At 42.9% G+C, this 72,089-nt stretch overlaps 1 protein-coding gene across 1 annotated transcript; it reads left to right on the top strand.

Annotated features, from left to right (window-relative positions):
• Window positions 1–28,902: 28,902 nt before the first annotated feature.
• Window positions 28,903–56,449, top strand: LOC127053743 (deleted in malignant brain tumors 1 protein-like; the record flags this gene model as incomplete). Its single annotated transcript, XM_050958974.1, has 22 exons — window positions 28,903–28,963; window positions 29,175–29,486; window positions 29,654–29,686; window positions 30,124–30,168; window positions 32,215–32,244; window positions 32,467–32,778; window positions 32,944–32,976; window positions 39,538–39,582; window positions 41,536–41,565; window positions 41,788–42,099; window positions 42,266–42,295; window positions 42,743–42,787; window positions 44,901–44,930; window positions 45,153–45,464; window positions 46,080–46,124; window positions 46,795–46,839; window positions 48,044–48,194; window positions 48,539–48,750; window positions 50,132–50,304; window positions 51,073–51,473; window positions 54,047–54,318; window positions 54,991–56,449. Coding segments are annotated over 22 exons (3,111 nt in total), but the record flags the coding sequence as incomplete, so codon positions are not given.
• Window positions 56,450–72,089: the final 15,640 nt, after the last annotated feature.

Raw genomic sequence — 72,089 nt, 5'->3', positions numbered from 1 at the left:
GAGGTGACTGGCCCTTTGGGATTGGGAGTAAGCTATTTTGACATGATATTTGGTATAGTGACCAATATCATAAAGTCCAGTTTGTCTGGGTAGCAAGTTTGTCTGGAGAGCCTAAGAAGATTGTGACTCCAAGGTAAGACTAATATAATAATCCAGTAATGCACATTTGTTATTGGCTTGGTGAAATCTAATTATAGAATATACTACCAGTTTGGAGTGACTACTCTGTTTTCTGACTGTCTGACCTGAGACTGGCACTCTCAGTTGTGAGCCACTTCAGATAGTGTGATAGCAGGTACCGGACCGGACTCCAAATTCTGACTGCTGAATGACTTCCTTTATCACAAGGGTTGTGATGATGTTCCAGAGGGACAACCTAGGTATTGAAACTATGCACAATTCACTGCTTTTGGGACATTTTGGCCAATTCAAGACCTGGAATTTGGTCTTGAGGAGCTTCTGGTGGCCAGGCATAAGAGTTTACATCAAGGATTATGTAATATCCTGTGGCCTCTGTACTCATACCAAGGATTTTGATCGTGGGTTCTAGGCCTTCTCTCACATCTGCCCACATCTTGGGATGTCAGTATTTTTCTACAGACTGATCTGGGAACCAAGCTTTGGGAACAAAGGGAGTGACATCATCTGGTGTTCTTCACTCCCCACACAAGGAGGCTCCTGGAAACACCTGAAGAACAAGGACTGAACTGAGGGAAGTACTGGACCCAGGCTAACAGGATTTATAGCCTGTGAACGCGGATTCCAAGCTGTAAAGCAAGGGCAGCTTGACCCTTAAGAGTCTGCAACCTGCTTCTATTATCTCTTTGGACATGAATAGCATATTCTCACCCTATCTATTTAGTAGTATTAAGGTTACTTTGCATTTTTTGTTTATTTGGTATATATTTGTTTTGTTTGTTTGGTTTGTTTATAGGTAATCTGCTTTGATCTGTTTGCTATCACTTATAATCACTTAAAGTCTATCTTGTAGTTAATAAACTTGTTTTTGCTTTATCTAAACCAGTGAGTTGGAGTGAAGTGTGTAGGAATCATAGCTCAGGGACAAAGGCTGTTACATATTCCTTTCCACATTGAGAGAGGGGGCAAACATTACGAGCTTACACTGTACAATTCCCTGTGCAGTGCAAGGTGGTATAATTTGGGGTTTATACTCCAGAGGGAGTGCGTGAATAGGGAGCTCAGTGTTGCCTTGGCTGTTGCCTTCCTATGCAGGGGCTGGTCAGAGAACTTGCTTGTAACTGCAGCTGGATGTTTACTGTAAACGTGATTGATTCATTTATGTGAAGAATCTGCGCAAAATAATTTTGATACATAAGGTAAATATGGGCTCAAACCTTAACTCTAGACTCAAACTTTGAGGTAGTTGAACTTTGCATCTGGACCCTCTCTCTAGGAATTGACCTACTGGATCAGATCTATAGTGTATCTGTGGGCCACTATCCTGTGTCCAGCAATGAGCAGTAACAGGTGCTTCAGAGGAAGGTACAAGAAACCCTGCAGTTGGGGGTTAGAGAAGTATGGGGGTTTGGAAACTTTCGGCCCCTATGAAGTTTACTCCTTGCCCATAATTGTTGGAAGTTGGCTTATGTTCCTCTAGATCAAGAAAGTTGAATTTTGCATTGTTTGCATTTTGGAATAATAATTCAGTGTAATAAATGGACCCTTTAAATGAGCTCTTTCATCATTTTGTGTATTAAATGACTGATTGCCTGCATCATTGTTATAGAGCAAGGGAATAGTAGAAATGAAGATTTATTTTATGGCCCATCAATCCACTAAAGTACTTGATTAGATTGTTACGTATTCCAGATAATGTCTAACCTGATTTTGAAAGTAGTAAATTGTTAACCCAATTTCAAACAGAGATGTATTGTATAATGACAGCTGCTAGCGTGAGAATAACAAGCTCATAGTTCTTACATTCAGTTTATGTCAAGTCAGCTATGAAAGATTAAAGAATCTTGTGTTTATTGAGTAATGTGAACCTCATTGGCATATGGAAGGTCCATTGTACATGCTGTATGTATATAGATCCTGCAGTTGCCATTGAATTGAGATTTTAAATGCTTTGCCCAAGGGTGAAGGTGACAGAGAGTGAAGAGATGTATTTATTTTAGACGGTTTAAATTGGGGGAAAATAATCTTTCTGAACAGTAAGTTTAGGAGGTGTCATTAGAACCCTTTGGGCCAAATTAATTGCTTCTATAGTTCCATTGAGTTACATCAGGAATGAAGTTTGGCCCATGAGCATATATTAAAATGATCTCTGTATCAAATTTCTTTTACCATTTGCACATGATTGCTCTATAGCAACCAACAGTTACCCTTTGCCACTGAGTTTTTAGTAGGTGATTTCCTTCAGATGTCCCTTATACCCAAGACTGACTGACTCCCTCCCGTGAAGTGTTCCTGTCACTGGGCATTTTGCAGGCCCTTCACTATGATGTGGGTGCTTTGCTTTTCTCCTTGGCCCACTCTTCCTTCAGATGTCTCTTAAAGGTGAGGAGACCCTTGTCCTTTCTTCTCCCTCATTTGCCAGGATCCCAAGGGCAAGAATACTGAGTAGGACATAGAGATTGTGATTTCCTTTTTAAAAGAAACGGAGCCTTTTTCTCAGGCTTGAGAACTGATGATTTTCCCACTGGACGTAACTCAAGTGCACACAGCCTAACACAAAAATGCATGTGACTGAGAATAACTAAATATTACTGGTAGCTCTGCAGCAGACACAGATTACAGACAGCATGAAGACAGTTTGTCAAAAAGGTAAGATGCAACACAAATACAACAGCAAAAACTTCTGGAGAAAGAGGATTTTCACCAACACAGAGTACTTCCGGACCTCTGTCTCTAGGAGTAGAAACTGGGCTGTCCCTTTGAGTACTTCAAGCTCATTATCAGCCCAGGATAGCATGGAACTACACCTCATCAGTTCAGATGATGACTGCAGCTTCATTAAATGTTTTGTAAACTCCTGTGCAATAGACCTGAAATTATTTTTTAAATTGTTCAGTCTCAAGCATTACAAAGCTGACCTAATATTTTGTACCACTGCATATATCTATGAGGCTATAGTAGCCTCTCAAAAGCATATCTCAGACTATAGCTCCAGTTTCCTTTAGTGGATGTTGCGTAAAACTCCACGCTAGAATCTCTGTAAGCTTTACTTACTCCTGGTGAGGGCATATAGACTCCATGTAATTATTTGCTTACGTCCCACATACAGTGTCAGGGTGGGTTCTTTTATTTATAGGAATAGTGAACAAAGATACAGTTTTCCTTGACTGAAAAAGTTGGTGGTGGAGTGGAGCTTGTACTGGTGGCATCAGTGCCTGAGAAACTGAGATCACAAATTAGGAGAGGGAGGGAAGAGAAGATTTTTAGAATAAGGCAACATTAGGGAAAAACATGTATATATGTGAACATGAAAGCTAACTTCTCCAAACTGCATATAGAATCAGGTTGTTTAATGACGCAAGAGATGGCTGCCAAAAATACTGAAAGGAAAGAAGACTGAGGGCTTGTCTACATCAGAAAGTTGCAGCGCTGGTGAGGGAGTTACAGTGCTGCAACTTAGGAGGTGTACACATCTGCAGGGCACCACCAGCGCTGCAACTCCCTGTTTGCAGCGCTGGCCGTACTCCCGTTTTGTCTCGGGTGTAGAGGATCCAGCGCTGGTGATCCAGCGCTGGTAATCAAGTATAGACACTTACCAGCGCTTTTCTTGACCTCCGTGGAATAAGCAGGTATCCCAGCATACCTGAGGAAGCCTCTGGTAATCAAGCTGGTCTCCTTCCCCGGCTTGCTCTCGCGTTCCCCGAACCCCGAACAAGCAGGTCTCCTTCCCTGCGGTTTGCAGGGTGGTTCCGGGAAACGCGAGAGCAAACCGCGGCGAAGCTGGTCTCCTTTCCCGGTTTGCTCTCGCGTTCCCGAACCACCCTGCAAACCGCAGGGAAGGAGACCTGCTTGTTCGGGGTTCGGGGAACGCGAGAGCAAACCGGGGAAGGAGACCAGCTTCGCCGCGGTTTGCTCTCGCGTTCCCCGAACCTCCCTTGAAGCCGCCCAACAGCGCTGCAGTGTGGCCACATCTAACACCACTTGCAGCGCTGGTTGCTGTAAGTGTGGCCACTCTGCAGCGCTGGCCCTATACAGCTGTACTAATACAGCTGTAACAACCAGCGCTGCAAAATTTTAGATGTAGACATGGCCTGAGTGGGATTTTCAGAAGCGCCTATGTAACGTGGCAGTGCAAGTCCCATTAGCTTTCTAGACAACAGGACGTCTGTTCCTAAATGATATAGTGCTTTTGAAATTTCATCCTGTATACACAGAATCTTCCCCAACACAGCAACTTGCTTGAAACATACAGATTTTTGGAGTTGAGATAGGTGCTCAGTATTGCAGCTATGAGTCACAAAAAGGAATTCTTACCCTATTCACTTTCTGATTTTCTTAAATGCTGTATTTAAACTAGACTTTAGACCTGTTTCCTGCAGTGATGTTACAAGTGAGTACAGTTGTTTTGTTTTTTTTACTCAACTTATTTCATGCTTTTCTCTCACTTCTGTACTTCTGCAATAAAATCTGCTTTTAAGAGAATTGCAACTATATCTTCTAGCTGGTTAATTTCAGCTGACCACTGAAGGGCTCTTTGGATAGAGAGGAACTGATCTCTGACAAATGCTGGTAACAGCCAGAGTGAGGACAAAGAGCCAAAAGAGCTGACGGGTGCTAGATACCCCAGGGACAGCGTCTTGAAGGAATCTGCCAAAATAAGGATCAAAGTTTTAGGAAGCTTGACTTTGCAACCTTAACACTCCTTTAAGGTAACTTTTAATGTGATGTTGTCGATAGTAGTGCTTTTATTATTAGTGACGTTGCACAATAGTTTATATTACATTTTATTTCAAAATATGATGTTTTTAGGAGAGAGTCTTACAGTAGGATGGTCAGTATCATTCCTGAGAGGTTCAGAAAGGTCATAGAGTTTAAAGCCAGAAGGGACCACCAGATCATCTAGTCTGACTTCCTGTGTTATCACAGGCCACCAATGCCTCCCAGCATGCGCACACTAAACTTAACAAATTAGGCCGTAGCTTCTTGGATTTCACAGTTCATATCACTGTGATTGCAAAGGTGTTTTTAGTTGGTCCAGGCAATACCAGTGAATGTCTGATATATTATACTAATGCATCCACAATGCCAGACCGACCCCCTCCTACCCTCCTCAGCTCCTGTGATCAGCATGTACTAATTTTTATTCTATATTGACCCTCAAATAATGATAATACTTAGTTTTTGTACAGCAAAATTTATCCCTGGATTTCCAACATTCTCCTCATTTTACAGACGGAGAATCTGAGCCATGGAGCAATGACTGTCCCAAGTTCTCTCACAGCAGGCTAGCAGCAGAGCCAGGAACAGGACCCCAGGTTGCTACTGGCAAAGCTGGCTAAGAATTTCAGCCATGTTGAAATGTAGGGGAGTTGTGCTGTTCAATCTGCTAGTTAGCCTTGATAATCTCAGCCCACACCTCTTGACTCTCAGGCAGTTCCAAATCCTACTCATTTGACAATGTGGCTCAAGTATTCCCTCCAATCCTCCCATTTACAAAATATAGCTAATGTGACTTTCAGATCCATATACAGAAAGAGAGAAAACGGAGGCCCTGAGCAAACTCCAGAGCACTGAGCCCAGTGCCATGCCCAAAGTCACAGTATCTTCATCAGGAATGGAACTGGACCCAGTGTCCTGATTTTAAAAAGCATTCTTTAGTCATTTTCAAATCTCTGTCAAAATCTCTACCCCCTCAGGCCTGTGGCAGCTGTGAATAAGACACAACATGATGTGTTTCGCTTTTGTGGATCCACAGCATTCTTAATAGCATCAACTGCTTATCCAGAATACTATTCAACAGCAAGAAATGTCCTTCGGCATTTAGAAGTGTACTGTGCAGATTAGAACTCACTTTGTCATCTCACAAAAAGAACAGGAGGACTTGTGGCACCTTAGAGACTAATTTCAGCGTAAGCTTTCATGGGCTACAGCTCACTTCTTCGGATGCATAGAATGGAACACACAGAAAAGATATTTATACATATAGAGAACATGAATAGGTGGAAGTAGCCATGCCAACTGTAAGAGGCCAATCAATTGAGATGAGCTATCATCAGCAGGAGAAAAAAAAAACCTTTGAAGTGATCATCGAGATGACCCAGAGAAGGTGTGAGGAGAACTTTACATGGAGAAATAGATTCAATTAGTGAATGGTTGGGTCATTACACTAAACCTCTGCAAATGGGGCAAGAAGTGCTCAATGTGGTGCACCTTCCTTTGGAGATGCACTGGCCTGCCACCTTTGGGACAGTGCTGCCACCACCGGAAGCTCCCAAGGAGTGGGGGAGCCACCAGTGCCTAGACTGTGCCCTGCCCAAGTTCCGCCCCAGGCCCTGCTGCCACTCGGTCTCTTCTCTCTATGGCGCCGCCCTTGATCCGCCTCTTCCTGACCCCACGCTGCCTCTTCTCCCGCATGGCCCTGCCCTTGCTCTGCCTCTTCCTACCCCCGCTCCACCAGCAAAAACAAAAGTCAGTGTTTGTGCCACAGTGGGCATAACAGTGCTAGGGATGGCCCTTATTCCCTTCCTCACCTGAGCCTAGGAAAGCAGATCCCAAGAGTTACTCCTAGTTAAGTCCAGCTTTGCAAAGGGTCAGCCCTGTTCTGATTTCCCCAGCTCTTCAAGGGGTTGCTTCCCACAGCACCCTAGTGGGAAGGATGCCCCGGGCTGAAGTTGAGGCACCTTGAGGAATGTGGATTCACCACTTTTCTCACTCACAAAAGACAAATGGGAAGCACAGAACCCAATCCTAGGCATAAGCTCAAAGGTTTTGGGGTGACAAGAGACCTGTGGGGACATATGCAAACTCCCCTTATGTGACCTGCTAGTTTGATCCAGAGGGAAAGATCTATATCTGTGGCTACGTATGACTGATTTGGTAATGCTCATCTCTGCTTTATGGCAAGTGTATGGTGTGTGATTATGGGGAAGTCTTACAGTGTGAAGGTATGACGGAAATCTGAGGAGGCGATAATAGATATTCCCTCTAATGAGGATGGACTTCCTTAGACAGGATGAATATTCTTGTTCTGCCCTTTTCTCAAGGGAAGAGATGTAGAGAAGTGGGAACACAGGCCTGCCACTTGAAAGGGGAGAAAAGGATCTCTGAAGAGGGAACCTACCCAGGGACTGCGACAGAGAAATCTGGAAAAAGTTTGTCACTAGCACCTGAAAATTTCCAGGGTCAAACCCTCAAACTGTAGCTCCATTCATCTGTGCAGATTTCCATTAGACCTGGCTCCCAAGGTTACATCTGTAGCAGAACACATTACACACAATGACATCCTAACAGTTAAAACTGGACATGAGATGCCATGAAAAGAATACGATAAAGACCAAAATTGACTAATCTGTGGTAGAAGAGATCTTAGGTTACTCCCATCTGAGAGAGAGATGTATCCATGTTAGAATCTTGTTTGAGAGGAGTAGCTTGGTGACACAGTAGTGGAAACATGTCTTCAGGTGGTGGTGTTCATCAAATGAATTTGGTGGTGTGGTTTCAATTCTTATTAAATACTACAACTCTGTGAGCAGGGGATGACATTGACTAGCAGTATTTGTGTGTGTTTTCTAGTTTTTCAGCACTAGGTTCAGTTTCGATTCTGGGTATATGACTGTGTGAATGCCTGTGTGTTTGGTATCTTGAAACCCTTGGGTGACTGCCATGTGGTATCTTGGAAGCTGTCATGTAATAAAGAAGTAGGAAAAAGAACAGTAGACCGCAGTTTGTACAACTCACAAATTCATTGTAATAGTGAAGCTCTCTTTGCCTTTAGTCTTATTTCTGTGAAAAACAAAAACAAATCCACTTCCTCTAGTTACCTTTGTGCAGGTGTTTATTATAGTCACTAAACCTATCTGTCAGATGTAAAGCAACTGAGGGGTTTAAAAATGGGAGTGGCCAATACAACTCAGATGAACTGACCAGAACCACTCCCCAAACTCAGAACTACCTTAACGGAACTGTTTGGAAGTTTAAAAAAAAATTAATTAAAATGTATACACTTCCCCACCCCCCACACCCAAATGTCACATCTCATCTTGATTCTGGCCAGGAGTGGAAATGGGATTCTATGAGAATTGGATGACCAGGTATTTTATTTTGCTGGGATTGAGTTGGGTTTGCGAGACAGTCTCAGCATCTCAGTCTATTGAAAGTGGGGTTTTCTCTCAATTTCAACAGAACTCCAAGACATCTGGATCCCCAACACATTGTACTGTTGTGAGCACAGCACTTCAGTGCCTCATATAGCCCCACTGCCAATGACATCTTCCAATTGACCACTTCTCAGCTGGTGAGATGAGAACAGAAGTCACATCCATCCAACAGCAGAGGGCATGAGGCTTGAAGACATGGACAAGGGCATGAGCATGGAGAAAACATGGAGAACTGCTTCCACTCCTCCTCTTTGGGCCAGGCAGACTATGATCCTCCTGACAGAGTGACACTAGTGGCCAATTAGCAGATGTTTGAGGGTTGTGTGTGAGAGAGAGATTTTAAAACTGTCTGGGAGCAGAGGTAGAAGGAAAGAATGTGGATGCAGTGGGGGAAAAATGTGTGTGGGGAAGGTTTGGTGGATGAAGGGATAGGCGTGGAGCTGCAGAGAGCTGCTCTTAGTTAGTTTGCTTTAAAAGTTCAAGCACAGAAAGGCTTCACAGGCTCTCTTGGCTTTCCAAAGGTTAATGTAGGTTATATGGATTGAAAATATGTGCATTAATAATATGTAGGTCTGTTATTTCCTTCCTTGGTATAAATAATATGAAATATTATCAGTATTTGTACAGACACCACTTAAAATTGTGAAAGGAAACTTCTAGAAGTGAAGCACATCAGGAGTGAAGGTTTTGTTTTTTTGTTTAAACATTGTAAGCAATATCTGTCTTTCAGAGACTGGTTGCCAAGAAACATAGGAATGTTTTGAAATAGTGAGTGGCTAGGGAAGTTTCCAACTAACAAATCTATAAAATTCTATTGCTGGTTTATCCTAGATTTATGGTAAAAATTCTACTGCTGGATTAGATGATGTATTTGAAACTTTACAATAATTTGGACTGATGAAGTGAAAGGATGTAAATCAAGTGAATGACCTTCATGGGCAGTAACACCCCGTATTAGATGTGAGCATGCATCTCAGGCACACTATCTCTGAAGACTTCCCAAAAGAGATTGTCCAAGGTGTTTGGTCTGCCAGTCTGGCCCTGCTAATGGAAGCTGGAAATAAGTGGAAAGCTTGCAAGAAAAATCTGTTTTGACATTTCTGACTAATTATGCTGATTAAAGAGATTGAAACACAGTTCATATAAATAGTCACATGTTTGGTTGTGTATCTGAATCAGAACACTGGACCATTTGAGATTTGCCCGTTGTTCAGTCTGTTCTAAACTCTTCTGTCTGCTCTGACATTTGAAACAATGTTTCACATATGCCTCTTTCTGACACTAGATTATTTTTTTACTTCCTTGTACATTCTTGCTGATCTTTTATCTCTCATTGTGTTGAAACTCAGGGTTTCATTTTATTGCTACACAGTATGTGCATGCTTGTAAGGAATAAATGAGGAGCATGGATCAGCATTCACGTTGCACTCTCCGTTAGTACCCGTCCCAAGCCGGGGAAGCTAATGATCCAGCCAGTAGACCAAATTCGGTGATGAATCCTGGTCATGTGCCATCTGAGGCACATTGAGCATATGCTAAGAAGGAATAACTTGTGTTGGGGGAAGCAGGAAAATGTCTCAGGACCAGGCCAAACCCATTCTAGTTCGGAAGCTATTCCTTTGCTTCAATGAACTTCATATGTGTCTGATTTTGTTATCTTTCTATATTGTATAAACCACATAATATCCAGATGAGCTTGGATTTCCACACCTAGCAAGAGCCACGTAGTTCACATGTGACTATGGCCTTCAGACCAGCTGATTTCTCATGCAGGCATATAGGCTGCAGGCACATAGCAATTATTTCTTTACAGTGATTCCTCTTAGCCACCAGGGGCTGGTGTGGCATCTGATCCCCTCTTCCTGCTCTCGCTACTGGATCTAAGCCAGGAAGGCTAGGTAGCTGATAGGGACATGAAATAAAGAATCCAATGCTTGGGTCTGGGTTCCCCCCTCAATTCCTTCTTCCACAGCTTCAGCTCCTTCACCTCACAACTCAGCCAGATGTCCTAAGCTTTCCCTCCCCTTCCCCGGTTTCCAACCACTTCCCTGTTACAGGAATTCTCTATATATGTATAGATGTCAGTAGTTAGATAAGGTGCTAATAGATATGCAGCACTCAAAGGTATGTGGAATAGTCCCTGGGTTTTATGGAACCAATAAAACTTCTTGTCTTGCACTTGTTCCTCTGTGCAGCTCTTTTCATTGCTCTTAACACCCACCTGTCAGTAGTATAAGGGGCCTGCCCCCTGGGGATATTACTTGCAGGATCAAGACAGACATATGACCAGAGGCAAAGGGTGTCATGTGACCCTCTGAGAACTCCTCTCAATGCCCTCTACCAATCAGAACGGGTTTCATCCTGCATAGGACCATCCCAAGAGGAGATTTGTTCCAAGGCAAGGTGGCCCTCCCAGAAGAGGGTCGTGTGACCCCTCTAAGAACTCCGCCCAGCACCCTCTACCAATCAGGATGGATTTTGCCCCCTGTAGGACTGCCCTGAGGGGAGATTTGACCAATGGGGGTTGGAGTTCTGGGGTGGGGTGACCCACCCAGAAGAGGATTGTGTGACTCCTTTAAGAGCTCCCTCTACTGCCATATACCGATCAGAGTGCAGCACCACCCCGAGAGTCCCAGCAGCGTGTGGAAAAGGCTATTTTGTTTCAAGAATATGTGTGTTAGAAATCATGGAAATGCTGAGAGTAAACATGGACTCCTTCACCACCCCTGTGAGAACTTCGTACTTTGTTTTAGCTCCAAGGGCCTTCAACCACCCACAGAGGAAGCACTGCATCAGCGACACTTCCGAGGAGGAGGGAGTGGCCGATGGGAGCCCTTTGGCCCAGCTGTTAATGAATAGGGTGGAACCCCACCCTGAAACCCAACTGCTTGTGAGGCATCCCGACGAGCATGATGCCCTCTTATTGTCCACCCCCCTAGAGGAGGAAGGGCCACACAGACCTTTCTAACACACATAGTCACAAAGCCCTTGTCAATAGATATTTTTATTTACAGCTACCAAGTTTTATATCACATTTGTCCCCTCACTATTCTCTAACAATCTTTTTAGATTTCTTAAAATAGTCTTGTCTTAAGCAGGGTTGTGTAACTTTTTATGCAGACCAGGCAGTCAATATAACGCTGTAAGCAGGCATCTTCTGGTTTGGTCATTTTCTTTAAAACACTGTAAGGGTCTCGACCAAATTGCACAGCATTTACGAAGGTCACCCCTCGTGCTAAATTTTCTGAGGTTAGGCACAGGCATTGCAAAGCATAACCTATGGCAATAACAGCGTTTAATAAGCTTTCTAAGCACAGGTCAGCACACAGGTCCCAGAGTCTTCAAAGTCCAACTCACACAGTCATTATGCTGCTGGGCTGGCATGTCTATGACATAGCCCTCACAATCTTCGAAAAGCTTTTCCCTAAGGCAGTGACTAAGAATAGCATCAACAGCAAAACGTACAATAGAATGCATGACCTATTTACGCTCATGACATGGCACAGGCTCAGCTAGTTCCATGTCAAGTCTCCTCCTTAAATCCATATTGCCGTCGTCCTCAGTGTCCTCATCAAAGATTTGTACTGCTGTTGAGCAAAACCAAGATAGATCCAGTTCTTCTTCATTATCTGATGCAACACTGTCCAGGGCCTCCAGTTCCTCTAGAAAGGCATCATTGAGCTGTTGAGAGATTTTCAGAAAAGAAATAACTGCAAGCCCCCACTGCTTGTTTTTAGATATACGCAACCTTGGGTTGGTTCCTAACACCATTACACCCCATCTTTGACCATCACTTCTTAATCATTCATTTACCTGAGTGACATCTTTTCTGTTCACCGGTGACTCCATTTTCCCTTCTTAATGTTGAAGGATAAACAGAGCCCTGAGAAAAGGGCTACAAACTGAACTGGGCATGGCTGATTGTTTGTCCCAGGCTGGAGGTTGAGTCCACCAGCTTACACAGTGAATTTAGCTCTTTTTTTTTTTTTTTTTTTTCATGAGTTGTCCGCAAACACATCGTGACTTTTACAAATTTTACAGATTACTTTGATAATTGTTGGATATGTTTATGGGTTTATGTGAGGAAGTTGTCTATGTTGAATAAATACGTTGAGTACAAAAGTCAGATCAATGCCCTGGGGCACTTTTGACCTTAGATCTTTCCTTACATGACTGTTGTAATAGTACAATATAATCCATAAATAAGTGGTGCTATAAATCAGACATTTATTTGCACAAACAATAGATTAATCACTATCTTATTTAATAAATCAATGGTTCTACATTAATCAAGTGAAATCCAGCACTGGACAGATTGAATTAACTGACACTAGTTTTCTTAGCACAACTGTTTGTAATTCCAAATGCTGGTAAATATTTGCATTATGATAGCAAATATTGTACAATGCGCGTTAGATATTCTGTTGGTGGGTGCAGCTCTGATCTCTTCTGAGCTGTTACTGTTTTCTTGCAATCAGTGTGTCTGAAAACAAAGTGCTGATATGTTGTTAGCAATGGTCTGGTATGTTTGCAATGAAATCTGTTTACATAGACTGAGTTTCTATTCTTCCGATGACCTTGTCTTGAAGGAAACTTCTTGATGTGCTAATCAAGGTTTCATAACGTATACAGTAATTAAAAAAAAAAGGCACTAAAAAGAGAGAACTCCAATGGTGTACATCGTTTTAACCACCATATGTCAGAAATTCCGAGTCAGCCTCCTCTTAAAAGTACATGAAATTCTGGCCTTGATCCTTCCCCACTGAAATCACTGGAAGTTTTTCCCTCAGTGATCTGCTCATGGTCACTTAGCAAAATCAGGGGCAGAGCCAGGAAGTAGAACCCAAGAATGCTGACTTCCAAGGCCATGTTATACCAGGTGAATCTCACTGCCTCATTACTATTTCATAAAGCTGTGCCCTGATAAGCAGTTAAGGTGCCATTCCCTCATTACAAAGGTTGAGAATTTTCTCTTCAAACAGAGGTTTTCTTAAAGTTGTAGCTGTTAAATCTGGTTAACGTTATGTGCCCTTTAAATAATTCCCATATGAACTCCACTGAAAACACAGTGACTAGAAAAAAGTTAGTAATAATAATAAATTGAATTTAACATCAGGGAATGTTGACAGAACAGAGATTTCAGCAGAGGTTTTTTTTTTTTTCAAAACTTTGTGGAATTTCTTTTTCAGTACTATGAAAGAAAAGACCTCGTGGTTATTAGAAAAAGCCAAAGAAAAGAAAGTGCACATGAAAATCTGTTCAGATATTACAGGAGACACCATGGCTTGGAAGGTACAAAGCATGTCTAGTACAGTGAGTGCCCACATTAATCTTTCATTATATTTTTTTATTTATTCGCACTGACAATGGAGGGCTTGTCTGACAATGGAATTCTCCTAAAACTAATCCATGAGAAAGAAATTGCAAACACTTTGAGGTGTGAGCTGAAGAAAAGAGTTGGTAGAATTATGGACTGTGAATAAATTACCTGACCAATTTAGCCCTTTTTTCTGCTTGAACCATTTGTGAATGGATTTTTATTAATTTAATTGCTATTCATAATAGTTTTAAGAGTTTGAGAGAAGAAATGTCCTCTGGGTTGTTTTTGCTTTGCTAATCTGAGTGTGATTGGTCAGTAGAGCCATCCAACTCACTACACCCAACACTCTCTTGTCATGGTATTTATCCCAAAGGTATTGTGTAGGTTATCAGATAAAAACTAATAACATGCTGAGTATTAATATCATTGTAAAATACATGTGTTAAATGTTATATGTGAAGTTATGAATTCCCTCTATATGATGTTACTAACCCATGCTTAAGACCAGACAGCCTAATCTAGGTAAAGGGGCTAAACAGGTCTGTCCTAAACAAAAGAATGTGGGTTTTCCTCAATTTACATATTAGCAGTAAATAATGCCATGGCGTTAAGCCTGCAGTGGTTATCCTGATCCTGAACTCAAGAGACAGAGAATTAACATGGTTCCTGCACCCCAGACTGAAACCCCTGGAAGACTTCCAGTGGGCCCCTCCTTCCCCCCCATAGAGAGTCCTGATCAGTTCGTCCCTGTCCCTGCCAGTGCCGCCTGCCCACTGCTGTCAGCTGTTTGGCAGTGTGCTGGAGGCACTGGGGGAAGGGGGCGGAGCAGGGGGTGGGAAGAGATGGAGCTGGCCTGGGCGATGCACAGACCAGATGCCAAGAATGGAAGGGGCGGGACCAGCCCCTTCCATCCACTGAGACACTGCTCTGCAGCCCTGTTTGGCTGTTTGCCTGAGACAGCCTGGCTGGGGTGGTGACTTCTGCTCCTGGCTCGGGTGCTGGGGTCCCCACCTACCAAGCTGGGCAGGCAGCAGAAGCCGCCTCCTCCCAGCGAGACTCTCTCAGGCAGCTGCCAAGCAGGGCTGCAGAGCAGCAACCTGTAGGGACCAACATTAAAAATGGCTCCCTCTTGCTCCCCATCTGAGCTCCTGCCTGCCAGGGAGAGTGGCAAAATGTGCTGGGGGGTGATGCAGTGGGAGGACAAAGAGCCCTCCCCCACAGGTAACATGGAGTGTGGAGAGTGCAGTGGCCCTGGGATGGGCACGGGGGTGGTGTGGTGTGGGGGGGACATGTAACCTGCCCTTTAGATCATGCCCCCTCCCACTAGGGGGAGGCACCAGTTGTATATGGGGTGCCCTCAAGGGAGTGGGGGTGGAACGGGTTGGAAGAGGAGGGATGGGGCAGGGCTGGGGCATTGGGGAAAGGGGCCTAGGATGAGTGGAGGTTCGAGCACCCACTGGGAAATCTGGAAGTCGGCGGCTGTGTTCCCAGGTGTGCGTGGAGTGGTACTGGTGGCAGCAAAGGCAGCTGGGCGGGCATGTGGAAGCCCCGTCTGTGCCGGAGGAGCACACTCAGCAATGCAGCCATTGACTGTTCTGCCCTGAGGCCCAGAATTCCTGTTGGCAGGCCTGGCCCCATGGGAGGGGTAAGGAGTGAGGTTGTGCTATGGTTAGGGACAGGCGTTTCTTTGTTCTTTTAGTGTTTTGTACCTTCCCCTCAACTCCCTTTGCTCCTCTCACCTGTTTGCTTGACTTTGCCTTGAGAGAAGAGCTAGGCAGCCTTCCACTGTATGCTCATGCATTACACTCTCACCACACCCTGCAACATTTTAACTGTTCTGATCTGTTCCCATTATACTAACAAACCCGTCTGGCTAGGCAGAAGCAACAGACTCAGTCTCTTTGTGCACACATATTAGTGTAAGAGTATCAAAAGGTCAAACCCAAAATTCTATCTCAGGCTGACAAACAAGCCTATATACTAACAGAATGTTTTACTGTCTCTGTAGAGGCAGCGAACTTAATACTTTCTCTGTGAGGGTCCAGAGAGAGGGACTGATCCTTGCTGTAGGATGATTTCGGGGTGAATTTGGGGCTGGAAGATTCTAAGTTCAGCCTGCAAAGATTAACCAAGTTGGGCAAAGCCAGTGCGAGGCTAATGGGCTGCTAGCAGGTTGCTGGGTCAGAGCTCTGGATCAAAGCTGCACAGCCACAAGGTACCCATGATTACAGGGCAAACAGTGATCGAAACTGTTACTGGCCTGGGAGAACCCCCAAATGTCACAAGTCAATAAGACACTAATAAAATATTAAATAAACTACTGCCAAATATTTATATGTGATGCTGTGACTCAATCACATTCCTGAATTATGTACTGCAGACAACTGATTGACCCTTCAAACACCATGAAAAATTCCTTCCTGGGGAATGGCCACCCCACCACTTCCTACAGTCTCAAAGATTCTCTCCCTTTCTTGCCACCAGCAGTAGCTGGGAAGAATAAAGCACCTGGATCCATTCTAGAGACACCAAAGGTAACTTTTGATTCATACACGAGTCAAACTTATGTGGGATAATTTGTGCCAAAAGTTCTCCTTCAAGAAGTGTGAAATGCTATTGTTTAAATATTATCTTCTGGCAGAGATCACCGGGTTATAAAAATGAAATGAAACGTGGAACAAATTAAACACACCTTCCTTTGTGACTGAAATGAAAACACCTTTAGAATTCACTTTGTATTGATTTACTGTTGGTGCAGAGCAGACTGTTGAAAGCCACGCCTCACCATAGTCAGAGCCTATAAATTCTAATGCTCCGTTCCTCAGGAGCCCTCACAAGATGGGTGCCACAATGATCTTCATTTGGATGTTCCTGACAATTTCTGAAGCTCTGCAGACTACCACAGGTACAGTGCCTACCATTCTTACAAAGTCATTCTTACAAAAATGTAAAGACAAGTTCTGCTCACTTTCACTGGGTCCACATCTAGAACTCCCAGTCATGCCAATGGGAGCTTTGTGCAAAGATTAAAGGTAGTGTCAGCGTAGGGCCACATGGGCTAGCGCAGCTCTGTTGTGTTGAAAAGTGTGAGCCAAACAAACTAATTAATTGTGACTATTATTTGAACCATTTAAATGAACTGCTTAGTATGGTGAAATTAACCTTGCTCCCACCACCTAGTGTTTTGTGTTAGTGGCTTGTGCCACCATTAAAATCAAGTCAATCAATAGCCTATAAGTTAACAATTTAGCGTCTCCAAATCTTGGTGTTCAGGCTGTGAATTAAGGAGTAATGTGGGTTCTCTTGCTCAAAGGCATATTTATTGTCAAGTGCTGCTAAAGTAATATGTTTAGGTGCCCATTGAACTACCGAGCTAATATTTCATTAAATACATTTTAACAAAATGTGATAAGCTAGAACTGTGAAATTATCAGAGTGTACTTGGGGTGAATGAACCAGTATGCTAGCATCTTCCCCTTTGTGAGTGATCTTCTTTCTTGTTATCTTGTCATTAGTTTGGGTAACCTGTTCAAAATGTTAAACCAACCTATTCTAAACAAGCCTGTAAAGCTCATGTTATATAATTTGGATTTTTGTACCTCGAAACCGTGGGTGATTTTCTTAACTAGTATTAAAGCAGCATTATTTCTGTTCACATCAGGCCCTCGGTTAAATGAGGTTTGTGAAGGGTGAGTGTGCAATAGGTTGTGTTTATCCGTTCAGTTTATTTATGAATGATTATAACAGGGGAGTAAGGATATATGTATGAACCCTAATTGTAACCTTAAAGCAGGGCAACTTCTTCAGAACAACTTTGGAGTCTAGCTCCTTCACTAACTTAAAATATCCTTCCTAATATACCAGTCACGGGATCTGATCAACCTCTGTGCTCCTTGTTAAACAGGTGGCTGGCCTCCCAAGTATTCGAAGGTCTTGACTTAGCCACTTTTCTCCACTCTGTTTGTGTTTCTCTCTCCCCGTTCTCTATTTCCTCCTCTGCTTCTCTAAAACTTTCCTCCCCCAGACTGTTCCTGCTTCTTCTAGCTTCTTCCAGTTTCTTCTTCTCTCAGCTCCCTGCAGCCTAGGGTGTCCAGATAGCAAATATGAAAAATCAGAACAGGGAGTGGGGGTGGGGTAATAGGTGCCTATATAAGAAAATGCCCCGAATATCAGGACTGTCCCTATAAAATCACGGTCACCCTAATGCAGACCCAGGAGCAACTCTGAGGAAGCTGAGAACACTTTGGTGAGCCATGGTTGTCCTTTCCTACTGCAGCTGTCCTGCTGGCCACCTGTTGCACTGCAAATGAGAAAGGAGAGTAGCTTGTTTCCTTGTGGGGTTGTGCAACCCTCAGTGCAGAGCAGGAGCTCAACTGATTTTGCCTAAACCTAGTAGAGCGCTTAGCAAGAGATTGCTCCTTTACCCTGCACCCTCACCAGCCACCCAACAAAGCAGAAAAGAAGAAATGATGAGCACCAACAACCAGTTATGGCTCCCTGATTCTCTATCCCAAGCCCAGTGCAGCTGGTTTAACGTGTGTCAGCTGACTATGGTCCTCAAGACTGAAGGCCACATCTCGCAGTCAGCAGACCTTCAGTTACTGCCTTGTTCAAATATTCCACCACTGTCAAAGATGAGAATTGTCTAATCTGGGCTGATTGGTTTTCCCACTACTGTTAAAATGATCACCCACTAACATGCATTTTTGGGGAGATTGAATATTTTGATTCCTGCAAAATCATTACTTGCTAATAAAGCAGTATACTTGTTGATGAAGCAGTGTGTCTAGGACCCCCACCATGGAACCACTTTTTATGTCTAAGGGTACATCCACACTACCCTCCAGATTGGTGGGTAGTGATCAATCTATCAGGGATTGATTTATCGCGTCTCGTCTAGACACGATAAATCGATCCCTGAACGAGCTCTTGTCGACTCCGGAACTCCACCAGGGCGAGAGGTGGAAGCGGAGTTGATAGGGGAGCCGTGGCCTTTGATCTCACACCGTGAGGATGGGAGGTAAGTCGAAATAAGATACATCGACTTCAGCTATGCTATTTCTGTAGCTGACATTGCGCATCTTACATCAGCCTCCTCCCACACTCCCAGTGTAGACCTGACCTAATTCATAGTACTAGCAACATTCTATTGTTATTGTATTATAATGTTCACCATAGAATGATTCAATATTCATCACTTAAACTGAATGTAGCTTCTTTTTCAAATGACCTAGCTACCACCAGTAGTTTAGCTGGATCCAGCTGAAGTATGCCAGGGTGATAGGCCCACTATAAACAAAATAGGCCTGATTCTGATCTCACATACTGACTTTGAAATCAATTTGTTTTATTGATCTAAAGGAGCCTTGTTTCTCACTTTTGTGAGATTAGACTCAGGCCCTGCGCAGAGACAGATTATGTAGTTTAAAGCTAGGATCAAGAAGAGGCCAAGGAACAAGAATATGTTTGGCCAATGTGTTCAAAGTCTTTAGAAATTATTTTTTTCTAGTCATTGACATCAAGAAAAACTATACTAGACTTAACATTATAGCTGTTTGAGTTATTTCTAAATATGTTTGAGAGAGAAATGGCCGAACTGATAGTGGTATTGTCCCGTGGTCAGTTTATTTTTCCAAGAAAAACTCATACTCAGTGAAAAGAAAATCACCTTGTGTTCAATGGTTTATTTTGAATGAATGTCTTTCATGGATCTAAAAGATTTAGCACCACCTTGTGGACACACATATTTTAAAAATTATTATTTATCTGTATAGTGGCGTCAAACACATTGTAAGAGCTTACAATATTAGCTAAGACAAGTTGCAACATGTTGATTTAACAAGCAATGAGGGAGGAAGGGCAAAACTAAGCAGCTTCATAGGCTAGCTTTGTGCACAATTAGGTTACAAATCCAGACTTTTGATTGTAAGCTATAGATCATCAAGAAATATGAACAATATTGATGATCCCTCCTTATGACCAGCATAGCTCTTTTCATCTATCCAGCCATCTCTCTCCCTAGTCTTCTTCCTTTCTGCCAAGATGTTCTTTGCTTTTTTACAGAGTGCTAGAAACGCCAAACCTTTTTATAGCTGTTGCCACCACTGTTACTATTGTGATGTCAGGAGAAAGGAAATCTTGTTCTACAAGATCGACTGAATGGGACTGGAAGGCAATTGGAGGAGTTGATTATTTAGGTTTGTTGATTCCTTAGGTCAGATGAGTCATGGGCTTAATTAATCCATGTCCTTTATTTTACTTCAGTAGGAATGGTAACCACAGTAGCACACACAGAATCTAGTAAAAAGAACAGGAGTACTTGTGGCACCTAAGAGACTAACAAATTTATTTCAGCATAAGCTTTTGTGGGCTACAGCTCATGCTGAAATAAATTTGTTGGTCTCTAAAGTGACTCAAGTACTCAGGTTGTTTTTGCGGATACAGACTAACACGGCTGCTACTCTGAAACAGAATCTAGTAAGTCCCATCTCACCCTTATTTCAGTAATATTCTTCTTTACTTATTGGAGTCTATATTCTGGAGGCCAAATCCTGTATAGATCACACAGAGTGCCATAGTTTATGATCCTTTTTACTGGCTTCACTGGGACTATAGTTCCATTTTCTAAAGGGCATCTCTTTGGCTTGAACAAACTCTTGAATCCCACCATTTAACTAAAAGCAGCAAAGAATCCTGTGGCACTTTATAGACTAACAGACGTTTTGGAGCATGAGCATGAGCTTTTGTGGGTGAATACCCACTTCGTCGGATGTACCATTTCCCTAATGGCGGCAAGAGGACCCCGGGCATGGGAGGCAGCAAGTGGGACCTGATTTCTAGGCAGAAAGCTCGAGCCTCATGGAGCACTGAGCAAGCCCTGGTCAGCAGGGGAACAGACAGCCTGAGCCCCAGCAGTCAGCATGGGGCTGGCAGCCTGAGCCCCATGGAGCATGGGGCTGGGCAGTTGGAGCCGGCAGCCCAAGCCCTGACGGTCAGTGGGGATGTGCAACCCAAGCTCAGTGGAACACTGAGCAGGCAGCCTGAGCCCCGGTTAATGGGGTCCAGCAGCATGAGCCCCATGGAGTGCAGATCTGGCAGCCCAGACTCCAGCATGGGGCCAGCAGCCTGAGCCCCTTGGTGGGCAGGGCACAGGGCAGTTCCAGGCACCAGCACGCCAAGCGCGTGCCTGGGGCAGCAAGCTGTGGGAGGCTTTCTTCCGGTCGCAGTGAGGGTGACAGGCAGGTTGCCTTCGGTGGCATGCCTGCAGAGGGTCCGCTGGTCCCGCGGCTTCAGTGGACCTCCCACAGGCATGCGGCCGAATCCGCGGGACTGGGGACCTCCCGCAGGCAAGTCGCCAAAGGCAGCCTGCCTGCTGTGCTTGGGGAGGCAAAATACCTAGAGCCGCCCCTGGCAGGGCAGCAGCTGGGACCCTGGTGCGCAGGTGGCAGTTCAGACCCCTGTCCTTAGCAGACTGGTGAAGCTGGGTGGCATAAGGGGCAGAGTAAGCAGGGGCCATGCTGTACGTGGGGTTGGTCCAGGCTAATTTGTCCCTCGCGGGGCACCTCCCTAGGGATGGCCCTCATGGCAGAAATAAAGATGTTTGCGTGCCAAACCAGCTGGAACCACGTTGTAGCCAGTGTAGCAGCGTTAAGGTGCCTCAATAATTGTCATTCTCTCTGGAGTGCTGTTTTGCTTCAGTGAGATGTGAGCAAATCTTCATTTTCTAGTTTGTTGGTTGTTAGCATTCTCTCTGTGTTATTTTTACGCTTTTGTACACAAGTTCAATGGGTAAGTGGCTGAAAAAGGGAAGTGTAAAGACACAAGAATGAGCTAGTGTTTCCTCAAGTCCACACTGTGGAAAATCTTAAGTTTAATGACCATGATAGTCCTGGAAAGTCACTTACAAAGAAAAGAGAAGAAAAAATGATGATTATATAAAATATGGCTTTACATGCATTGGTGATCAAGAACATCCAAAACCACTGTGTCTGATTTGTGGTGATGGTCTAGCACAGTGTTTCCCAAACTTGGGATGCCACTTGGTAGGGAAAGCCCCTGGTGGGCCGGGCCAGTGTGTTTACCTGCCATGTCCGCAAGTCTGGCCTATCCTGGCTTCCACTGGCAGTGGCAGGGGCTGAGAGATGTACTGGCTGCTGCTTCCAGCAGCTCCCATTGGCCTGGAGCAGTGAACCGTGGCCACTGGGAGCCACAATTGACCAGACCTGCGGCCGCGCCACTAAACAAACTGGCCCGGCCCGCCACGGGCTTTCCCTACACAAGTGGCATCCCAAGTTTGGGAAACACTGGTCTAGCAAACAGCAGCCTCAAACCTTCTCTACTTTGATGCCATTTAGAAACTAGGCATCCTGCACAACTCGACAAGCCTGTTGATTTTTTTCAAGTGAAAATTAGCTGAGAAGAAAAGTGACATTACCACTTGAAGCATCATACTGTGTGAGCTACCGAGTAGCAAAAGCATCAGAAACCCATACCATAGCAGAGAGTTTGATTAGTCCATGTATAAAAAAGGTAGTTCATTGCATGCTCAGAGAAAAGGTTGCAAAAAGGATTGATATGGTACCTTTGTCCAATAATATGTTGTCACGAAGAATTAGTGACATGTCAAATAATGTAGAGACTACAATTATACAGAGAGTGAAAAATAGTCCATATTATGCTGTACAGTTGGATGAATCAACTGATGTAGCTAATCTAGCTATTTTGCTACTGTTTGTATGTTATGTAAATGAAGGTATGGTTGAAGAAGACTTGTTGTTTTGCTGACTATTGGAAGAATGTACAACTGAAGAAGATATCTTCAATCTGGCTAATGCTTATTCTCAAGAAAAGGAAATAGATTGGTCTCATTGCCTAGACATTTGCACTGATAGGGCCACATCAATGATGGGGAAGTATAGTGGATTTGTAACTCAAACAAAAAAGGTTGCATCAAAAGTCTGCAGTATCCATAGACAAGACCTCACAACAAAACGCAGGACTGAGGGAAGTGCTGGACAATGCAGTGAAAATGGTGAATTTCATAAAATCACGACGAGCAAATTCCAGAATATTTCATGTACTTTGTGAAGAAATGGGTAGTATACACAATTGTCTGTTGACCCATACAGAAGTTAGATGGATCTCATGGGGCAAAATCCTCGAGTGCTTGTTTGAGCTTAGAACGGAAATCCTAGTTTTTTCAACAGCCACCCTTTCCACCTTGCTCCAGAGCCTAGCTTATTCAGCAGATATTTTCTCAAGAATTAATGTCCTAAAATTATCTCTTCGAGGCCTCAGTATAACCATTTTAAATGTGTAAGAGCGAGCTGAATCCATGATAAAGAAATTGCAGTTCTGGGAAAGTTGTTTGGAAAACAATCAAACTGAGTGTTTCAGTAATCTTGACTTCTTGGCAAAACATAAACTTCAGTTGGATTGGTGCACTAAAACCAATATAACTGCACACCTAAAAGGACTTGGCACAACTTTCAGGGAATACTTTCCAGCTATGGCAGGCAATAATGACTGGATTCGCAACCCTTTTGATGATACCACTTTCTCAATGCAGATTTTGATCACTGAGGAAAAAGAGAAATTGGTTGAGATCTCCTGTGATTTCTGAAACTCCTTTTCAGTTCGTAATCTGTCATTGATTAACTTTTGACTGAGCTTAAGAAACAAGTACCCCTTTCTGGCAGAAAAAACTACTCCAGTTTTGTTACCATACTTATGCGAGAAAGCGTTTTCCTCTTATGCACATCTGAAAACCAAACACAGAAACAGACTTGATGCCAAACCACACCTGAGACTTTATCTTTCTCCAGTGGTTCTGGACTTCCAAGAACTATGCAGAGCAAAGCAAGCGCATCCATCATACTGAGGAAATTTAAACTTAAATCCCTGGAACTATTCATTTTTAGGAGGGGTTTCATGAGGTTTCACAATTTAGTAAAAGAGGTTTGCGGATTGTTAAATTTGGGAACCACTGATGTAGATTATACTGAAGAGTAATATCATGAACCATCTAGGGCATGTGTAGGTCAGGAGTTTAATCCTCTGGGTTAATATGGCCCAATCCGACCTCCCTTAAGATCAATGGATATTACTCCATTAACTTTAGTGGGATTTAGTTTGAGTCACAGGAAGCAGAATTTTATTACCTGATGGCTATTCTAAGGATTAATGTAATTACTTTTTATAAACAGTGTTTCATGCTTCTGCTCTGTTGATTTGAAACATGATATCCTCAATGAAAGACCCATCTGTGGCAAGGCACCTTCTCAGTCTCCCCAGCCTCTGCTGCTTTTAGCCCTGGTGAGACAGGCTTGGGCAATGCGGTCCCCCTTGGGACACAGGGGAAGTCTGCTCCCGTATCTCCACCAGTCCTGTTGAGTGTATTCTTACTCCCTTGTGGGAGAGGGTACTGCCTCCCCTCCTGGTGAGTCTCGCTGTTTTGCTGCTCTGGGAGCGGGGCTCCTTCTCTCTCCGCTCTCCCCCACACTCCTTCTTCCCAGGGGAGGGTTTAAAAAGGTCTCAGGCAGCCCCAAGTTGGAATCAGCTGCTCCTAATTAACCTCAGGTAGCTCCCCCTCAGCTGATTCTAATTTGCCACCTTGGTAACCCTTTCACAGCTGAACCTGATTGACCTGTGGTTGCCTCTCAGTTGATAAGGAGGAGGGCCTTTTAACCCTCTGGGACTGATTCCTACCCCTCTCTTGCAGCTGTCTGTCTTGAGTTTATCACACATCCAATAGGAATGTCTCATGTCTAAAATATCTGATATTTCTGCATCGACAGGTTCTGGACTAACAGCGCCTCCAGAAACAAGAAACTCAAGATTTATACTTTTCCTTGTAAATTCCAGACTTGATCCTGCTAGAGGCTGAGCAATCTGGTTCTAATTCAGCAAAGCACTTAAGCACAGGCTTAAATGTATGCCCTTAATTAGTCCAATTGCAGTCGATGAGACCACTCATGTGCTTAAATATTTTGCTAGACCTTGCAGAATAGGTTTTATATGTTGAACTGTACATCTCCGGAATCTGTACTTCAGTGTCTAAATGCACTTACAATGTAAGTATAATAGACAGGAATTCTAACAAGTATATACTACTGCTATACAAGAAGTTGTGCTGCTACTATTAAGAATTTAAACAAAGGAGCAGTTAGATGCAATCTCTTAAATTTTTTTCTTGCTGAAAAAGAAACAATGTAATGTTTTGAAAATATTGGTCTTCATGGTAAACATTGGAAAGTTTTATCTCCTTTGGTGTGGGTATTAAAACTGTAATAAGTACTGTAAGAAGAACTCCCCAGGTAATACAGGAAAAAGCTGATGTACCCAAAACTATAGCTGTGGACATGGAATTCACAAGAACTGCACATCTAGATAAGCTCCTGTTTAGTTGATACTAAAAAATTAAAAAGGAAAGATTCCTTCCGGTAGACTCTGTGGCACCACTTTGAATATATTTATCTCTGTAATAATGTTTAGTCCAGATCTTCATCCCATCTGAATTGGTGTCGCTGTTCCAAGTCAATGTACACAAGCAGGGGATCTGGCTCTGCTAGGTTCCTTGACCATTTGGGACATTCATCAAATTATCCAGTATTAAATAGATGAACAATTTAGAAGACACCTTTTTAAACTATAATAATTATTCAAAGTAAAAGAAACAAACAAATACAAATTCCTTCACTATATGCTAGGGCTGTCGATTAATTGCAGTTAACTCACGTAATTAACTCCAAAAATATTAATCGCAATTTAAAAAATGAATGGTGATCAATCACAGTTGTCATCTCACTGTTACATTTCAATTGTTGTTCTATTGTTAAATATTTTTGGATGTTTTTCATATTTTCAAATATATTGACTTCAGTTACAACACAGAATACAAAGTGTACAATGCTCACTTTATATTCTGACTTTTGATTACAAATATTTGCACTATAAAAATGACAAACAAAAGAAATAGTATTTTTCAATCCACCTCATCCAAGTACTGTAGTGCAATCTCTTTATCGTAAAAGTGCAATTTACAAATGTAGATCATTTTTGTTAAAATAACTGCACTCAAAGACAGAACAGTGTAAACCATAGAGCCTACAAGTCCACTCAGTCCTATTTCTTGTTCAGCCAAGTTTGTTTACATTACGGGAGATAATGTTGCCTGCTTCTTATTTACAATGTCACCTGAAAGTGACAATAGGCATTCACATGGCACCTTTGTAACTAGCATTGCAAGGTATTTATGTGCTAGATATGCTAAGCATTTGTATGCCCCTTCATGCTTTGTCCACCATTCCAGAGGAGATGCTTCCATGCTGATGACACTAGTCAAAAAAAATAATGCATTAATTAAATTTGTGACTGAACTCCTTGGGGGAGAATTGTATGCCTCCTGCTCTGTTTTACCCCCATTCTGCCATATATTTCATGTTATAGCAGTACCGGATGATGATCCAGCATGCTGTTCATTTTAAGAATACTTTCACTGCAGATTTCACAAAACGCAAAGAAGGTACCAAAGTGAGATTTCTAAGGATAGATAGAGTACTCAACCCAAGGTTTAAGAATCTGAAGTGCCTTCCAAAACCTGAGAGGGACAAGGTGTGGAGCATGCTTTTAGAAGTCTTAAAAGAGCAATACTTTGCTGCGAAATCTTCAGAACCTGAACCACCAAAAAAGAAAATCAATTTTCTCTGCTGGTGGTATCTGACTCAGATGATGAAAATGAACATGCATTGGTGCACACTGTTTTGAATAGTTATCAAGCAGAACCCGTCATCAGCATGGACGCATATCCTCTGGAATGGTGGTTGAAGAATGAAGGGACATATGAATCTCTTTATCTGGCATGTAAATATCTTGCGGTGCTGGCTACAACAGTGCCGTGCGAACTCCTGTTCTTACTTTCAGGTGACATTGCAAATAAGAAGCGGGCAGCTTTAACTCCTGCAAATGTAAACAAACTTGTTTGTCTGAGCAATTGACTGAACAAGAAGTAGGACTGAGTGGACTTGTAGGCTCTAAAGTTGTACATTGTTTTATTTCTGAATGCAGGTTTTTTGTACATAATTCTACATTTGTAAATTCAACTTTCATGGTAAAGAGATTGCACAACAGTACTTCTGAACTATAAAGGAAATGAAACCTTTGTGTGGCAGTGCCTTTATTGGTAAGCTATGTTCACAAGTGCAATCACAATGAAGATGCTAGTGTTAAGATGATCAGATACTTCCTTTGCATGTTGTCCCAATGTTGTCATTTGTGTGATCATTTTGCAGCTTAAAGATGAGTGTGCTTGAGTGTCATGATTATAAGATGATGAAATGAAAAAATACTGAGCAAAACTACTTTATGTAGATTTTAAAAAAATCTCAAAATTGAACCACACGGTGTTGACTCCATGTTCGCTCTGACTGAAGGGATGTCTCTGGCACAGTGGATACTGGGGTCTCTTTTTGGATGTATTAAAATATCAATTTAAAATAATTTTTAGGCGACATCCTCAGTTGATATAAATTGGTGTCACTCCACTCAAGCCAATGGATCTACACTAATTTACAGCAGCAAAGCACTGGCACTGTGTGTTTCCTTGGCTCTTTGGGGCATTCAGAAATTACCCAATTGCAAATAAACAACTTAGAAGTCATTTTACAACCTTGAATAAATACTGAATAAAAACAAAAACACACAAAAATTCCCAAACTATATTCCCATGTCATTTTGTGCTAGAGAAAAGAAGAAAATATTTTTGCATCAATAATCATAAAAACAAAAGGTTTCTGAGAAAGTAATTTAAAATATCACAATAGCAATACAAAAAATTGTATATATTAAGCAATAAAATAATCCATTCTTGTGTCCTTATTAAAAAAATCTCTATTTTTGTTTCTCTTTTCTCAAAAGAGAGCCCTGCACCCACTTATGAAACTACTACAACCACTCCTGAGTCCGCTACAACTACGACGCCAGAGTCAACCACCATTTGTAAGCCCTATTTTATCTTTGTTTTACTAATATCGTATCTATTTTATATTGTACCCACCTACTGAAAATATAGAATAGAATTTTACAGTTTAACAATCATATTCACTGAAATGAAATCACTAACATGATGGCTGATGAAGACAAAGCATATGAATAATAACTGTGTGCAAGACGAGCTTTGGAAGAAATCATCAAAGGCAAAAAATTGATCATTGTTTTTGATGAACACAGTGAATGAAGAAGGCAGTGGATGTAATATTTTTGGACCCTGATGTAAGACATCTGGTTGCTACATCAGAAACATTCCTTGGTGGCTTTAGTTAGTATTGGCTTGGACCTAAGTATTATCACATGGATTCAAAATAGAAAGATGAATGCTTAAGGAAGTACCGTGATATGCAAGCAATGCACCAACTCTGATTGTAATGACCAGAGAGTTTTCAGAGGGGCCTGGGAATATCTACAGGGTTCTGAAGTCAGAGCTGCTCTGGTATGTTACCGCAACACTGGAGGCAGCAGCTCCTCATGGGAGAGAATGTAGTCATAGATCAACCAACATCTCTCACAGCCTGGCATAAACCTCCCCTTCTGCAGGAGTATGGGGAGCACCACGGGTGGAGTTTTGTTGCGCACACAGGGTGGACCCCATATGAAGTTCTTTCTAGTGCCAACTTTGGATGTTAAAAAAAAATTATGCTTTCTGAACAAGTTAGGGCATTCATACAGGAAAAAAGTGTTCTAGAAAACTAAGTATTTTCTGCTAATATAGTTTGTGTTATGTGCTTTTTTTTCAGTTGATACTGTGGGTGATGGTGAGTCTGTCTATATACAGTACTGTTTATATTTATACTGATTTTAATTTACAGTGTTATGCATTTAGCTAACAAATTTCTGTGTTCTGGCTTGGGAAATGACAATGCCCTGTGAATTTAAGAATGATTGTAATTAAACTGAAGCCCTGGAAATATGAAGTGAGTTTTCTTCAATCCATCCAACTCTCTCTTGCCTCTGTTCCGTCACTCCTTAATCATCTGAGTTAACTACAATTAATCAATGGTCCTATATAAAAGTTCTAAATATTATTGTTGTACGTTGACATATAATATTTGTCTTTAAATTGTTCAGGAGGTTTTCTTAAATTTCCAATGTGCATCCAGAGGCAGGAATTTAGAGACTGTTTAGCTGTTCCTCTACTCTTGCATATCATTGGCTATTTCTATTGCAAATTAATGTTCATCCTCTCGATAGCAAAATGGCAGGATCCATTGTCATTATCATAAATGTCTTCTCTAATTGTTCCTTTGTCTCATTGCAGCAAGCACTGTTTTTCCTCCAGTGGGAACCACACCAAGTGGTAAGCGCTGTCTCGCCATTGATTTACTAAGATTTATTATTTTATTGTGGCACTCAACATCACACTGATCCAGATGTGTGACCTGATCTGGACATGTAATCCACAAAAGTGGTGCTATATGTGGGTCAGATTGACCCCAGTTGTCACAATGTTACCAAGAGGGAAAGAACTAACTAATGTGCTGATAATAATTTCCTTGAATCTATTTTAGGGTTGGCATTGAGACTGGTCAATTCATTTAGCAGATGTGAAGGTCGTGTTGAAGTCTATTACGCAGGATCCTGGGGGACAGTGTGTGATGATTCTTGGGATCTCAATGACGCAAATGTTGTGTGCCGGCAGCTTGGATGTGGATATGGTGTTGCAGCAAAGACCAATTCCTATTATGGTCAAGGCTCAGGAAAAATTGTTCTGGATGACGTGAATTGCAGAGGCTGGGAATACAGTCTATGGGACTGTCCTCATTCAGGATGGCTCTCTCATAACTGTGGTCATTCTGAAGATGCTGGTGTCATCTGTTCAGGTAAATACCAAAAGTTTACAGGTGTCTTGCAGGTAAATGACCATGCTTTCCACGTACATCCAAGCTAATACCAGAGTCTTCTTTTTTTTTTTCATTTTGAATCATTAGAAATTTCAAGCTCCAAGACACTAATAACTGAAATTATAACTTCTCATATTTCACCCTAGCAGCTGCTGGATATAGAACATCTCCAACAACAGGTAACTCATCACTTACATGTTATCCTTACTACATAAAAGGTAATATGCTGAAATGCACATATACAGAATCACCACTGAAATTTATTATAGGCAGAGCTGGTAGTCCCTCTTATTGTTGAGGTTGCTTAATGGTCTCCATGATAAGATCCAAATTTTAGTTGCTTATTACTTTGCCAAACTTCAACCATTAAGGCTCAAATCCATTTGTCCCAGAGATGGGGAAGTTTCAGCTAAAACACTTCAGCTGCTTGAAAAATAAGACTAGGAAGAGCTGTTTTGCACAGGTTAAAAAAAATTCTTCCAGTTGTTTCACTGAAGAGCTCTGGTGGCTCCATGACTTGGTGGGGGGATTTGGAATATAGCGGAAGGGATGTGCCTTTTGTCATTCCTGTGAAAATTCACCATAGGTCTCTTATGCTTCTTTTCTCTTCCTGCAGGAACACCAAGATCTACTCCACCCCGGCCCTGGTACACAACAACTCGTAAGTGCTAGCTCATTCTGCTTTCATTAAAATGTTTCTCTCTGATAGGGTTCTGTGCTAGAAATGTTTTGAAATCTAGCCTATAGTTTTATAGAAAAATTGCCACCTTACCTGAAAGGAGAGGAAGGACAAGTTGAATAGTAATACAAAGGGCAAATTTCAAAGGTGGTACAGGCAATAAATGTTTCTCAGTACATTGTTGAACTGTAGAGGTCCATCACACACCCCTACTCTTGCATTTTATGCCCCCGGAACACCGAGGTGTGGAGAGTAGATACAGTTTTCTTCAATCCATCCAACTCTCTCTTGCCTCTGTTCCATCACTCCTTTCCTAGTAGAGAACAAGATCATCACGTTTAGATTGCCTGCTAGCCTTTCTGCCAAGCATCTAAATAGGTCGTTCCCCAGGAGACAGTCTATGGGACTGTCCCTATTCAGGATGGCTCTCTCATAACTGTGATTGTTCTGGGGATGCTGGTGTCATCTGTTCAGGTAAATACCAAGAGTTTGCAGGTGTCTTGCAAAAAAATTCTTCCAACTGTTTCACTGAAGAGCTGCATTGCCTTGATGATTTGATGTGGGGATTTGCGAAGGCAATGTACATTTTGCCATTCCTGTGAAAATTCGCCACAGGGCTCTAGTTGTGCCTCTCTTATCTTCCTGCAGGAACACCAGGATACATTGCATCGTGGCCCTGGTACACAACAACTCGTAAGTGCTAGCTCATTCTTGCTTCACTAAGATCTTTCTCTCTTATGGGATTCCTTTGGGTCATTGAGATCCCAAGAATCATCACACCCTGTCCCCCAAGAACTACACCTCTAGTTAAGCCTGTTTAGTTGATGATATTAAATAATAAGAAAGCAAAGATTCCTTCCAGCAGATTCTGAGGCACCGCTTTGCATATCTTTAGCTCTGTAATAATGTTTAGTCCAGATCATCACCCAATTTGAATTGGTGTCACTGATGCAAGTCAGTGTATCTACACTGTTTTACACGAGCAGAGGATCTGGCTCTGTGAGGTTCCCTGACCGTTTGGGACTGTGACATTGCACTCTACATGATTTTATGAAAATATTCTAATGAGTGTGAATATAATGTAACTGGAATAAGCATTATACAAAAGGTCTCCTGTAAGGTATCATTACAAAGCTTATAATCCACTGAGTGTAGGTTGCTATTTCTATGAATGTATCATTTTTATATCTGAAAATAGAACTATGAAATACAACTCTGAAGTCCTCTTGTAATTATGCAAATCGTGGGCCATTAATGGTGGTTTAGAATCTTGATGGCTCCCATCAACCAGGACAATGGACAGTAGATGGCTCTGTTTGCTTGCAAGCCTTCCTGTGAGTCAGGAAATGTTTTGAAACTCTGTCCTATGATTTTATAGTAGAATTGCCACATGAACTGAAATGAAAAGGACAGGTTGAATAGTAATATGTAGGGCAAATTTCAAAAGTGATACAGGCCATGAATGTTTCTCCGTACATTTGTTGAACTGTAGAGGTCCATTACACACCCCCTACTTTGGCATATTGTTCCCTCAAAACACTGAGCTGTGGAGAGTAAAGATAGTTTTCTTCAATCCATCCAACTCTCTCTTGCTTCTGTTCCATCACTCCCTCCCTAGAAGAGAACAAGATCTTCACATTTAGATTTCCCTACTTGCCTCTCTGGCCAGAACCTAAGTAGGCCATTCCCCTGGAGATATTAAGGAACGTTTTCTGACGGTTCATATATGGTCCTTCAACTTACTTTGAAAGGAAATCTCTAGCAAGATAAGGAAAGCAAAAGAGAAAACATAGGGGTAATAACTGTGAGCAACATGAACTTAAGAAGAACACATCGTGGGAGAAAAAAGAGAGAGCTTTTTTTAATTTATAGAGTGAATGAAAGAAGGCAGTAGAGATAATATATCTGTACTCCGGTAAGACACATGGTGCACTGTTTTAAAAATATTCTTTAGAAGTATTAGTCTGATTTGACTTGAGCAAGCTCAGGATTTGTGAGTTCTCTAATTGTCTCCTTGTCTTACTGCAGCAAGCACTCCAGTGAGAACCACGCCCAGGGGTAAGTGCTGTCTCGCCTTTGTTTTATTAAAATTTATGTTTGGTACTGTGGGATTCGACATCACACTGATCCAGATGTGTGACCTGATCTGTACATGTAATCCACAAAAGTGGTCCAATGCGGTGCTATATGTGGGTCAGATTGACCCCGGTTGTCACAGAGTTACCGAGAAGGAAAGAATGAACTAATGTGCTGATAATAATGTCCTTGAATCTCTTTTAGGGTTGGCGTTGAGACTGGTCAATTCATTTAGCAGATGTGAAGGTCGTGTTGAAGTCTATTACGCAGGATCCTGGGGGACAGTGTGTGATGATTCTTGGGATCTCAATGACGCAAATGTTGTGTGCCGGCAGCTTGGATGTGGATATGGTGTTGCAGCAAAGACCAATGCCTATTATGGTCAAGGCTCAGGAAAAATTGTTCTGGATGACGTGAATTGCAGAGGATGGGAATACAGTCTGTGGGACTGTCCTCATTCAGGATGGCTCTCTCATAACTGTGGTCATTCTGAAGATGCTGGTGTCATCTGTTCAGGTAAACACCAAAAGTTTGCAGGAGTCTTGCAGGTAAATGACCATGCCTTCCACGTATATCCAAGCTCATACCAGAGTCTTTTTTTTTTTTCATTTTCAATCATTAGCAATTTCAAGCTCCAAGACACTAATAACTGAAATTATAACTTCTCATATTTCACCCTAGCAGCTGCTGGATATAGAACATCTCCAACAACAGGTAACTCATCACTTACATGTTATCCTTACTACATAAAAGGTAATATGCTGAAATGCACATATACAGGATCACCACTGATACTTATTATAGGCAGAGCTGGTAGTCCCTCTTATTGTTGAGGTTGCTTAACGGTCTCCATGATAAGATCCAAATTTTAGTTGCTTATTACTTTGCCAAACTTTAACCATTAAGGCTCAAATCCATTTGTCCCAGAGACTGATGTATTTTGGGAAGTTTCAGATAAAACAGTTCAGCTGCTTGAAAAATAAGACTAGGAAGAGCTGTTTCTTCTTCAAGTGATTGCTCATATCCATTCCAGTTAGGTGTGTGCGCGCTGCGCGTGCACGTTCGTCGGAAAACTTTTACCGTAGCAACTCTAGTGGGCCGGCAGGTCGCCCCCTAGAGTGGCGCCGCCATGGTGCTCAATATATATCCCTGCCGGTCCACCCGCTACTCAGTTCCTTCTTACCGCCGTGTCGGTCGTTGGAACTGTGGAGCGCGGCATAGCTGTCCTCCACGTCCCTAGCTCTCCTTTGTTCACTGTTCTCATAGTTGTAGATGTAAATGGTAGTTAGTTATTGTTAATCGTAGTATAGTTGTATATACTTATTAGCGGGTTTGGGCTGTAGCCCTTCCCTGCGCCCGGCACCGGGCCCATGCTAGATTTGCCGGGGTTCAAACAATGCTCGGCCTGTAAAAAGCCGATGCCGACCAGTGATCCCCAGGACACCTGTCTGAAGTGCCTGGGGGAATCGCACATTTCAGACAAGTGCCGCATCTGTAAGGCTTTTAAGCCTTGGACAAAAAGGGAGAGGGACCAGAGGTTAAGGCCTCTCCTAATGGAAGCAGCACTTAACCCTGTGGCCTTGACGCGGAGTGCCGGCTCCGCGCCGGCACCGGACCGCGCCGGCACCGGAAAGACACCCCAGCACCGACCTTCCCCGGCACCGGGACCCGACGCAAGACCCTCGAAGTCTGCGACTCTATTCTCACAGGCTCGAGCGGAGCGCCCGGCACCTACCTCTGCCGCGGCACCACCAGCAGGGATTCTCACAGGCTCGAGCGGAGCGCCCGGCACCTACCTCTGCCGCGGCACCACCAGCAGGGATTCCGTCGACTCCGGGCCCCGGAGGTCCGTCGAGTCCAGTCCCTCCTAGCTCCCCTATAAGATCTAGGGTTGAGCTGTTGGTCCCTTCGACGCTAGAGACATTCACTTGGGCGCGGGATCTAATTGCTCTCACGGAGCCTACCCAGCCTCAAACCCCGGTACCCTCAGTGCGGGTCATATCTAGAGGCAAGCCTGCGACAATGCGAGCGCCGTCTCCGGACTCGCCCAGCTGGCACCAATCCCCTTCGAGGTCCCGGCACCATGGACGTTCTCGCTCCAGGCGCCGCTCGCAGTCCCGGCACTGCTCCCCTCGGCGGTACCAGTCGCACTCGCGGAGCCAGTCATCTTCCAGACAGTTTTGCTGCTCCCGGCACCAGTCTGGATCGAGTCGCCGCTACCGGCACTGAGACTCCAGGAGCCGTTCCCATCGGTGCTCAGCACCCCTGTTGACCTCCCGGCACCGTGCTGATGGCAGGTCCCGGTCCCGATCCCGGCACCGGTACGATTCCCGGTACCGGTCCCCGGCACTGAGAAAATGGTTGACGTCGAGACCGAGGGAGCCCTACCAGCCACGTTCGGCCCCACCATGGCCGTCCTGGCAGCCGTCTGTCTCATCGCAGACAGACAGCATGTGCGCCCTAGACAACAGACCAGCGGCCCTCTTCCATGACCCTCCTCTGCAGGATCAGGGACTGCAGCAGTGGGGTTTCTGGGTGCCCTGGGCCTACCATCAAGCCCAGGGCCCTCAGCACATTCCACCTCAACATGTGGCATCTGAGCGCAGAGCTCCGGAGGCCTAGTTGTCTCTCCCTCCCCCCTGTCCGGCGGTGGAAGACCGATCCAACCAGCAGGACCCTGAGCTCCCTCTAGAATCAGAGGCGCTGGTACAGATGGAGCCCCCCGTGCATCCGCTCCTATCGGGGGTCTCCTCGTCGTCCTCCCCCGATGAGGCAGTGGCGGGAACATCATCCTCCAGTCCTCCCCCTCTCGACCTCAGGGCGCACCAGGACCTCCTCAGGCATGTAGCGCAAAACTTGAACTTGCAGGCTGAGGAGGTTTCGGAAATCGAAGATCCTGTGGTGAGCATTCTCTCGGCGGATGCTCCCACCAGAGTCGCCCTTCCCTTTATCAGGACTATTCAAGCCAATGCTAATACCATCTGGCAATAACTGGCCTCCATCCCTCCTGATGCACACGGGGTGGAGCGCAAGTATATGGCACCCTCCAAAGGATATGAGTACCTGCATGTCCACCCAACCCCGTGCTCCCTCGTCGTGCAGTCTGTGAACTAGAGGGAGCGCCACGGGCAGCAGGCCCCAGCACCGAAGTCCAAGGAGGCGAGGCGCATGGACTTGCTAGACCGGAAGGTCTACTCAGCGGGCACCCTCCAACTCAAGGTCTCTAACCAACAGACCCTCCTTAGCCGCTATGCCTATAACTCCTGGGTGGCAGCGGATAAGTTCAAGGAGTTGTTGCCTCAGGATGCGCGTCAAGAATTCACGGCAATTCTTGATGAAGGCAAGAAGGTCGCAAGAATTCATTGCAGGCATCCTTGGACGCGGCAGATTCGGCCGCCAGAACTCTGGCTTCAGGGGTTACAATGCGCCGCATCTCCTGGCTACAGGTTTCTGGCCTTCCTCCGGAGCTCCAACACACCATCCAGGACCTCCCGTTTGAAGGTCAGGGCCTCTTTTCAGAGAAGACGGACCCCAGGCTGAAAAGCCTGAAAGACAATAGGGTCATCATGCGCTTTCTAGGGATGCACACACCTGGGATGCAGCGCAGACCCTTCCGGCCGCAACAGCAACAGCAGCGCCGGCCGTATCCCCAGTACCGCCAGCGGCAGGACTTTAGTAGACGCCGAAGCAGGAATGGCCGGCGCAGACAATCGGGCAACCAAGGGGAGCAGAATCAGGGCTCCTCTAAAGCCCCACCTGGCCCAAAACCTTCATTTTGAAGGTGCGCCTGAGGACGCTGTACCAGTTTCCCCCATGGATCCGTCCCCCCCTCTGTTTTCCAACCGCCTTTCGTTCTTCCTCCCGGCATGGACCCAAATAACTTCCGACCGTTGGATCTTACGCACTGTGCAAACGGGATACCGTCTGCAATTTATTTCACACTCTCCCTCCCGCCCCCCCCCCGTCCCTCTTCAGGGACTCTTCTCACGAGCAATTCCTCCTTCAGGAGGTGCGGACGCTCCTCCACAAAGGAGCTATAGAGGCGGTTCCGGAGAACGAGAAGGGCAAGGGGTTTTATTCCCGCTACTTTCTGATCCCCAAGGCCAAGGGAGGCCTCAGACCTATCCTCGACCTGCGGGAACTCAAGAAACATATGGTGAAGTTGAAATTCTGCATGGTATCCCTGGGGACCCTTATCCCATCTCTGGATCCTGGAGACTGATACGTCGCCCTCGACATGCAGGACGCTTATTTTCATATAGCCATTTTTCCCCAACACAGATGCTTCCCTCGGTTCGTGGTCGACCGCCACCATTATCAATTTGCGGTCCTCCCGTTTCGCCTCTCCACGGCCCCGAGGGTATTCACGAAATGCATGGCGGTCGTCGTCGCATACCTTCGGCGCAGTCGCATACACGTATTCCCGTACCTCGACGACTGGCTGATTCGAGGCACGTCAGAGTCGCAGGTCCTCAACCACGTCCGCAAGATCAGCAGACTCTTTGGAGCTTTGGGCCTCATTATCAACGTGGACAAGTCCACTCTGCTCCCCACGCAGAGGATAGAGTTCATCGGGGCCATTCTGGACTCCACCTTGGCCAGGGCTGTTCTGCCGCTGCCAGGTTTCAGTCGCTGTCGGCCATCATTCGGCACCTACAGACGGCCCCCTTGACCTCTATAAGGACGTGCCTAACTCTCTTAGGCCACATGGTGGCCTGCACCTTTGTTACGGGTTATGTGCGGCTTCGCATGAGGCCTCTCCAGTCTTGGCTTATCACACAATACCGTCTGGCCAGGCATCGGCTGGACGCGGTTATCACCATCCCCCAGGAGGTATTGGATTCCCTCCGGTGGTGGCTAGACCAGTCCGTAGTGTGTGCGGGGCTCCCGTTTCATCCACCCCTACCCTCGGTATCCCTAACAACGGATGCCTCAGACCTGGGCTGGGGGGCCCACCTCGGAACCCTGAGGACGCAGGGCCAGTGATCCCCTCAGGAAGTGGCCCTCTACATCAACATACGGGAGTTGAGAGCGGTCGGTCTTGCTTGCCAAGCATTCTCCCATCTGCTTCAAGGTCGCTGTGTATTGGTATTCACCGACAACACGACGACCATGTACTATATCAACAAGCAGGGCGGCACGAGATCCTCTCCCCTATGTCAGGAGGCGATGCGGCTCTGGGACTTTTGTATAGCCCACTCCATTCACCTCATGGCTTCCTTTCTCCCCGGAGTACGGAACACACTGGCAGACTGTCTGAGCAGATCCTTCCTTTCGCACGAATGGTCCTTTCGCCGGGACGTCGCCCTCTCACTCTTCCAGAGGTGGGGTTGTCCCCAGCTGGACTTCTTCGCGTCCAGAGGGAACAGGAAATGCCAGATGTTCTGCTCTTTTCAAGGGCGGGAACCAGGGTCGGTAGCGGATGCCTTCCTTATCCCGTGGACGACGCACCTGCTCTATGCGTTCCCTCCGTTCCCGCTGGTCCACAAGGTCCTTCTGAGGGTGCGCAGGGACAGGGCCCGCCTGATTATGATAGCTCCAGCATGGCCCAGGCAGCATTGGTATCCGATGTTGCTGGACCTGTCTCTGGCTGACCCAGTCCCCCTGCCCCTTTACCTGGACCTGATCACCCAGGACCACGGCATGCTCCGTCACCTGGACCTCCAGTCTCTACACTTCATGGCCTGGCTCCTGAGTGGCTGACCAGGTCGGAACTACAGTGCTCTACCCCTGTATGTCAGGTACTACTGGGAAGCAGGAAACCTTCCTCTAGAGCGACATACTCGGCCAAGTGGAAGCGTTTCTCCTGTTGGTGCACGGAGAGGGGTTCCCTCCCTATGGAGGTTTCTATCGCCAGTATTCTCGATTACATCTGGTCCCTCAAGCAGCAGGGCCTGGCGATATCGTCCCTTCGAGTTCACCTCGCGGCTATCTCCACTTTTCATCCGGGAGGAGATGGCCGTTCGGTTTTCTCTCACCCTACGGTGACTAGATTCCTGAAAGGTCTAGAATGCCTCTACCCCCAGGTTCGACCCCCTGCCCCTTCCTGTGATCTTAACCTGGTTCTGACTTGGCTCATGGGCCCTCCATTTGAGCCGTTAGCAACTTGCTCCCTGCTCTATGTCTCCTGGAAGACTGCTTTCCTGGTGGCCATCACCTCAGCCAGACGGGTGTCAGAACTCGGGACCCTCACGGTAGATCCCCCGTATACGGTCTTCCATAAAGACAAGGTGCAGCTGAGGCCGCTCCCTGCCTTTCTCCCCAAGGTGGTCTCAGCCTTTCATGTCAACCAGGAGATATTTCTCCCCGTCTTTTTCCCAAAGCCCCATTCATCCCGCAGGGAGCAACAACTCCACTCGCTTGATGTCCGTCGCGCACTAGCGTTCTATGTGGAGAGGACCAAACCGTTCCGCAAATCCCCCCAGCTCTTCGTAGCAGTAGCGGACCGAATCAAAGGGCTTCCCATTTCCTCACAGAGGATATCCTCATGGATAACGTCCTGTATCGGGACCTGTTATGACTTGGCTCACACCCCTACGGGCCATGTGACTGCGCACTCCACCAGGGCACAAGAATCATCGATGGCTTTCCTCGCCCGTGTGCCCATCCAGGAGATCTGTAGAGCGGCGACCTGGTCCTCCGTCCACACCTTCGCTTCCAATTACGCCCTGGTCCAACAGTCCAGAGATGACGCGGCCTTCGGCTCTGCAGGGCTTCATGCCGCGGCTTCTCACTCCGACCCCACCGCCTAGGTAAGGCTTGGGATTCACCAAACTGGAATGGATGTGAGCAATCACTCGAAGAAGAAAAGACGGTTACTCACCTTTGTAACTGTTGTTCTTCGAGATGTGTTGCTCATATCCATTCCACACCTGCCCTCCTTCCCCACTGTCGGAGTACCGGCAAGAAAGAACTGAGGAGCGGGTGGGCCGGCAGGGGCATATATTGAACGCCATGGTGGCGCCACTCTAGGGGTCGACCTGCCGGCCCACTGGAGTTGCTAGGGTAAAAGTTTTCTGACGAACGTGCACGCGCGGTGCGCACACACCTAACTGGAATGGATATGAGCGACACATCTCGAAGAACAACAGTAACAAAGGTGAGTCACGGTCTTTTTGCACAGATTAAAAAAAATTCTTCCAGTTGTTTCACTGAGAGCTCTGGTGGCTCCATGACTTGGTGGGGGGATTTGTAATTTAGCAGAAGGGATGTGCATTTTGTCATTCCTGTGAAAATTCACCATAGGTCTCTTATGCTTCTTTTCTCTTCCTGCAGGAACACCAGGATCTACTCCACCCCAGCCCTGGTACACAACAACTCGTAAGTGCTAGTTCATTCTGCTTTCATTAAAGGAAGGACAAGTTGAATAGTAATACAAAGGGCAAATTTCAAAGGTGGTATAGGCAATAAATGTTTCTCAGTACATTGTTTAACTGTAGAGGTTCATCACACCCCTATTCTTGCATTTTATGCCCCCGGAACACTGAGGCGTGGATAGTAAATACAGTTTTCTTCAATCCATCCAACTCTCTCTTGCCTCTGTTCCATCACTCCTTCCCTAGCAGAGAACAAGATTGTCACGTTTAGATTGCCTGCTAGCCTTTCTGCCAAGCATCTAAATAGGTGGTTCTCCAGGAGACAGTCTATGGGACTGTCCTCATTCAGGATAGCTCTCTCATAACTGTGATTGTTCTGGGGATGCTGGTGTCATCTGTTTAGGTAAATACCAAGAGTTTGCAGGTGTCTTGCAAAAAAATTCTTCCAGCTGTTTCACTGAAGAGCTTCATTGCCTTGATGATTTGATGTGGGGATTTGCGAAGGCAATGTGCATTTTGCCATTCCTGTGAAAATTCGCCACAGGGCTCTAGTTGTGCCTCTCTTATCTTCCTGCAGGAACACCAGGATACACTGCATCGTGGCCCTGGTACACAACAACTCATAAGTGCTAGCTCATTCTGGCTTCACTAAGATCTTTCTCTCTTATGGGATTCCTTTGGGTCATTGAGATCCCAAGAATCATCACACGCTGTCCCCCAAGAACTACACCTCTAGATAAGCCTGTTTAGTTGATGATATTAAATAATAAGAAAGCAAAGATTCCTTCCAGCGGATTCTGAGGCACCACTTTGCATATCTTTAGCTCTGTAATAATGTTTAGTCCAGATCATCACCCAATTTGAATTGGTGTCACTGATGCAAGTCAGTGTATCTACACTGTTTTACACGAGCAGAGGATCTGGCTCTGCGAGGTTCCCTGACCGTTTGGGACTGTGATATTGCACTCGACATGATTTTATGAAAATATTCTAATGAGTGTGAATATAATGTAACTGGAATAAGCTTTATACAAAAGGTCTCCTGTAAGGTATCATTACAAAGCTTATAAGCCACTGAGTGTAGGTTGCTATTTCTATGAATGTATCATTTTTATATCTGAAAATAGAACTATGAAATATAACTCTGAAGTCCTCTTGTAATTATGCAAATCGTGGGCCATTAATGGTGGTTTAGAATCTTGATGGCTCCCATCAACCAGGACAATGGACAGTAGATGGCTCTGTTCGCTTGCAAGCCTTCCTGTGATTCAGGAAATGTTTTGAAACTCTGTCCTATGATTTTATAGTAGAATTGCCACATGAACTGAAATGAAAAGGACAGGTTGAATAGTAATATGTAGGGCAAATTTCAAAAGTGATACAGGCAATGAATGTTTCTCCGTACATTTGTTGAACTGTAGAGGTCCATTACACACCCCCTACTTTGGCATATTGTTCCCTCAAAACACTGAGCTGTGGAGAGTAAAGATAGTTTTCTTCAATCCATCCAACTCTCTCTTGCTTCTGTTCCATCACTCCCTCCCTAGAAGAGAACAAGATCTTCACATTTAGATTTCCCTACTTGCCTCTCTGGCCAGAACCTAAGTAGGCCATTCCCCTGGAGATATTAAGGAACGTTTTCTGACGGTTCATATATGGTCCTTCAACTTACTTTGAAAGGAAATCTCTAGCATGATAAGGAAAGCAAAAGAGAAAACATAGGAGTAATAACCGTGAGCAACATGAACTTAAGAAGAACACATCGTGGGAGAAAAAAGAGAGAGCTTTTTTTAATTTATAGAGTGAATGAAAGAAGGCAGTAGAGATAATATATCTGTACTCCGGTAAGACACATGGTGCACTGTTTTAAAAATATTCTTTAGAAGTATTAGTCTGATTTGACTTGAGCAAGCTCAGGATTTGTGAGTTCTCTAATTGTCTCCTTGTCTTACTGCAGCAAGCACTCCAGTGAGAACCACGCCCAGGGGTAAGTGCTGTCTCGCCTTTGTTTTATTAAAATTTATGTTTGGTACTGTGGGATTCGACATCACACTGATCCAGATGTGTGACCTGATCTGTACATGTAATCCACAAAAGTGGTCCAATGCGGTGCTATATGTGGGTCAGATTGACCCCGGTTGTCACAGAGTTACCGAGAAGGAAAGAATGAACTAATGTGCTGATAATAATGTCCTTGAATCTCTTTTAGGGTTGGCGTTGAGACTGGTCAATTCATTTAGCAGATGTGAAGGTCGTGTTGAAGTCTATTACGCAGGATCCTGGGGGACAGTGTGTGATGATTCTTGGGATCTCAATGACGCAAATGTTGTGTGCCGGCAGCTTGGATGTGGATATGGTGTTGCAGCAAAGACCAATGCCTATTATGGTCAAGGCTCAGGACAAATTGTTCTGGATGACGTGAATTGCAGAGGATGGGAATACAGTCTATGGGACTGTCTTCATTCAGGATGGCTCTCTCATAACTGTGGTCATTCTGAAGATGCTGGTGTCATCTGTTCAGGTAAACACCAAAAGTTTGCAGGTGTCTTGCAGGTAAATGACCATGCTTTCCACGTACATCCAAGCTAATACCAGAGTCTTTTTTTTTTCATTTTGAATCATTAGCGATTTCAAGCTCCAAGACACTAATAACTGAAATTATAACTTCTCATATTTCACCCTAGCAGCTGCTGGATATAGAACATCTCCAACAACAGGTAACTCATCACTTACATGTTATCCTTACTACAAAAAATGTAATATGCTGAAATGCACATATACAGGATCATCACTGAAATTTATTATAGGCAGAGCTGGTAGTCCCTCTTATTGTTGAGGTTGCTTAACGGTCTCAATGATAAGATCCAAATTTTAGTTGCTTATTACTTTGCCAAACTTCAACCATTAAGGCTCAAATCCATTTGTCCCAGAGACTGATGTATTTTGGGAAATTTCAGCTAAAACACTTCAGCTGCTTGAAAAATAAGACTAGGAAGAGCTGTTTTGCACAGGTTGAAAAAAATTCTTCCAGTTGTTTCACTGAAGAGCTCTGGTGGCGCCATGACTTGGTGGGAGGATTTGGAATTTAGCGGAAGGGATGTGCATTTTGTGATTCCTGTGAAAATTCACCATAGGTCTCTTATGCTTCTTTTCTCTCCCTGCAGGAACACCAGGATCTACTCCATCCCGGCCCTGGTACACAACAACTCGTAAGTGCTAGCTCATTCTGCTTTCATTAAAATGTTTCTCTCTGATAGGGTTCTGTGCTAGAAATGTTTTGAAATCTAGCCTATAGTTTTATAGAAGAATTGCTACCTGAACTGAAAGGAGAGGAAGGACAAGTAGAATAGTAATACAAAGGGCAAATTTCAAAGGTAGTACAGGCAATAAATGTTTCTCAGTACGTTGTTGAACTGTAGAGGTCTATCACACACCCCTACTCTTGCATTTTATGCCCCCGGAACACAGAAGTGTGGAGAGTAGATACAGTTTTCTTCAATCCATCCAACTCTCTCTTGCCTCTGTTCCATCACTCCTTCCCTAGTAGAGAAGAAGATCGTCACATTTAGATTGCCTGCTAGCCTTTCTGCCAAGCATCTAGATAGGTCATTCCCCAAGAGACAGTCTATGGGACTGTGTCCTCATTCAGGATGGCTCTCTCATAACTGTGGTTGTTCTGGGGATGCTGGTGTCATCTGTTCAGGTAAATACCAAGAGTTTGCAGGTGTCTTGCAAAAAAATTCTTCCAACTGTTTCACTGAACAGCTTCATTGCCTTGATGATCTGATGTGGGGATTTGCAAAGGCAATGTGCATTTTGCCACCATTTCTGTGAAAATTCACCATAGGGGTCTAGTTGTGCTTGTCTTTTCTTCCTGCAGGAACACCGGGATACGCTCCATCATGGCCCTGGTACACAACCGCTGGTGAGTGCTAACTCATTCTGGCTTCCCTAAGATGTTTCTCTTTTCTGGGATTCTGTGCTAGAAATGGTTTAGTTTATGGTTTCATAGTGAAGCTGCCCCATGATCTGAAATCAGAGCAAGGATAAATTGAAAAGCAATTCAAAGGCCCAAATTTCAAACCTGATTCAGGCAATAAAGGTTTCTCGGTATTGTTGTTGAATTGCTCTCTGGTGTTCTGCCATCCTCCAATATGCTGTCACAATCCTGTGCTCACCCTGTGGTTCTGGGGAAGAGAGGAGAACTGTGTATATCTGCCCTCAGTCTCAGTTCGCAGCTGTTGGCATGTGGTGGGATTACGTTGCTAAATTACAGGAATGCAGAGTGGGGAATAGAAACCAGATATTTTGAGTCCCGGTGCCCATGGCATTTCTCTTAGATCATGCTTCCTTCATTTTTGCTGTCTTTACAGTATTTACTCTTCTCTCAACAGACTATGGCTGGAAAACAAGAATTTTGGTTTGGAAAATAATTCTGAGGCTTTAACATTTATTTTCGTTCTGCATCAGAACAGAAATGAAACCCTGTTTTTTTTGTATTAAAAAAAAGAACACAAGATATATTTGTAGGTCCCTCATCAAGATAACGACCTTTCTAGCTGTTCTTCTTTTTGTATGTGTTCATCAGAGACAAAATTGAGGAGGAATGTATAACCCTTATGTCACTTCAAGCGCTGCATTAAGTAAAAATTGTTACATTCCAAAGTTGACTGTAGATGCTATTTTCATTCAGGCTGTAATTTTTGTCCCCAGTGTACCAGGTGCTTCTTGAAAATGTGCCTTCCAACATTAATTAATAACACAACATAACATTATCAGAGAGAAAAAAGAAAAAGAATTATTAATTAATTAATAACATAACATCGGAGAGAAGAAAAAAGAAAAATCTTTATTCCCTAAACATTTTCTTTGGCCCATATTTTCTGTCTTCAGCTATATGCATTTAGTGCCTAATCATGAGAGGTTCTGAGTATTAAATGAGACTACTAGCATCTCTGGCCAGAACCTAAGTAGGCCATTCCCCTGGAGACATTAAGGAACTTTTTCTGACGGTTAATATATGGTCCTTCAGCTTACTTTGAAAGGAAATATCTAGCATGATAAGGAAAGCAAAAGAGAAAACGTAGGGGTAATAACCGTGAGCAACATGGTCTTAAGAAGAACACATCGTGGGAGAAAAAAGAGATTGCTTTTTTTAATTAATAGAATGAATGAAAGAAGGCAGTAGAGATAATATATCTGTACTCCAGTAAGACACATGGTGCACTGTTTTAAAAATATTCTTTAGAAGTATTAGTCTGATTTGACTTGAGCAGACTCAGGATTTGTGGGTTCTCTAATTGTCTCCTTGTCTTACTGCAGCAAGCACTCCAGTGAGAACCACGCCCAGGGGTAAGTGCTGTCTCGCCTTTGTTTTATTAAAATTTATGTTTTGTACTGTGGGATTCGACATCACACTGATCCAGATGTGTGACCTGATCTGTACATGTAATCCACAAAAGTGGTCCAATGCGGTGCTATATGTGGGTCAGATTGACCCCGGTTGTCACAGTGTTACCAAGAAGGAAAGAATTAACTAATGTGCTGATAATAATGTCCTTGAATCTATTTTAGGGCTGGCATTGAGACTGGTCAATTCATTTAGCAGATGTGAAGGTCGTGTTGAAGTCTATTACGCAGGATCCTGGGGGACAGTGTGTGATGATTCTTGGGATCTCAATGACGCAAATGTTGTGTGCCGGCAGCTTGGATGTGGATATGGTGTTGCAGCAAAGACCAATGCCTATTATGGTCAAGGCTCAGGACAAATTGTTCTGGATGACGTGAATTGCAGAGGATGGGAATACAGTCTATGGGACTGTCCTCATTCAGGATGGCTCTCTCATAACTGTGGTCATTCTGAAGATGCTGGTGTCATCTGTTCAGGTAAACACCAAAAGTTTGCAGGTGTCTTGCAGGTAAATGACCATGCTTTCCACGTACATCCAAGCTAATACCAGAGTCTTTTTTTTTTCATTTTGAATCATTAGCGATTTCAAGCTCCAAGACACTAATAACTGAAATTATAACTTCTCATATTTCACCCTAGCAGCTGCTAAGTCATCACTTACGTGTCATCCATATTACATAAAATGTAATATGCTGAAATGCACGTATACAGGATCACCACTGAAATTTATTATAGGCAGAGCTGGTAGTCCCACTTATTGTTGAGGTTGCTTAACAGTCTCCATGATAAGATCCACATTTTTGTTGCTTATTACTTTGCCAAACTTCAACCATTAAGGCTCAATCCATTTGTCCCAGAGACTGATATATTTTGGGAAGTTTCAGCTAAAACACTTCAGCTGCTTGAAAAATAAGACTAGGAAGAGCTGTTTTGCACAGGTTAAAAAAAATTCTTCCAGTTGTTTCACTGAAGAGCTCTGGTGGCGCCATGACTTGGTGGGGGGATTTGGAATTTAGCGGAAGGGATGTGCATTTTGTGATTCCTGTGAAAATTCACCATAGGTCTCTTATGCTTCTTTTCTCTCCCTGCAGGAACACCAGGATCTACTCCATCCCGGCCCTGGTACACAACAACTCGTAAGTGCTAGCTCATTCTGCTTTCGTTAAAATGTTTCTCTTTGATAGGGTTCTGTGCTAGAAATGTTTTGAAATCTAGCCTATAGTTTTATAGAAGAATTGCCACCTGAACTGAAAGGAGAGGCAGGACAAGTTGAATAGTAATACAAAGGGCAAATTTCAAAGGTGGTACTGGCAATAAATGTTTCTCAGTACATTTGTTGAACTGTTCAGGTCCATCACACACCCCTACTCTTGCATATTATACCCCTGGAACACTGAGGTGTGGATAGTAAATACAGTTTTCTTCAATCCATCCAACTCTCTCTTGCCTCTGTTCCATCACTCCTTCCCTAGTAGAGAACGAGATCGTCACGTTTAGATTGCCTGCTAGCCTTTCTTCCAAGCATCTAAATAGGTCATTCCCCAGGAGACGGTCTATGGGACTGTCCTCATTCAGGATGGCTTTCTCATAACTGTGGTTGTTTTGGGGATGCTGGTGTCATCTGTTCAGGTAAATACCAAGAGTTTGCAGGTGTCTTGCAAAAAAATTCTTCCAACTGTTTCACTGAAGAGCTTCATTGCCTTGATGATTTGATGTGGGGATTTGCAAAGGCAATTTGCATTTTGCCACCATTCCTGTGAAAATTCACCATAGAGCTCTAGTTGTGCTTGTCTTGTCTTCCTGCAGGAACACCGGGATACACTCCATCATGGCCCTGGTACACAACCGCTGGTGAGTGCCAACTCATTCTGACTTCCCTAAGATGTTTTTCTTTTATGGGATTCTGTGCTAGGAATGGTTTAGCTTATGGTTTCATAGTGAAGCTGCCCCATGATCTGAAATCAGAGCAAGGATAAATTGAAAAGCAATTCAAAGGCCCAAATTTCAAACCTGATTCAGGCATTGAAGGTTTCTCAGTATTGTTGTTGAATTGCTCTCTGGTGTTCTGCCATCCTCCAATATGCTGTCACAATCCTGTGCTCACCCTGTGGTTCTGGGGAAGAGAGGAGAACTGTGTATATCTGCCCTCAGTCTCAGTTCGCAGCTGTTGGCATGTGGTGGGATTACGTTGCTAAATTACATGAATGCAGAGTGGGGAATAGAAACCAGATATTTTGAGTCCCGGTGCCCATAGCTTTTCTCTTAGATCATGCTTCCTTCATTTTTGCTGTCTTTACAGTATTTACTCTTCTCTCAACAGACTATGGCTGGAAAACAAGAATTTTGGTTTGGAAAATAATTCTGAGGCTTTAACATTTGTTTTCATTTTGCATCAGGACAGAAATGAAACCCTGTTTTTTTTGTATTAAAAAAAAGAACACAAGATATATTTGTAGGTCCCTCATCAAGATAACGACCTTTCTAGCTCTTCTTCTTTTTGTATGTGTTCATCAGAGACAAAATTGAGGAGGAATGTATAACCCTTATGTCACTTCAAGCGCTGCATTAAGTAAAAATTGTTACATTCCAAAGTTGACTGTAGATGCTATTTTCATTCAGGCTGTAATTTTTGTCCCCAGTGTACCAGGTGCTTCTTGAAAATTTGACTTCCAACATTAATTAATAACATAACATAACATTATCAGAGAGAAAAAAGAAAAAGAACTATTAATTAATTAATAACATAACATTGGAGAGAAGAAAAAAGAAAAATCTTTCTTCCCTAAACATTTTCTTTGGCCCATATTTTCTGTCTTCAGCTATATACATTTAGTGCCTAATCATGAGAGGTCCTGAGTATTAAATGAGACTGTGGGTAGGATCAACAACTCTTGGGATCAGATGCTGATCATAGAGCACCTTTTTTAAAGACCATGATGGGAGGCTTTCCTTTAACTTCAGCAGCTTTTGGCTCTGACTGATAAATCATATACAAATATTTACAAAAGTATATATAAATGACTCATGTACTTTTTTTTTACATTTTTTTCTGCAGAAAAATATATTTGTGGTGGTGTCCTTCAGTATTCATCTGGGACATTTCAAAGTCCGTTCTATCCTGGGAATTATCCAAACAATGCAGATTGTGTGTGGGAAATAGAAGCAGTGAGCAATTACCGTATAACACTTTTATTTAGAGATATCTCGTAAGTAAAGCACTAATTTTCTGGGCAATTCATGGGTTCAAAGTCATGGACTTTTCAAACTAGTACCCTCTCCATTTGAAAGACATTTCTCAACAGGGTCTAACAATTCTAAGTGACAGGTAAACCTAAAATGAAAAGTGGCATGAATGGAATAGTATTTGTTGTTACTTGTTGAGTCCTAACAAAGTGGTTGGTACCATACAAGATACAAAATGAAGACAATCTCTGCCATGAACACCTTGCAGTCTGAAGGGCTTAATCTGAGATTCATCTGTTGCTTTGTGATGAATACTTAAATAGAAGTTTACAAAATAGTTTACAAAATGTTCATGTTTATTCTCCAGGACAGAAGGTGGTAGATGCCAGCATGATTATATTGAGATATATGATGGGCCACTGTATACCTCTCCTTTACTGGGGAAAATTTGTTATGGTTCCTATCTCTCATATACATCATCCTCAAACTTGATGACAGTTCGATTTCACAGTGACTCAAGTATAACAAACAGAGGGTTTCGTGCTGACTATTATATCATTCCAGCAGATCAGAATACTGGTAAGTTCATGTTTAATACAGAACTTTGCTTTTCAGCAGATAAGCCTATTTATTGATTTTATTGATAAATAACTGTTGATTAATGTTCAACCACCTCAGTGTAGTACCACTCACTGTCATCTTTCACCCTGTGTGATTACTGACCTATTACTTTCAGACAATAGTTTGATTTTGTTTAAATATAAAACTGTTTGCTATTATCAAATTATTTTTGGACATTTTCTCTTATATTCAGCCTAAATTTACTTTTTCACCATCTCATCTCATTACTCTTACTTATGGCCCCTTATACTACCTAACTGCTCATTCTCTTTGGGTCTGATCCTAGTCCTGATGCAGGCAAAACTCTCATCGCAATCATCCCAATTCATACAACATGAGTCAATCTCATGTCCTCCGCCCAATTCATTAGTTATTTATCTGAGCTCAATGCCTGTTTAGCACTTTACTGATGCATGTTTAGTATTAGAATTATTTATATTAGGAATCATTCCCTGCACTTTCTTTCCCAGTTTTTGATGCTCTTACATGAGTCCCCTGCAATTTGTCCACATCTTCAGCTACAGAGGTGCCCACAAGTGAACTTGAACAACTTCCACAAACATTCAAAGCCTGATCCCAGTCCTCATTCAGGGAAAATTCCTATTCTTTTGAGTGTGCATTTTGCCCAAGAAAAGACTATACAGGATTCAGTCCCCAGTTAAGGACTACCACTTTGGTGCTCTTTGATGTGAATCAGCCTCTGAACACGTATTCCCAAACTCCATAAGGCTTATGTAAGGTCATACATGCAAGCCCCTGATTCCGCAGCCCTTACTAATATTGAATAGCACATAACTGGTTAGTTCCATTGGCTGATCAGGATAATTCATGATTGCAAAATTGCTGTTGATCAACACGCTAATTTCACTTTACTGTTTGTCTTCACCTCCCCTTGTGTTTAGATCATTCTGTCTCAGAAATACTGAAAGTCTTTAGTTCCTTTCCTTAATAAAGGCTCTGGTAGTATTGTCCTTAATTTTACTCAAGGAAAATTCCAAGCAACTTCAAGTGGATTTTCTCTTTACGCCAGAATTTGTTCTACTATGGTAACCGTGTTTCATATGATCCTTAACGCTAATGGGAGACTCTCTCTGATCACAAGGAGAGAATAATTTGCAGATTTTTGTAGTGATAGTTATCCACAGCCTAAACCACAGCTCCCTGGTGCATAATTTGATAGTTAAGACATAAGAGAAGTGAAATCATGTGATTTGTCTTATGAACACCCTCCTCTCTCCCAATATACACGCAGAGTAGATAGCAGCATGTGTGTTGGTTGAATATTTAATTATTGCTGTATGCCTGAACACACTAATAATATGTTTTATCCCCCTATCAGTTCTTCTGTGCTTGCCTGAATATATGCATGCAGTTGTTAAGAGAGCCTATCTCCTCTCACAAGGCTACACTGCAGAGAATGTCAGCTTGAATGACCCTTATTGTAAACCAAAGATTACAACAAATGATATTATATTCAACATCCCATACAATGGCTGTGGCACAAGACGAGAGGTACGAAGTTGAATATTTAGCACCTGTGTAAATAGGTCTGTGCAAACTGCAGAATTTATTTTGAAAAGGGTCATGAACAGAAACCTGCTGTGATTAACAGGAGTTACAAGTGAACCAACGACTGCAAGTTCAGATTCAGATTCACTGAACACTACCATCTATTCTTCCTTTGCCTGAAGAAACTCCTCACTTATTCTCCATAAGTTCAAGCTACAATATTATGAGAGAGGGAGGGTATGTGAACAACCTCAACCCATGTTCACATACCCTCCCTCTCCCATAATATTGTAACTTGACCTTAGGGGAGTGGGAGGGTAATGTTAGTGAATAATCAAAATACTTGGTACTTACATAAGCCCCTGTTCAGCAAGATACTTACACATATCTAATTTAAAGCATTCACTTCAATAGGACTGCTCATGTGCTTTAAGTTAAACACGTTTAAGTATAGTACTGAATCAGGACCTTTGTGCATTTCATGTTCTACCTTTGTATTAATGTTAACTAACTTGGCTGTATCTGGGTTCACTGAAAATATTTTTTCACATCTCAATGTAATCACTGTACCATGCAGCCAACAATTTTGTTTAAAATGTGTTGTGAATAGAAATGACCCAAGTCACATTTCTTTTCAAAATACTTCCAATGGAAGCAATGCTTTTAAAATGTGTGTTGTTCTATGGGTTCATCAAAAGTTTAGTGACATAATGGTAATTGTGGCAAAAATATGACTACATTAGATAATTCTGTACTTCCTGTGTCAAACAGGGAAACAGCAATACTATCATGTATTCCAACTTGATCAAAGCAACCTCTTCTGGTTACATAATCAAAAGGGAAAAAGATCTTCATTTGCATGTCAACTGCAAAATGCTCCAAAACACATGGAAAGAAATCATGTATGTTGCTCAGGATGTGGCTGAGGATGTTACTGAGGTCAATGAAACTCAGTACAGCAGATATGACGTGAACGTTTCATTTTATGAATCACCATCCTTCTCACGGCCAGTGTATGACTCTCCATACTACGTTAGATTGAACCAGAATTTATTCCTTCAAGCTTCAATTCACAGCTCTGACCCAAATCTGGTGTTGTTTTTGGACACATGTGTTGCATCACCTGATCCCCGTAGTGTTACATCCACAACCTATGACATTATCAGGAATGGGTAAGGACTTTATGAGCAATGATTAACAATGGATCTGTACATGCTCTTCTGTATCTGTATTGTTTATGGAATAATTTGAATAGGGACAATGTGAATTGATTTCAGTTCCCTATGCCACTAAACTATTTAAAAATCTTTTTTGGCCAGTCCTGGTATGAAATGAGAAATAACAATAGAAATGAAGTTTAGACCATGCAGTCATGCAAGATTCCACTCAAGCATGTTACATAGTTACTGCTTGTGATGTAAGCAGATTTTATCTCAAACTCCACTGAGGTCAATGAATTTTCACCTGCCTACATCAAGATCGAATTCAGCCGCAAATAGTTTGTCTATAGAATTCAACTGTTTAAAAAGAATCAGAATATTTTGAAAATAATTATTCATTCTTGTTTTGTTCTTGTATTTTGTACTATACTGGAAATGTTATTTCAAATGACTAATTCAATGCTTGATTCCAATGACAGAAGTTTAATGTTTGCTGTAATTCCTGCTTTCCTATATGTCACTCAAATGGCCTAGAATTGTTCATGTGACTTGGCTTAAGCCATTTTTTGTGGCAAAGTTAGATAAATGAATTATACTAAACAAATTAGATTCTTAGATCTGGCAAGAAAAAAGGCACTGGTCTCATCCATTATGGCATTTCCTTTGCTTTACCTGCCAGCATTTCAGTAGATTTCTCCATTATCACTAGATTCTACATCTTTCTGGGTATGAAAGGGCAAATTTTTTTGGAGCAGGTCCCATTGTCAATAAATGTCTGACTCATTCACTTACTGATGAAATTCTAATTGTATATAAATAATGGGGAATAAATAATGAAACTTCAAAATAATTCAGCCAGGTAGTAAGAGGAGCAGGATATACAGAAGTTAAGTTTTAAGGAAGCCACCTACATGATAGTTTAAAAATTCCTATCTATTGCATAAGATAAAAATTAAATATTCAGACCTGTCCTTTTAAGAAACGATATAATAAAATCTTTCAGTGCAGAGAAAGTCAAATACTCTAAACCTAATAATATTTATTTAAATTAAAACCCAATAGGAAATAAATTTACCATATCTAAATCCAACCACCTCTTAACTTTCTATAGGTGACACAAATATTGGCATGAATATAACAGAAACACATATTGTACAGTATAAACTGAGATTATTATAAAAATAGTTTAATACCTTGAGATCTTTATTATGAGAGTGAGATCATTAATATTTGTATGCAATGCGTTGACCATATGACAACTCTGCACCTTATTTTGAGATAATATCAGCGTGTTAACAGATAAATTGAGTTCCTTTTCATGGTGGTTAAATTGAATCAGAATGCACTGGCATGGAACTTTGGCATGAGTCAATGCTGACAGGAAAGTGAAGCTTACTAGAATTTTGTTCTGTGAAGCACTTGCGCAGCTGACTTGCTAGAGATTGGGTTCATTGGAAACGTTGACTTTCTTGCTTCTTGCATCCAAAGCAGAAATCAGAGGAGTGGGAGTGAGTTGGATAAGATGGAACAGAATGGAAGAAGGAATTTATCATCATTATTGTTCATATCTAGTAGCACCTAGAACCCAATCAGACATCAGGGCCCCATTGTGTAAGGAGCTGTATAACCATTTAGTAAAGAGACAGATCCTGCCCTTCAGAGTAGAGCTGGTAAAAAAAAATTGTGATTAAATCTTTTCCTGTTTAAAATTAAAAAAATCAAAAAAACCCCAGCTCTTCATCAAAGCTGAAAAGTTTCTTGGAGATGTATCAGTTCTAACAGAACTGTCATTGGGAAGGGCTTTTCAGGTGAGACAAAGAGAGAGACCTATGCCAACTGGTTAGGGTGCTTGCCTGGGCTGTAGGAGACTGAGGGTCAAGTCCCTGCTCTGCTGGGGGGACTCTGCAGAGCAGGGACTTGATCCTGGGTCTCCCCTCTCCTGTGTAACAGCCTTGGCTATTCTGGGTTGACTCTCTCTTACATTTGGTTTCTCATTTTTCTTCTGCATTGGAACAAAAACAAATTTCAAAATTGTCTGTGAAATGGAATTGTTGTTTTCTGGCCCCCTCCTTAAGAGCTTAAATCGTGGTTACATTTTCCCCTGAACAGTAACAAATAACACCCTTTGCATCAGCTGCTCCATAGGGATCATACGCATGACAACCTGGAGATATAAATAAGCAGCTCTGGGCCCTTTCCATAGATTAGGACACCTCTAGGTGACTCCTTTGCAACTTGCCTTTCCTAGGCCCTGATCCTATAAAGATTTATGCACAAGCTTAACTTTAAGCATGCAAGTTCAGTAAAACTACTCACACTCTTAGGCATGTACATAAATACCTTGCTGAATTAGGGAAAATGATATTGTATGTTTTGCTTTCAGACAAGTCACTGCCACTATTTTACCCTCTTTCATTTTCTTGCATCTGACAGTCTTCCATACTCTTTCATTTTCTTCTTCCCTTTGTGTTGTTAATGCAGTGTTAATTTTTTTTTAAATCTTTGCACATATGAAATGCTTGAGGTCAGTGATTTATTTTTGTGTGTACACATGAAGATTAATTGTATTTATTTGTTTGTTTTAGATGTGCTAGAGATCCTACCTACGGTACATACTATTCACCCTACAGCTCCACCGTACGCTTCAAATTTAATGCCTTCAAGTTTGTTAACCAATATTCATCAGTTTACCTGCAGTTTAAAATGGTGGTGTGCAGGGTATATGATTATTCTTCCCGATGCTACCAGGGCTGCATACCTAGGTCCAAAAGAGATACAAGCTCTTACCAAGAAAAAGTGGATGTTGTTGTTGGGCCAATTGAGCTTTGGAAAGAAGGCATTGAGAACAGGAATGCTGGTAAATGCAAATAACCTTCTCTTGTATTTAGTATAAAGGTTCTGTAAATCATTTTTCATTTCATTGCACAAAATCTTTGCATGTCAATTTACTTCTGATTTCTAGCACTGCTGCATACTTTTACCAGGTTATCATCAGCTCCATTAAAAACACCAGGGACTTGTTTATTGACTAATAGCATCTACGTTAGTTCCTTATTTAACACATTTCAAATCCATCATTTTAATCTGCACATCCCCAAAATGCTAAATGAATCAATTATTCAGGAAGAAAGATGAGATGCAGTCCATCTTCTTCTTATAGCTTCATTGATTTAATTATCCACAAACTATTGAAGAACTGTGGTTGTCATGTCTCACCTTGAGTATCTCCAGTAAAGAGAAACCTCAACCTTCCTTGAAAAATGATTCCATTCCTTAGCTCTTGTGCTAGTTATGATGTTTTCTTAATATTGAACCTAAAACATCCCTGCTGGGGGTTCAGTTCATGAAATAGTCTTTACTAATATAAAGATGGATTGATGTATCTAGAATGTCTTGTATAAAATAGAGTGAAATTGATTTATTTCTTGACCTGATCGAGAATGTAAATTTTTAAATTCAAGTCCTGGTATTTTTGGCAATAACTAGAACAGAGAACAAAATGTAACAAACTCTGTTTCTCAACTCACAGAGCTGGACTATTCTGAACATCAGGAAGACGTGGATTCCCGTGGTTCACTTACCACCACTGCCGGTCATTCCCATGTTCCATTTATTGTTACGGCTGTGGTGCTTGCAGCTGTTGTTTTCACTCTTCTTGGGTTTCTTTTGAAAAGTAAACTGAAGAGACCGATTCCATATGAGATAATGTGAGACGCTAAAGACACCAGCATCTGGCAGACAATGATATCTCAGGGCTTTTAAGTAATTATTCCGTTTCTAGCCTTTGCACTTAATAATTTTTATGTGATAATTTGCGCTTCAAAGAGAAAAAATGACAAACTTACTGTAATGAGGCTACACTTTGAGTTCTGGTAAATTCAGGCTAGATATGGGCCTGAGGTTAAAACCCCACATCCAAATAACATGGAAAGCTAGGAAGAGTTTGAATCCAGATCCCAATTCTGTAACCAGCTGCCATTTCCAGTAATGGACTGAACCCAAGCCCAGTATTTGACCTACCAGCTCCCTCTTCTCAATCTAGAACCAGACTTTGCACCTCAGGATCTCTAATTAGGTCTCTAATCTAGATAGACCAAAAATACTGTCTAGTTTTCATGGTATTCTGCAGTGAGATTCAACAGAGCAACTCTTGTAATATAATGAATGTGTATGCAGGAAGAATGGTCCAGAGGTTAGAGCACTAACCTGGGTTGTGAGTTACTGTTTCACCATAAACAACTTGTGTGACCCTGGGTCAATCACTTAATCTCTCTGGGCCTGAGTTCCCCACCTGTAAAATGAGGATAACAGCATTTCCCTATCACACAGGAGTGTTGTAAGGATAGATACAATTAAGATCATCAGATATTACTATGAAGGGAGATATAGAAGTACCTAAGATCGATAGTACTTTGATATGACAGCTTTATACATAAAAATCTGTTATTGGTTTTTATGTTTTATGCATACCTAGCATATCTTTTTATGCATACCTGGCACATTTCAGTCATTGCTGGTCATCAAGATATTTGGATGTGAGTGCAGTTTTTCTCCTTCATAATCCTCCTTTCACTTTCTTTCAAAACCAGCGTATCTAACACCTCAAATATTCTGATATGGAAATTGTGGTGAAGAGATGAGGGTAAAATCTACATGTGACAACACCAAATGATCCAAGGTGGTTATATAGAAGAAAGTATTTTTATTTAGTACTCAGCCATGCCTGGAAAAGAAATGCAGAAAATATACATCCAATTACATATGGAATTGCTAAAACACCCTATTTCAGATTATCTTGAACGTTGCTCTTTAAGGTTTAATTTCTCTTTGAGACAAATGTAATAGATTGTGCTAATTTGTAAAATGGGATGATTTCCAGTCTAAATGAATTTCATATGTAAACATAGCAATTTACAATCAGAAGTGGAAGTGTTTACAAAGCAATGTTTCTACTGGTGTACTTGCAAATAAAATGTCTATGCATCTGAGTTCTGAACTAATGCTTTGTGATATGAAGAATATGATCTGTCATAAAGAAACTTTGCTGGACATCAATTTGTGCTTTTGTTTTTTCCATTTCCAAAACAGGGATGGTAAAATCAATAAGTACATTTAAACAGGCTTTTATAAGGAAATGAGATATTTCTGTTTTTATCCCGTATAAAAAATTATGGAGAATCAGGGTTTAAGAAGTCAGCTATTTGAATGGGTTGGGTCACTGATGTTTGAATCAAACATTTTCTGTATTCTAAACCAGAAACTAAATGTCAAGATTGCAGTGGGGAACAGCTGGGATTGCAAAGCAGCAAATTGCAGCTCCCTGATCCTGAGGCTCACCCTATGCTAGCAGATGATGGTTCCTAAAGAGCCATCCATGGTTTAAGGATCACTGGAGCTCTGGCTGTGCCCACTGCCAAGGAATATCTGGGTTGGAAGGGACTTCAGGAGGTCATCTAGTCCAACCCCCTGCTGAAAGCAGGACCAATCCCCAGACAGATTTTTACCCCAGTTCCCTAAATGGCCCCCTCAAGGGCTGAATAAAGAACCCTGGGTTTAGTAAGCCAATGATCAAACCACTGAGCTATCCCTCCCCCCTAGCTCAATGTCACCAAAGGCAGGGGTTGCAAGGACAGTAGCATAGCAGCTGGTTATACCAGCTCTGGTCACCAGCTGGGGACTAAACCCACTCCAAAAGACTCATCAACTGGGGAGATGCTGCAGCTTTCCAGCTCCGGGGTGTGGCCAGAGCTGTGGAGATATTCTGACTCTCTTTTTTTTTTTAAAGTTACTTCTCTGTAGAGTAGTTGGCCTGAAAACATATACTGTGTAGATGGATTCTAGAAGTCCCATGCATTTGCAGTTCTTGATGTGGGTCCAAGCACATGCTCCTGCCTTTATTCTGATGAGCCATATGTGTATTTTGTTGGAGAAAGTCCAGTACATGTCAGTATGTAATCACTATACTCTACAGCTAGCGTATTTTAGTGTTAAAAAGACCTGAATGGAATATGGTCCTTAATACCCGGCCAATTATTATATTTTAAAACATTTCTGATCACTCCATGAACTCCAAAGGTTTCGCTGATGCAGTTTTTGAAATTTCTTACCCCACTCCTGAATTAACTGGTTTGAACAGCAGTTCATAGTGATGCGGAAAGTGTTCTGAGAAATTTTGGTATATGAGATGGACTGGGTGTTGTTGGTACTGGTGGGAGAAGAGACCACATAATCTGTGTGGAGTAGGTAAGATTAACAGAAATAGAATGGAAAAAGACTGAGGCACAGCCAGTGATTCTCACACTGCTCTACACAGCTTTTGTTGGCGGTCCAGATAGATCTAGCTAGTCATATGGTGCTGGCTATTTTCCTTGTTTCTAGCTAATATCAGGACTTTTTCATGTGAGCAATTACTTTAGTTGCCAAGGAAGTTATGTATTGATAGATGGGGCAGGGAGGTGGTTCTGCATCATAGTAAATGGGAAAGGAAGTGGTTCAGTAGGTACAGTCTTCATGATGAAAAGGTTTGAGAACCCCAGGGCTAAAGAAAGGAGGATAACAGTACTTCCCTACTTCATTAAGTGAGTATAAATATATTGAAGATTGTGAGCTGCTCAGGTATTGCCCTAATGGGATTCATCTAAGTACCTGTAGCAGGGCAGGCTCCGCTCCTGTCCTGTGATCCATACAATCTTGTATGCCTCTTCCTTGTTAACATCTCTGTGTGATTTATTAATATTACCACCACTATCACAGTCCTCTGCAGCAGCATTGTCTACAATGTTCTTCAGATGTCAGCCCTTTCTCAAAGGAGAGATCCCACCTTCCTTCAATCCCTTTCCCCATCTTCACTACCTTCCTGGGCTATGTAACTATCCCTCCAGCTGATGGGACAATTAGCTCCGCAGTGTCCCCTGCTCCATTAGTTAAGTAAATATTCCATTCCTCAAGTTTTCTCTAGGGGAAGCTGATCAGAACTTAAGTAACCAGAGTGCTGGGACAGATCTTGGCTCTCAGCACTCTGTCATGGTACCTAGAACAGATGCATTTAAAATATGCATATACTTATTGGAAGTGCTTCCCTATCTGCTGCCACTTCCCTCCAGGAGAAAGTCTAAGGATGAAGCCTGATTATTGAATTGGAACAACTGAACTCTACCAAACACCTGTGCTGGTGCAATCAGGCTCTTAATTTTTCTATTTCATTTTCTAGAAAATGTTGGTAATTATTTCATATTTTTTCTTTTGAGATTTGCTTCAAATCAGGTTGACTTCTTTCCTTTGCATTTTAAATTACTTGTGACTCTGTCTCCTTGAAAAGGGCTCTCTTTATCTCAGTCTGTCCTTTCTCCGGTCATGCTTTGCTTCCAGCTTATCTTTCATTTTGTTTTATAATGTTTCTAGTTTTTCTCCATTCCTAGCCCTGGAAACGCTTGCTTTCCTGATTTGAATTAATTCTTCCATGGCATTGTTCATCCATCTATGTATTTTTGTTTGTGCTACTGATTGAAGGGCCATGTGGAAACCTTAGTCATGAACTGAGCGGATTGGAGAACATTTGTCAAATAATTCATTGCACAAATTTCTTGATATTTTAATAGTGAATTTTAGACTTACTTTCCCCTATTATTTGTCCTGCTGTAGTCATGAGTGCTTTAAGGGATGTAGGGCACTCTCTGCTGGGTGTCTGCTAATATAAGGTTTTCTAGTGAGATATGTCTGTAACAGTCTGCATTGCTGATTATAATGATTTGTACCAATCAATAATAGTTGATGTGACCTAATGATCAGGAGCTCTTACTTTACTTAAATTTATTTCAGTTCTGGGTTATATTTTCAGAAATGCCTAAATCTCATTTTCAAAAGTAATTTTAAAGGTATTTAGGTGTTTTAGCATGCATATAGATGCCTATGGGGATTTTCAAAAGCACCTTGGTGCTTAACTGCCATTGATTTTCAATATTGTTTTCAGAGTTGTGGCCATGTCGGTCCCAGGATAGGAGAGAGAAAAGGTGAGTGAGGTAATATCTATTTATGGACAAACTTCTGCTGATGGAAGGGACATGCACCTTATCTCATCAATTTCAAGAGAAGTTATGTGCCTACACAGTTTTGAAGATCTCACTAGGTGCTTTTATGTATCTTTAGTCTCCTAAATATTTTTGAAAGCATGGACTGTAGGTACTTAGAGGTCTCATTGAAAGTTAGTGGGCTTTAGGCTCCTAAGTGCCTAAATTATTTTTGGAAAATAGGTCTTAGACTCCCTAAGTTACCTAGGCACTTTTAAAAAAGTTACCCTAGGTGCTTGCAAAATATTTAAGAATATATACATTAACTCAGAGATGAGAAAGACAGTTAAAAGGATCTCCCTCAATACATTTCCACACCCTAAATAAAACAACCACACAATGGCCTGAGGTGAGGTCAGGACATGATAATGTGTTAGTCTGAGATGTACTGATAGGTAGCCTGACCTCGTATACATTCCTGAAGAGAAAATAATTAGACCTCAACAGAGTGTGTGTTGGACAATGAACAGAGCCCCGAGGTAAGGGCTATGAACTGATCGGGACATGGCTGATTATTTTCCCCCAAACTGGTGATTGAATCCTCCAGCCTACACTTCTACTCCAGGATCCACAAAAAAATTGAAAAGGAAGTAGCATAAGATATTCAGCATTTTTAAGTTGGCTGTTTCTGGAGGAAGTAACTCAAATACATGATAAGAAATCAATGAAGCACTGAGGGCACCTATATTGTTGTCATTGTTTACTAGAACAAGCTGGCAACAAAAGCCATTTTAAAGGTGGCCTGGGAAATGCTTCATTTTAACCAATTTGTTGATAAAGCCAAGATCAGATTTCAAGGGCTTCCTCTGTATATTTTCAAGCAAAGTATATCTTGAAGTTCATTGCTTTTCTTACACCTTTAAACCCAGTCAGAATGGATAAATCTTTGATCTTCATTTGGATGCAGCTTTTATATGCAGGTATTGTATCTAAAAAGTTCTGATTTCTCCCCTTTCCCCACCCTTCTCCCGTTACCTATAAAATGATTAAGACAAGTTTTCAGACAGCTATTCAGATAGAAAAGCTGGCAGCTTATATTGCTGACTAAAGCTATTGCCTAAATTGCTTAAACCCTTTAGTTGAATAAAATTGTTGATTCTACTAATTGTAAGCAGGGGAATGGTCTCACTATTGTGAGGCACTTCCCTGGCTGCCGTACGGATAGAAAAAGGAGTCGAATCCTCACTCCAACTCTCTTTACCTCCCTGAGCTTGAGGACTCCTATCATATTCTCCCATGTGGAAGGGTCCTCATAACCCTGATAAGGCTGGGCCCAGGATTCCTGGGAAGCTTAACCCCCAGTCTTGCTACGGACACTTACAACAGGGGCTTGGGCATCCCCACTCCAGGGTACTCTCTCCTCACTGACCCACTGCTCACTATAATAAGTAAGTTTAAACCAAATACGACGTATGAAACCGCAACTGTAAGAAAAATGAGGGGAAAATGGAAAAGGTTAAAGAAACAAGGAACCCTGCACTATGGGCATGGGGAACACCATAAACGGTAGATTAAGAAAATTCACAATTTAGGAAAAGATCTCACCCATCCTAGGCCTTCCTCCCAGACCTTGACTGTGCTGCGGTGATACTGTGGGTGAGACACTTGCCCTGGTGGTGGCTCTAGATCCTTCTCCTCAGCATCAGCCCTCCTGTCAGGTTCAAGTCACCCCTCCAAGTGCAGCCTTAAAGGCCTCTTTTCTGGTGATGTCTCCATCCCAAGGTCCCCCACCTTATTCTCCCTAGCCACTTACTGAGCTTGGCTCCCGTGCTACATGAGTCTCAGCCAGTGTTTGCTAACCTGGCTCTGGCCCTGCAGCTCCTCATTGTAGCTCAGCCCTGGCTTGCCATCTGCATGGCTAGTCTGTGCTGCTCCAGCTCCTGGCTTCAGGCTGCTCCAGCTGCCACTCCCCATCACTACCTCCAGCCCAGCTCTGCCTCCTCTGGCTCAGTGTTGCTGCTGCTCTGCTGCCAGCCTAGCTCTGTCTTCTCTGTCTCTGGGCAGCTCTCCCCTTAGCTCTGTTCTACTGTGCCCCTGGCAGCCCAAGCTCACATGGAAGACGGACCCCAGGCTCTTGCCTCCCTTATTGGCCTGCCTGCCCTGTCAGCTGGGTTGACTTGGAGAGTTGCCTCATCCCTTTGGCCCTGGGGATTGTCAATTACAGGGTCCCAATTCCTCTTTGGCCTTCCCCTTTCTGCTGGTATTGGTGGGCACTTTTGCTTTCAGTGTCTCAGTTCCCATCTGTAATACCCTTCATATCACACTGGTGTTCCGAAGATAAATTCACTGATATTAGTAAAGCACTTAGAGACTACAGTGATGAGTGCCATAGAAAAGCCCACGAGGAAATTCATCTATTCAGAGCAGGGTTTGAACAGTGGGCAAGAAATAAAGATAAAACAAAATATTGAATACCATTTTGAAAATTAAACATTTATTCCTACCCTTTGTTTCTTATCTTTTAACCAGTTACCAATCCGTGACAGAACCTTCCCTCATATCCCATGACTGCTTACTTTGCTTAAGAGCCTTTGGTGAGGGACCTTGTCAAAGGCTTTCTGAAAATCTAAGTACACTATATCCACTGGATCCCCTTTGTCCACATGCTTGTTGACCCCCTCAAAGAATTCTGGTAGATTGGTGAGGCATGATTTCCCTTTACAAAAACCATGTTGACTCTTCCCCAACAAATTATGTTCATCCATATGTCTGACAATTTTCAGCCAGTTTGCCTGGTACTGAAGTCAAGCTTACCAGCCTGTAATTGCCAGGATAACCTCCGTGTCTGGGAAATACAAATAGAATATTATGATCACATAGTGCTGGAGTTCTCTTCTGTTAGGTAAGTATAGGAATTACCAGCATCCTAACCTTTTGAGAACATTTTTTTTATTCATGTATCTATGGTCTTGGAGTTGCTGGAAACTTCCAAGACAACAGCTGCCTTGGGTCCATCTTTGTAGCACTCAGAGGAGATGGCGGGAGCTGGTAGGTTTGAGTGGGGTGCTGTGCCAGGGGGTGATGCAGAGAGGGATATTCTCCCCCACCTAAAGGAAGAGATTTTTGGGGTCTGGAAGTCTTAGTCCCATGCTAAAAAGTCTTCTCACAATGAGATGGGCTGTCATGGATAGCAACATTGGAGTACGGCCCTCTGCCCTTTTTCTGGACTTGGTCTCTTACTGTAGTCTTCCCCCAGGAGCTTGGATTCAGCTGGCAGGCTGTGCTTACAGCTGAGTGAAATATTTGGGACAAATAGGTTATTTGCTGAAAATTGCAGCTTTGGTTGACCCAAAACTATTAATGAATTTGTCTCAAATTCATGAAATAGTTTCAGGAAAAAAATAAACTTTTGGGGGACTAGATTCACAAGTAGATTTAGGTGACAATCACAAAAAAGTTGGAGGTTTGAAGAAGTTCTGATCCAAATTCATTTTCTTCTTCTTTTGTAACCCCAAGAAACTTCCCATCCTCAAGTAAACTGGGTGTGGACTAGTCACACAGCATGTGCTTTTGCATCAGACTGAATTAGCGTCTGCACAACACTGGGCTAATAAAGGAGAAGTTTAACAATGTGCTACATGCCCCTTTCTTATCCTGGCTTTGGAGCACTAGGCCATCAGTCTAAAGCTGCTGTGTTTTAAAGAATATATTTGCAGGTTATGGTTACCTTTAATGGAAGGCAGCATGGCCTAGTGGATAGGATACTAGACTGAGACTTGGGAATTCTGTTTCCAATCTATCACTGGGTGATCTTAGGCAAGTCATTTCACCACCCCGTGCCTTGGTTTCCCCATCTGTAAAATAGAATTAATGCTGTTTACCTCCTTTGTAAAGAGTTTTGAGATCTATGGAAGACAAGTGCTATATAAGAGCTAGGTATTATTATAATACAAGAAGCAACAGTTTACGGCGCTAATAACATAATCTTTTGGGTAGTACAATGATTTATTCTCCATCTAAGTACTAGCTGTGGGGCTCATCCTGCCAATGGTGGTGTTTCTTCTGTTTCCAAAGTCCAATGGAAGTTGGGTGAGCTCAGCTGCTCTCTGGTTTGGCCCTGTGTCTGCAGTACTGTACTGGGCATAGCTATTTATAAACAACTCCTACGGGCCACTAGGGGATGAGCTGAGATCATCCAATGCAATAGCCTAAAATATTCACTCCCAGTGTGTAGAAGACAGGAGTGATATTTATCCGGATAAGCTAACAGCTGTATTGTATAGTAGTGTTGGTACAGGGACATATGGACTATTGACAAGTGAGTTAAAAGGCAAATGTGAGGGAAAACTTGAAAATTAATATAGTAAAGGCAGGGATTGTTGAGTGGCAAAGTGTCCATATTGTTGGCATGGAAATGTAGTTGAGCCATGGCCTTCTGAACCAGCATGTATCATGGACAGGATGGTATGTGGCTCCTGTAGGGTGGGCAAGTGAGAATGGGATTCAGAGATCCATACTCACCACCATCTTAGTACAAGGGAAAACCACTGGCAAACAGCCGGTCAGGCATAACATCATGTCTACTTGTTTTCCAATATTTATGCTAGTTACTGTATTGTTAAATGTTTATTCTGTCTGCAGGCTACGTGAAGTAACAGTTAAAGCCCAGATTTTATTTTGCTGCTTTGTCAACAGTTTGTTGTGAATGTATAATGCTTGATATGGCATTGTGTGTACTTTATGCTTATTGCATAGCTGTGATTATTCAGCTAACTCATGTGTTAGTGTATCTGTTCCCTGAGTGAATGACAGTGCAAGACTGCTCATGAGACTATTCCGAGGTGAGAATTAAAAATCTGACCTCTGAAAAGTTGTCCAGGCAACTTTGGAATTCACTTTTCATGAATGTTTGTACCAGTGAAACTTGCTCACTCAAATGTTCAAGGAAAGCAAACACAAGAGGAGATCAAAGACTTTTGTTTATAAATCCAAAGATTCATGCAGTATCCAAGCAGTGCTAAGCAATGGTGAAAGATGTTCGTTGAGGCCAGGTTGGTCTGGGTTTCAGTTGAGGGGATGTGACTTGCAGTGAAGGACAGTTGTTGGTTAAACTGGCATGAATATGGACACAGTAGGGCTGTGTGACAGTTTTTAAATTCTGTAGAGCTGTGCTCTTGAGAAATAAACCCGAAGTGCTGTGTGACACTATAAAAAGTCCCAGCTCTGTTGTGCCCCTTTGCAAAACACATCTATAATAAAAGGATGAAAGTGGGTCAGTTCCCTTCATCTGAAACAAATATATTCATATAGACTGAGAGAGAACCAGGGATGAAAGGGTAAGATACCTGAAATATGAGAAAAAAGAACAACCTCCTGGGCTCAGCTGCCATTTGAATTGATAGAGAAGATAATAGGCTCCATGATCTGCTCTTGCAGACTATCTTCATGGATGCGATGCGACTAGGGAAAGCAAGCAAAGGAATCTGCTGTGATCTGTGGTTTCAGAGTCTTTCCTATGATATTTGTACTGAGAACTAGCATCTTGAAAATTAGCCTCAGAAAAGCTATAGCCTCACTATGTGAAAGAGAAAGGATCTCTTGTCCAGGCAGCAATTTGTGAAAGAATGATAAACAGACTGTAAAATAAAATATGTCATCAAATGTGTCAATACAATGTTTTGTTGATCTCCAGGATGAGTGGCAAAACATTGCTATAAATCTGTAAATATACGTATAACTGTCTGTTATGTACAATTATATAGTGGGATGGTTAATGAATGACTTACCTGGGCCTATGCCAGTATTATTGCCACCTTTATGGGTAATGAATTTTTTTGTTTGGCTTCTTTTTATGAAATTTTGTTTTACTAATGCAATTGTATACCCACAGCAGCATTTTTTCTTGGTTTTAGAATACTTTGCAAAAAGTGGAAACAAAGCTGTAGTTGGGGTATAATTGAAACATAGTGATCATTCTGCTACTTCCTCTCCAGCATGGACTATGGCTCATCTATCCAGGCTTCTACTCAGGTGTTTCAGGAAGGGAACTTCAATTGACATCAGGTGCTCAGTAGCCTGGGCCCTGGCTAGCTAAAAGGTTCCCCAGAGCTCCAGGTTGGAGAACCGTGGTCACCAGCACAGTTCCTCAGGCACAATACAAGTCTGTGCACAATACAAGTCTGTGCAGGAGACAGAGCTTTCTCAGGAATCAGTCCATGGAAAGAACTCCCCCTAGAAACTAATCTCAGCACCCCAAACCCCAAACCTCACCACCTTCTGCTCTAAGTGCAATATGTGCTGCTTGGACCTGCCTTCTTGAATGCAAATACAAAGCAAAAGGTACATACGGGGTGGATTAGCCACTGGGCCAAAGGGGCCAGTCCCCAGGGGCCTCAGCCAATTGTGAGGCCCTTAGAAAAATGGGCACCCCTGTGCCCCAACCTGCTTCACCTGCCCAGAGCTCCTGCAGGGAAGTGGGGAAGCCCCCGCACTCCAACCCTGCTCTCTGGCAGAAGCACCGGGCGGGCAGGGCAGAACAAGCCTCTGCGCCCCAACCCTGCTCCCCAGCAGGAGTGCTGGGCAGGGGGGCGGGGTGGGAGGGGCAAGCCCCCACATCCTGACTTCATTTCCCTGGCAGGAGCGCTGTGGGGAGGAGCAGAGGGGGCGGGGGGACAGGACTGTAGGCAGAAGGGGTGGGGAGAGGCCCTCACTTGTTCTGACCCAGGGGCCCACAAACCCTTAATCTGCCTCTATGTACATAGGTTTGTTTTTAATAACTATCAAAACCCTCCACTGCACATCCATTCCTCCCTGAGGGGAGAATGAACCACAGGCAGCAGATGTTAGTCATGTCACTTAAGGAACCGGGAGGGTCTCAGATACTACAATGATGAGACCAATACAAGAATCTATCTAGAACAGAAACAAATGGGTGGAAGAACCCAGATGGCATGTGGAATGGAAATGTACAGAACTGAACCCAGGGCTCCTGCGTCACAGTCTAGTGCCCTAGTCACTGGACCATCAGAGTTTGGGCTGCAATATATTGTTTATGTAACACAAATTGTCATGGGAATGTACCAGCCCAGGCATGAAATCAGCTTGCCCTCTCATTACAATGATGATGATTATGATGAAAATATATTTTACTTGCTCATCAAAGAAACACTGAAAATTACGCTTCCCAGGTGAGTGCAGCACTGCCATAAGCCTTCCAATACTTCTGCATTACTTGAAACTTTGCTACAGTTAAGCTTAACACTGGTGCATTTCTTAGCTTTTATTATTTGACTAGAAGTGCAATGATAACAATAAATTAATCTAGCATTAAAGCACATTCGCCCTTCAAGTCAGAGTTATCTGCCTTCTACCTATGATATTTCTAATCTTTTCTAAGGCCATATCTACTGTACAAAGTTTGGTCACCGTAAGTTACATTGGCATACAGTGACCAACTTTTGTATATTCCTCAGGCACATGCACACTTGGCTGTTTGCACTGGCACTGCACATACCCACCACAAGTGGTTGTGTTGATGAAAAACGCAGTGCACCACAGAGGTGTCCCAGTGTGCCCTATGCAGATATCTGGCATAATGCCTTGTGGGCTATTTTTGTAGTGAATGGCCAATGGATTTCTGGGAAGTAGGTGTTAAGGTCCCACGCTGCCACTTTTTCCATCCTACAATGTTTTTTCCATCCCATAATTTCCACACCATTTAAAAAACTCTTCTAGTTCCGTTTGTTGATTTGCAGTCCACCATCTCCCAGGCAGAAGCACAAACTATATAGAGTTCGGTGCAATTTTAATTACCATTGCTAATACAGTATGCATGATTCTCCCATGTTGTTGGTGCACCTCAGTCACTCCTATTCTCTGCCTAAGGCACATAATAGTCCAGTCTCCTGTGGGTTGTAATACTTTGTTCTAATTTTGGTTGTTTGATTTAGTGGGCAGGGGCTGGGTGGTGATATGGCCCGTAATATACAGGAGATCAGATTAGATAATCTGGTGGTTCCTTCTGGCCTTAATTTCTATGACTATGATTTGCATATCTACGACCAGGTGTGCAGGGAGGAAAAAGAGATGTTTAACGATGATGACTGGAAGCTGATGGACCTAGCAAATAAAAATGCCAGGTTACTGCTGGTATTCACGGAGCAGATCCACCCAGTGGTTTGTTGCTTCTGGGCCTGAAAAACAACCACTGATAGCTGGGCTCTTGTCACAATGCAGGTTTGGGATGATAAGCGGTTGCTGCAGAACTTTCAGATGTGGAAGGCCACTTTCCTGGATCCGTGTACTGAGCTCCAGCCAGGGACACCAGAATGAGAGCCGCTTTGACAGAGGTGAAGCAAGCAGTGATCACACTCTAGAAGCTTGCAGTGCCAGATTGCTTTCTGTCACTGGCCAATCTATCTGGAGTTGGAAATTCCACAGTGAGGGCCATCGTCATCCAAGTGTGAAAGGCCATTAAATGTATCTTCTTGCACAGGACTGTAACTCTGGACAACTGGGGTGAGGTGATAGACAGGACACACATCTCTATTCTGACACCAACCCACCTAGCCAGTGAGTACATAAACAGAAAGAAATACTTTTCCATGGTCATATAAGCAATGGTGGATCACCGGGGATGTATCGCTGATGTCAGTGTGGACTGGCCAGGAAAGGTGAATGATGCTTGCATCTTTAAAAACACAGGACTTTTCTAAAAGCTGCAAGCAGGAACATTCTTTCCTGACTGATGCATTCCCTTTGGTGATGCTGAAATGCCAATAGTGATTCTGGGGAAGGCAGCCTATCCCTTGATTTCCTGGCTCATGAAGCCGCATGCTGGCCACTTCGACAGCATCAAAGAACAATTGAACTTCCAGCTCAGCAGGAGCTTGATGACAGTTGAATGTGATTTTGGTAGATTAAAAGGTCACTGGTGATGTTTACTACCTAGTTTGAATCTCAGGAAGGTGAATGTCCCAAATGTTATATCTGTGAGGTGAAGGGGGAAAGGCTACCAGCAGGGTGAGGGAGCGAGGTGGACCAAATATCTGCTGAACTTTAACAGCCAGACTTAAGGGTGATTAGAATAGCCAACCATGGAACTATACAGCTGAGAGAGACCTTAAAAGCATATTAACAGTCAGTCAGAGTAGTATTGTGTAATGCTTTTATGGACTGATAGTGTGCCCTAGTGTATGGCACTTACACTATGGAGCATGTGGGGGGAGGGATAGCTCAGTGGTTTGAGCATTGGCTTGCTAAACCCAAAGTTGTGAGTTTAATCCTTGAGGGGGCTATTTAGTGATCTGGGGCAAAAGTCATTCTGGGGATGGGTCCTGTTTTGAGTAGAGAGTTGGACTAATGACCTCCTAAGGTCCCTTCCAACTGTGATAATCTTAAATATGGGTGGGTTATTGACCACCTTACCCATTGTGAATTTTGTATCTCTGCAAGTATGCTTGGCATAAACTAATAAATGTACTCAGAGTTTCCAAAAACAGAACTTTAGCATTTGCAAAAAAAGGAAACAAACTAGAAGTGCAAAAACAAAGCGTAGAAACATTTAAGCAGCAGTGTAAGAGAGTAACCCACACTTTAATAAACATTTATGATTATATGTTAAAAACATACACATTAAAGTGTTTCATTCTTGTTACAAACATGTGGTGCATTGTGGTGATTTTGTTGGCGGTGTTATGGTTTTCCTTGTTTTCCCCTGACACGGGGTGATAATGGTAAGTGTTCATACCATGCTGCCATATGTTACGTTGGTGGTAATAGAGAGCAGCAACCATGGATTGGAAAGGTTGCTGTATCCAAGATCTTTGGGCCTGTAGCTCAGTAATGTTCTGCAATATCTGAGTTTGTTGCCTGAGAAAATCCATGAGATCCTGGTGCACTTCTCAGTGTATCTCTCGGTCCCTTTGCCTCTCCTGCAGAAACCGCTCTATCCATTCTTGGTCCTTCTCCCTGGTCTCAGGCATTTGGCCCCTCCAATCTCTGTGTTCAAGATCAGCAGCTGTAAACAGCTCTGGATGATCTTGTAGAATGTATCCTCCCTGGTCTGCTTCTTTCTTTGCCTGATCAGGGTCAGATGTTCAACAGGAATGGAGGGGGCACCTCTCAAGGTCAGCCCTCTAGAAGCTATTGGTTACAAAAAAAAGGATATAGCATTATATTTACAGTCACAATGGAAAGGGAAAAATAGGTTTCAAAATTCCCTTACATTATTCCCATAAATTTCTTTAATAAGAAATGCCAATTGTCACTTTAGCTTTAGAGCACCTCCTTACAACACCACTCTGCAGCTCAGGCTATGGTAAGTATGTGGGATGGTCTGTAGCCTGGAAGCTATAGATGCTGGGAGTCCGTGGGCATGAGTATAGGGAAAATATGGTGAGTAGTGCTAATGTTTTCTCAGGCAGTGGTACTTTTGGCTGATATCTCACTCTTGAGGGTGACAAAAGCACAGAGAACCCAGCTGCTACTGCCATCCCAGAGCTGCCCAGGCCCACATGCTGCTAGTCCGTTTACTGCAATGGTGCTGCAGAACTCATTGCAAAGTGGCATGGGAATGTTTCTATTGCACGGAAAGAAACAAGGCTGCCATCCCTAGAAATGTTCAGGAGAGGATTGCGGACTCTGTCCGGGAAAGTTTTACTGAGATTGTTCAAGAGGATATACGAGACTTTGCTGTTCAGATAAATAAAGGACTCCTCATGGGGAGAATTGTGATCCCAGGCCAAACCGAATAAACAACAGAATGGAAAAGCAGATGCTGTCTTTGCCTCTTTCTTCTGCCTGTATCCCAGCACAGGGCACTGATCTCATGTGGGCTGTGTAATTCAAGGTGTTTGTTATCAAGGTGTTATCAAGGAAGTGCCAAGAAATAGGAGAAGGGCTACTGACAAAACATTTCCTGTTCGTAGTTCTAAAATCAAGATGACCTTTCCCTGTTTGCGTTTAGGGCCCTTTGCCTCAGTCATCCAGTTGCCAAGATTTCCTGAATGTCAGCTTCAGTGCAGCATCTTCAGTCACTAAACACTAAAACACTAAACACTAAAGTTGTCTTTAAAATAGAGATGGTGGCTCCTATGCCAATGTGAATGTTCACCTTGCTGGCTGTGGAAAACAGTATCCAAATGACACCTGAATATTTCTTGAACAATGTGTTTTCCCCAATGCAGGTACGTTTCCTGAAAGAGAGCAGAAATACTTAGGACTCAATGTCAAATCCAAGCGGGCTTCACACCTTTCACCAGACCTTGACTGCTGCTGTATTTAGCTCTTTCCTCTTCTTGATATTTTTGATTAGAACTTGAAGTATTTAGTAAAAGTAATCATGGGAGCATATTGAAGCCACACAAACTATGGAACCACTCACTGGAGAAAACAGAGAGAGTTTTGCATCTGACAGTCGTCCATACTGCCAACCATGTTTAGTACATATGCAAGTGAAAGAAATAAAATTGGATTGAGAGTAGATGACATAATGGTTATTGATGCTGATCTTACATTAATATAGCGCCTTTCATCCAGAAGCAGTCTCTAAATTATTTATAAATGCCTATTTCAAACTAGATATTAAGCTGAGCTACTATTGAAATGCAGCCATTTCTGATGGGAAATGCAGGAGCTGTCAGCATATAGAAACACTACTCAACAGTTTAGGACAAGAAGTGGAAACTTTAGGGGGGCTCTCAGCAGGAAAAAAATATTTAGATGAATTGAATTTTGCCAACATGCAGAGTTCTTTACCCCTATTCTCTAGGTGACATGTAGGGTGTGATGGTGGCGTTCCATGGGCTATTTAGTGGTCACAGCTACACACTACCACCAATAACCCAGCATGATAACACTGTGCTGGAGAAATAGTATGATTCAATACCACTTTCTGTAGCCCATGGGTTTTACTTGTAGGTCTCTATCAAAGAACTGATCCAATCTGACATTGCATAGCTTGTGGTAGATCGTAGCTCCACAGGTATGGCTGTGCAGCTCTTACACATAGGTGTTTGATGCTAGTTGATTTAGGAACTTTTACGCAGGTGAGTGGCACTAGTTTGTATAGCGGGGGTCGGCAACCTTTCAGAAGTGGTGTGCCGAGTCTTCATTTATTCACTCTAATTTAAGGTTTTGCGTGCCGGTAATACATTTTAATGTTTTTAGAAGGTCTTTCTATAAGTCTCTAATATATAGCTAAACTTTTGTTGTATGTAAAGTAAATAAGGTTTTAAAAATGTTTAAGAAGCTTCATTTAAAATTAAATTAAAATGCAGAATCCCCCAGACTGGTGGCCAGGACACGGTCCTGTGAGTGCCGCTGAAAATCAGCTCGGGTGCTGCAGGTTGCCTACCCTTGTTGTATAGGAAAGGCCATAGATTGGTGCTGTTAACCTCCATTTGTAGGGAGTGTCAGGAACCAGGGCCTGCAGTAGATCCAGTCTCAGACCAACCTAGGAGCACAGCTGGCCTATAGTAGCTGCCTGATTGATTACACTGCCTAATTGTCTGGAAGGGTCAGCAGACTGCTCTTAAGCACAGCAACAGTAACAGGTCAGTGGCTATTCAAAACCTTCACCCTCAGCTGTGATGGATCCTGCTCATTCCCAGTCTTGCACCTT

The sequence above is a fragment of the Gopherus flavomarginatus genome, chromosome 6 (assembly GCF_025201925.1).
Source record: "Gopherus flavomarginatus isolate rGopFla2 chromosome 6, rGopFla2.mat.asm, whole genome shotgun sequence".
Classification (NCBI taxonomy): domain Eukaryota; kingdom Metazoa; phylum Chordata; order Testudines; family Testudinidae; genus Gopherus; species Gopherus flavomarginatus.
This window is presented reverse-complemented; position numbering and strand designations above follow the sequence as displayed.